The sequence below is a fragment of the Pristis pectinata genome, chromosome 20, assembly GCF_009764475.1.
Source record: "Pristis pectinata isolate sPriPec2 chromosome 20, sPriPec2.1.pri, whole genome shotgun sequence".
Lineage (NCBI taxonomy): Eukaryota > Metazoa > Chordata > Chondrichthyes > Rhinopristiformes > Pristidae > Pristis > Pristis pectinata.
The window spans coordinates 41,764,218-41,835,777 of NC_067424.1; the positions used below are offsets into that span (position 1 = coordinate 41,764,218).

At 47.7% G+C, this 71,560-nt stretch overlaps 1 protein-coding gene across 1 annotated transcript; it reads right to left on the reverse strand.

Moving 5' to 3' along the window:
- Nucleotides 1–23,527: 23,527 nt before the first annotated feature.
- On the reverse strand, nucleotides 23,528–48,605 carry LOC127580739 (cell surface glycoprotein 1-like). Its single transcript, XM_052034544.1, has 3 exons — nucleotides 48,523–48,605; nucleotides 47,272–47,455; nucleotides 23,528–25,549 (listed from the first exon to the last, which is right to left on the reverse strand). Exons 1-3 carry the CDS (start codon nucleotides 48,603–48,605, stop codon nucleotides 23,528–23,530), a joined length of 2,289 nt encoding a protein of 762 aa, XP_051890504.1.
- Nucleotides 48,606–71,560: the final 22,955 nt, after the last annotated feature.

The window sequence follows — 71,560 nt, forward strand, 5'->3', positions numbered from 1 at the left end:
AATATCACTCAGCGCACTTTCTAGCATCATGAAATAAGTGGAAATTTGCAGATTTTCACTTACAGAACTCCCTGTTGACTTGCACTTCATTCTGCACGAACTTGCTCTGTAAACAAGCTGAGTTGTTCAGATTGTTTGTGTTTAAGGCATTTTAATGAAATTCTGACTGTACTGTGTGGTAAATTATTGACAATATTGGAAGCACCTGAAATAAAATTAAAGGGCCTGAATTGTGCTGTAGGTTTTCTATGTTTCTATGCTGAGAAGAATAGAGGGCCATGGGTAAGCCGTAATTTCTAAGGTAGGGACAAGTTCGGCCCAGTTTATGGGCCGAAGGGCCTGAATTGTGCTGTCAGTTTTCTATGTTTCTATGTTTCTAAAGACATGCAGATAATTAAAGTCCATCACAATGATCCCCAGCGCCTGAGCTCCTGAGCCTTGCATTGATAGACTTTTATTAAGGTGACCTCTCCTAACGTTCAGTGGTAAAGGAACAGCCCTCACCGCTGAGGGAAATCCAGTTCCTTTCACAGGACAGCGGTAAATGTAAGACGATAGGGCCATAAGACACAGGAGCAGAACTAAACCATTCAGCCTATCCGATCATGGCTGATTTACCTTTCCTCTTAACCGCACTCTCCTGTATTGTCCCCGTAATTTTTGAAGTCCTTATTTATCAAGAACCTACCCACCTCCGATTGAAAGATAACGGCCTCCACAGGCGTCTGTGGCAATGATTTCTGCGGACCCTGCACCTGCTGGCTGAAGAAATTCCACCTCACGCAGTACTCAAGGGACTCCCTTTTATTCTGAGGCATGTGCCTTCTGGTCCGAGACTCTCCCACTCGTGGAAACATCCTCTCCACGTCCGCTCTCTGCAGGACTTTCAGTCTTCGGTTGGTTTCAATGAGATCCCCCTTCCTCCATTCTTCTAAACTCCAGAAAATACAGGCACAGAGCCATCAACCGCTCCTGATACGTTAACCCTTCCATCCCCGGGATCATTCTCGGAAATCTCCTCTGGATCTTCTCCAAGGTCGGAACGTCCTTCCTTAGGAATGGGGCACAAAACTGCTCAAAACCACGGTTAGGAAATAGTCGGGGCAGACGTCAGCATGGCTGCTTGAACAATCAGATCAAGGAATTATTGCACACACCCAAGATTGTAAAATTCAGGACACGTGAACTGCATTTAAATAATTAAACACCAAATGAAATTACTTGATTAACCTCAACGCGAGGAAAGGAACAGAGGGAGGAAGGCCTGGGATTCATGCGAGCTTTCTCCACCATTGAATGTGATTGTGGCTGATCCCATAACTCCGCGATATATTCCGCCCCTCCCAGGTCGTCATGTTACACTCGTTTATAAAAATCACTCAACACCTCGCACGCACGCCAGATTCAGATGAATATTTTCATCTGAGCTCTTGGAAATTCGATGACCTGAGGGCTTGGATCGGTACATGGTGCATTAAAACCACTTATGTTCCCTCCTTGAACAAGGACCACGTGAAGTGTTTGCGAGGCTAACAGGACTCGGCACTTCAGTGCCCAGCGTCAGCAGGACCCCAGACTGTGTTCCTTCCCCACAGCGCATTTGCTCTGGCTGCATCGATCTTCAGTGCATCCTTTAGCAGGTAGTACAGCACCCTGGAATGTGGCAGTCGGCAGCATGCCTTGACAGACACTTCTTGACACTCGAAGACCTCCAGTTCTCGATTCCCCGATTCTGGGAAAACGTCTGGGATCATTCACCTTATCTACGCCCCTCATGATTTTATAAACCTCTGTGAGATCAACCGTCGGCCTGCTACGATCCATTGGAACAGCTTCAGCCTATCCAGTCTCTCCTGATAGGTCAAACACTCCAGTCACAGTAACATCCTTGCAAATCTCTTCGGAATCCTTTCCAGTTTAATGACATCTTTCTGATAGCTGGGTGACCAGAAATTCACACAATCCCCCAAGTGCGCTGTCACTAACGTCTTGTACTGAAGTAAAATGACGTCCCCGGTCTTGTATTCAATGCCTGACAGATGAAGGCCAGCGTGCCAAATGCTTTCTTCAGCGCCGTCTACAGTGACGCCACTTTACCTAAACTAAGCGCCAATACTTCTCTGTGCTGTACAACACTTTCCAAGCTTCTGCCGTTCCCTGTGTGAGTCCTCCCCTGGTTGAATTTACAAAATGTAACACATCACAATTGTCCATCTGCCATTCATTACCTACCCCCTGGTTGATCTGGATACTGTCGTAATCTCAGATAATCTGCTTCACCCTCCACTACACAGATCAAATCTGATCATGTCAGATTGGCGCAGCGTCATTTCCACCAGTGTACAATGAAATTCCTTGTTTGCGTGAAGGTCACAGAGTAAACAGCATTTTCTCACTCTGTTTACTCACAGAGTAAACAGTATTTTAGTTAATACAAAAATGAATTCATCGAAGATCACATAATTAAAGAAAGCTGAAAAGATTGTTGTGCAAACTGAAGTAGCGCAAAAAGAAATGCTGAAGAGGCAGCAGCAGAAGAGATAGAGTTAGAAGTCCGAGAACGTCGCAGCACCACCGGGACGGGGATGTGAGCGAGGTGATTGGTTCAGATGTCTGACGGCAGTCGGGAGGAAGCTGTTCTTGAATCTGGACTTCGGCGGTTTCAAACTCCTGTATCTTCTCCTGGAAGGTAGGAGAGAGAAAGGGAATGGCCAGGGTGACAGACATCCTTGACGATACTGTCATCCTCCCTGAAGCAACTAGCGGTGAAGCCGGACGACATGGCAGGACGTGACGAACCTGTGACGGGTTAGGCAGTGTTTGCCGCTCTCTGCAGGGTCCGTCAGGGCACAACAGAGCAGGTGCCATACCAGGCTGAGATGTAACACATCAGTATACTTCCTAAAGCATATCTGTACATATTCGAGAGAATCTTCCTGGACAATTCGAATCTTCTCATCTTCTCAGATTCCCTGATCACCGCATCAGTGTGGAGGGACCAGCTGAGGATGCTGTTGATGTGGATGCCAAGGAACCTGAAGCTGTCGACAAGATCTACAGCAGCAGTGTTAACGAGGCCAGGTTGTGTTCACCACCACACCTCCCCACACACTGCCTTTGGTCAACGACCAACATTTTTACCTTGCTGCCTTTAAGTGCTACCATGTTTTATGAGACGATGACACGGGAGTTTTGATATCTTTCACCAACACATCACATTAGTTTTTGTTCAGTTGGCCTACAACAGTGATATCATCAGCTATACCATCAATTTTCTTTTCATCCGCAAACACGTTAACCATGCCGCCTACATTCTCCTCCAGATCATTGATATAAATGAGAAACAACACAGGAACCAATACCCCTCCCGGCGGCACCCCACCTGTCACAGCCTCCCTTCTGAAACACAACCCTCCACTACCACCCTCTGACTCCTGCCGGGCTAGTCTACCATGCGTTAACCTCATCAAAGGCCTTACTAACGCCCTGCCCTCGTCAAACGTCACGGCCACCTCTTCCAAAAATTCAAATTCATGAGAAATAATTTCCGACATACAAAGCTATGTTGACCGTCCATAATCAGTCCTTGTGTTTCTAAATGCAGATGGATTTTGTCTTTCAGAATCCTGTCAGAAAACCTTCCTGTCCGTAATGTTAGTCTCACCGCCTGTAGTTCTCCGGCCTGCCCATAAAGCCATTGTTAAATAAAAGCATAGAATTAACTACCCTCCTGTTTTCCGGTACCTAACCCAAGGCAAACCATCATACATTTAGTCTGAAAGGTCTCCAGCTATATCTTACCTGGCTTTCCACAATGTTCTTGGATACACTTGGTGACGCCCCGGATATTCATCCACCTCTACATACTTCACTTCTGCCAGAGCTTCATCTTTTGTAGTGCAGATATTTTATTCTCTTCCCTGAATTCCCCAGCTTCCATGACCTTTTCCACGGTAACTGCAGATGAGGAATACTCATTTCACACCACTCCCAACCTTCTATGGCTCCACAATAGATAACCACGTTGATGATTTAGGAGACCTAGTCACTCCATTGTGAATCTTTTGCACGTAATTTCCTTCTCATATCCCTTCAGAGTCTTCATTATCTGCCAGAGCTAAATCACGTTCTATTCTTTCCCTCCTGATTTGCTTTTAACTGTGATCCTACATTTCTCATACTCCTCCAGGGATTTCCATAATCCCAACCGTCAGTACCTTCAGTGCCTCCTTCGTATCCCACATTAGAATCCCAATATCCCTCGGCATCCAGGGTTTCCTAACACTGCCAGCCCCGCCCTTCACCCTAACAGGAACATGATAGCCCTGAACTCTCCCGACCTCTCTTTTAGTAACGTCTCACTTGCCAGACATTCCTTAACCTGCAAACATTCTCTCCCAAACATCCTTTGCAAGTTCTTGTCCAATGCCATCAAAATTAGCTTTGCCCTGGTGTTGGAGATTAACATGTAGACCAGTCCTATCTGTTTACAAGTGATTTTAAAACCAAAAGAATTATAGTCACTGGTCAAAAATTCTCCCCACTGATTCATCAGTCACCTAACCGGTCTCATTTCCCAATGGAAGATCAACTGCCTCCGGCAGCCTCCAACCCACTCCCTACCTCCCCCAACCAACAACGCCCTTCCGACCCTCCCCCGATGAAGGGCTGTCTACATATTGCATGAGAAAACAAACTTCCCTGGGCATATTAAACAGTTTCCAGTCCATCCAAACATGATGACAGTCCCAGTCAAGATTAGGGAAGTTAAAGTCACCGACTATTGCAATCCCATTATCCTTACAGCCATCTGCGACTTCCCGACATACTTGTTGCTATTAAATCCCGCTGACTTCTCGGAAGCCAAGAGCACAATCCCAACAAAGTGATCACTCCCTTCTGATTTCTAATTTTCATCCACAGAGCCTCACTGGACAAATGCCGGTATATCGTCTCCAAGTAACGCAGTGATGTTCTCCCTCATGAAAAACGCAACTTCCCTTCCACTCTCACCTCGACCCCTATCACGCCTGTGGCAACTGTATCCCAGAACATTGAGATGCCAGCCCTGCCCATCTCTCAACTATGTTGCTGTAACAGATGTAATAACCCATTCCCCGCAGAGATTCAAACCCTTAGTTCGTCGAATTTCCAGGCTCAGAGATGAAGACATTCTACTGTGGCGTGTGTGCGAGGGGTTGAGTGATTTTTGTAAATGGGTGGAACCTGACGACGTTGGATAGGCGGAAAATATCCCGGATTTATGGGATCAGCCACAATAGCATTGAATGGCGAAGCTGCCTCGGAAGAGTCCGGCGCCTCTCTGCGGCTGTTCTTTTTCTTATGTTGAGGTGGATCAAGTTATGTCACTTGGTGTTTAATGAATCAAATGCAGTTCACGTTTCCTGAATTTCACAAACTTGGGTGTGTGCAATAATTCCTTGATCTGATTGGTTAATCCTCTGTTCTGAGGTCTGCCTTATTATTTCCGGACCATGACTGTGAGAAGTGTTGGGCCCCATACCGAAGGGATGATGTGCTGACCGTGGAGAGGATCCAGAGGAGATTTACAAGGTTCCGGGGATGAAAGGTTCAACGCATGAGGAGCGTTTGATGGATCTGAGCCTGTACTCGCTGGATTTTAGAAGAATGAGGGGGATATCTCATTGAAAGCTACCAAATATTCAAAGTCCTGCCTGGAGCCGACTTGGAGAGGATGTTTCCACAAGTGGGAGTGTCCAACATCAGAGGGCACAGCCTCAGAATAAACGGAATTCCCTTGGGTACTGAGTGAGGTGGACCTTCTTCAGCCAGAGGGTGGGTAATCTGTGGAATTTATTGCCACAGACAGCTGAGGGGGCCAAGGCATTGCGTATATTTCAACCAGAGATCGATAGGTTCTTGATCAGGAAGTGCGTCAAAGATTACGGGGAAAATGCAGGAGAATGGGGTTGGTAGGGAACTCGTGAATGGAACTCGTTGGAGCTGACCAATGAGGGCTGTTCCTTTAGCACTATATTTGAAGCAAGATCACTCTAATCAGAGTCTATCAGGGCAACTGCCAGGAGCTCAGGCGCTGGCAATCAGTCTCATGGAGTTTAATTATCGGCGTTAGTTTATTTCAAGAGCTTCGAATATAGTCAATGATTTCCCACACAAAAGAGTTAGAATTTTATGGAATTGCCTTCAACACAAACTCAATATGAATATTTCAGCTCGGTTTCAGAGCAAGTTTTTTGCAGAATGAAATGTGAGACGAGGGAGTTCTGCAAGTGAAAATCTCCAGTTTTCCACTGATTTCATGATGATATTTCAACGCGTTGCTCAGCTCCTCCCTGAACGTCGTCTGGAACGCGGCATCAATGGAAGTGTTGTTACAGCAGCTGAGGAGCTGCGGCGTGAATCCAAGTTCCGTCACGATGAGTGACATTTCTCGATTGTCGTCTATGTCTAACAGGAAAGTTCGAGTGTGTATAGCAGACAACCGGATGGAAGACCACAGGCCCCGAAAATAAAATGTGATAGCACTAGATTTAATAACTATATGTTGAGCCTCACCAGGAACGCCAATATCTGCGAGAACCGGGTCATAAACCTGCTGCATATCGAAAATGGTGCGAACTATTAGGTTCTCCACCGAACGTCCTGCATCCATCCTTTCAGCTCCTGCCTTGTGCTTACTCCTAGAGACCGTAAACACCTGCTACTGGGGTTGAAATGAAGGTACTTACGTACGTCTGGAGAAATCTCTGCTGGCATCATTGGTGCTTCAGGTGTCTTTGATAAATTGCAGTGACTGAAGAGATATCTTCGTTTAATTCCTTTGCACAACCCGGTGTTGTGACAGCCCAGGTTATATTTAGCCAGGGATTGCACAATGGAAAGGACTGTTTCCCAAAGCCCAGAGCAGATCTACAGTTTGGCGCCATTGTGTGAAATTAAAAAACATATTTCTGAAAAGTATTCCATTTTTTGTGTGATACCTTATGCTTCCATAGTACCGAAAAATTCTTGTGCAGTTTTCGAGAGGACGTGAAGCACATCTGGTGAAATTTAGTTCATATCTTCATATCATTCTTAATGTTTACAGTGAATATCTTTGCGTACGTCGGGTACGTCTTCCGCAGGCACGGTAGTGTAGTGCTTAGCATAACGGTATTACAGCGCCAGAGACCCGCGTTCAATTCCGGCCACTGTCTGTAAGGAGTTTGTATGTTCTCCCCGTGTCTGAGTGGGTTTCCTCCGGGTGTTCCGGTTTCCTCACATATTCCAAAGATGTACGGGTGAGGAAGTTTTGGGAATGCTATGTTGGCGCCAGTACACTCTGCGCAAAAGCTGCATTTCACTGTGTGTTTCGACGTACATGTGACTAATAAAGATGTCTCGCTCTCTCTCTCTCTCTATTTCTCTGCGTTCATTGTAACATCAACTGGATGCACTCCATGACAATGCATTAACACCTCTCCTGTTCTCTCCTTAAACAATGAGAGGCAGTTACACAGGACTCAGCCCTTCAGTGTCCAGTGTCAGCAAGGCCCGAGACTGTGCTACTTCCCCACAGAGCCTTTAGGGTGGTTGTACTTAGCTTCCGTGCGTCCCTCAGCTCGTACTCCTGCACCCTGGAATGTGCCATTCGGCAGCATTCTTTTACAGACATCGCTTGACAAAAGATGACCTCTGGTTAATGATGCCCCTGCTCTGGAAAACTTCTGTGACCATTTACCTCATCTATTCCCCTCATGATTTTATGAAGTTCGATCAGATGCCCCGTCGGCCTCCTACGCTTCATGGAAACGGACACAGCCTATCCCGGCTCTCCTCATCAGTCCTGCCCTCCAGTCCCGCTGTCATCCTTGTGAATCTATTCTGCACCCCAACCAGCGTAATGACATCCTTCATATAGCTCGGTGCCCTGTCTACCCGCGACGCCCCTCTTTTTTGTAAAAAATTTCCAGGGCTCTGCCGTTCCCGGTGTAAGTCCTGCCGTGGTTGAACTTACCAAAGTGCATCAGGTCAGACTTGTCTGAGTGAAATTCCATCTGTCACTTTTCTCTCAACGCCCGCTTGATCCAGATCCTGTATTAATCTTGGATAACCCGCTTGAATCTGCACTATACCGATCAACTCAGATCAGATCAGATTCGTCCAGTGTCATATACACCAGATTACAATGAAAGTCCCAGCTGCGTGAACAGTACACGTAGTAATAATAAATACAATAATGAATTCAGCGATGCTGACACAGCAACAGAATGGGGCAAAGACTGAAGTTCAATCCGAGTTGTGGAAACAGAAATGCTGAAGGAACAGTAACCGAAGAGGTAGATTTAAGAGTCCGAGAACGTGGCAGCACCACCGGGAGGGTATGTGAGAGAGGTGACTCAGAGCAGAGTGGCGGAACCTGTTCTTGTGCCTGGAAGACGTGGCTTTCAAACTCCGTGTCTTCTCCCAGAGGGCAGAGGAGAGGAAAGTGAATGGTCAGGGTGACAGGCATCCTTGACGATACTGTCAGCCTTCCTGAAGACACGCACGATGAAGGCGGACTGGGTGGAAGGAGGTGACGGGCTTTTGACGGACTGGGCAGTGTTTTCCGCTCCCTGCTGGTGCAGTCTGTCCCGAGCAGAACAATACCCGTACGGGCTGAGATACAACCTGTCAGGATATGTTCCACAGCATATCTGTGGAAGTTAGAGGTAATCTAAGTGGACAAGCTGATTACCCTCATCTTCTCAGGTTTCTTGATCACCGCATTAGTGCAGGGGGACCAGCTGAGGATGTTGATGTGGATGCAAAGGAACCTGAAGCTGAAGCGGTGATGTTCCCGGGAGCAACAGTTTTGGGAAGAATATGATAGGGTGGGGAATGCGAATGTCAGGGCTGAGTATAGAGAGGTTACGTAGGGAGAGTGTTGTTCTTTGGCGGGTGGCTCGAAGACAAAACGTACTTTAAGAGCAGCTGGACAGATTGGGCGGGTGAAATGCTCCTGTTCTTTGCCACAACAATTCCATTTTCAGTTCAACGCATGCTGCTATTGTTTTTCCCTTTGATCTAATGTTTTGGAATGATCTCTATTCTCACGGAGAAGCTCTGCAACGACTAGGACCTGGGACCTCTGTTGTTTGTGATATATATCAATGACTTGGCTGAACATGTAGGTGGGTGGATTGGTAAGTTTGCGGATGACACCAAGATTGTTGGCGTTGTGGACAGTAGACTGTCAAAGAATACGGCGGGAAATCGATCATATATGGGCAGAGAAGTGGCAGATAGAGTTTAATGCGGGCAAGTGGGAGGTGTTGCACTTGGGAAGGTCCAATGGAAGGAAAAAGTATACAGTTGATGGTAAGCCCGTAAATAGCATTCAGGTACAGAGGGATCTTGAGGTCCAAGTCCATAATTCACCGATAGGGGCTACGCAAGTGGATAAGTTGGTGAAGAAGACGGATGGAATACTTGCCTTCATTGGTAGGGATGTGGAGTATAAGAGTCAGGAAGTCATGATGCAGCTGCATAAAACTTTAGTCAGACTGCACGGAGTATTGTCTGCAGTTCTGCTCTCCCCATTATAGGAAGGGTGTGGAGATTGTGGAAAAGGTGCAAAAGAGGTTTACCAGGATGCTGCATGGATTAGAGGGTATGAGCTATAGGACAAGTTGGACAAACTTGGATTGCTCTCCTCAGAGCGTCGGAGATTGAAGGGAGAGTTGATAGAAGTGTCTAAAATATGAGAGGCATAGATAAGGTGCACAGTCAGAATCTGTTTCTCAGGGGAGACATGTCAAACAACAAAGGACATGCTTTAAAGGTTAGAGGGGCACAGTAGTTGAGGGGTGTTTTTACGCAGAGAGTTGTAAGTGCCTAGAATGGGTTATCAGGGATAGTGGTGGAAGCTGCTTCGTGGAGTTCAAGAGGCTTTTAGATAGACACATGAATCTGAAGGGAATGGAGGGATATGGATCAAAACAAGAGGAGGACTTCTGGTATAAAACGCCATCGGCACAGCATCGTGGGCCGAATGGCCTTTCCAGTGCTGCACTGTTCTATGTTCTATGTATGGATGGCATGCAAGACAAAGGTTTCTCATCGTATCTTGGTACATGTGACAACAACAAACCAATCACCAATCACTAAGAAAGACACAGCACGTTAATAGTAAAACATATATTGAGCACCCAACCTTCTAACTGTGGATGTCAAATTGGGTGCCGTCTGTGAATGTGCAGTACATACCCCTCGGCCCGTGTCACCATTACTACATATGTAGAGGCTTCACACTGCAATCACACCTGAGCAGTGACTTTAATTCAACGGCTCCAAATGCAACATGTTATTGTTCATCGTATTATCAAGGCAGTAAGTAATGATCTGGCATCTGCAGAAGATAGATGTTGATCGATGGAAGTGCCCAAGCGGTTGTATTACAGAATTCAACGTTTTGCAGTCAAATATAATGTGCATTGCTCGCCATCTATTAGATTACACGGAATAATATCTTGATATTGCACAATTTGCAGATTGTAGAAGAGTTCTTCACGAATGCGAATCTGTGACAAGCCAGAACGGCGTATCATGAATTATTTCTTTTTCATTTTTCACAGTGTTAAATATATTTTCTCGGGGAGAAGCCTGCAGGAACGTCAGGTGGTTTCCACAAAGAAGTGAGGACCCTCAATCCAGCCACCCGAGTTCAGACATTGGAAGTACCTCTTTCACTGAAGTGTTGCCTTACCAGTGTAAACGATGAGATATTTTCTGTCATCCGCACGGCTCAATGTTTGATGGAATTGCAGCAGATCTCTGTGTGTCTCGTGTCATTTATGCCTTTCCATCTCTCATTACCGATCCCTGCATAGTGGACACATTTTGTTCCTTGGCACGGAACTGTGATTCAGGGCGTAACGAAAGAACTCTGATTCGGGGTGAATGGTTCAGATGGTGGGTTGCGTGCGTGGGAGATGGAGTGATGCGGGCAAGGATCAAGAAGTAGACAAGGTTTCCTATTCATGACGCCACCCGTGCCTGTGTGTGGTGACTCCGTTGTGGCCACAAGTGTGTTTGTGTCCCTGTCTACGCACGCGTGAAATCTGATCTTCCTGCAATAGACATCAGTCGCCTTGGACTCCCTTTTCCCACCAGTTGAAGACCTCGCTGGGCCAAGCCTGGGTGTTCACTGCTGAACAACGGCCACGAGAGTTGGAAGGATTCACGCACATGAATCTTTACTACTCAGAAACATAACTGGGGATCTGAAACCTCGGCATTCACTGTGAGTTTTCAATTGGAAATTCGTTCTGCTGAAGTTAATTTCCTCTCCTTCACCAGCTAATGTGCGGCACTGTTTTTTGGGGGCCTTGAAAAATTGCTCAATATGGCATTGCGCCAACTATAAAGCAGGAAGGGAGTTAGTTCTGGCCTTGTGTCATTGGAGGATTAATTTACAGCCCGCACCCGAACGTTCTGTGACATCTCTCGATGTCTGTGGTAACAGCCAATGAAGTCCTCAACAAGGCCTGGATCCCGGTTGTTTCCAGCGAAATGAGAGACCACATCAGTTCTTGTGAACAGACGCGTTGAGCTAGAGAATCAGCGTTAAGGAATGATGTGAAAAATTGGTTTCAGCTAATGAGGCGGGAGTTTGGGACCCAGAGTGACAGTGTAGCAGCTGGGGAAGCTGATTCATGTGCAGTGAAAAGAACGGTAGGTCCAATGGGAAGTGCAGGTGTCACACGAGGAGCACGCATGAGTGGCTGGGTAGGCTTGAATGCATTTACTTTAATGCACGGAGCTGCACAGGTACGGTAGATGAGCTGAGAGAGTGGATTATGATGTTGTTGCAACGAAGGAAATGTGGTTGAGGGCACATCAGGACTGACAACTCACTGTCTCGGGGCATGGCTGCTTCGGACATGACATGGGGGTGCAAAAGGGAAGGGGGTCTGTTACTGCTGATAAGAGAGACCATTACATTATTAGTCGGGGAGGATATCTTGGAGGGATCGACAAACAATCTTATATGGATAGAATTTAAGAGAAAAAAAAGAGGTGATCACCTTGAGGGGTTATTCTATTTCCCTCCCATTAGTCAGAAGGGACTAGAAGAACAAAGAGGCGTTCGGGTGCGTCCATAACTCCCTGGAAAGGTGAGACAGGTGGATAGAGTAGTGAAGAAGGCAGCTGGTAAGCTTCAGGACCAATACACAAAAAATGCTGGAGGAACTCAGCAGGTCAGTCAGCATCCATGGAGGGAAACAAACAGTCGAAATTTCTAACCGAGACCCTTCATCAGGACTGGTGTGCTGGACTTCATCGGCTTGAGTTATTAAGTATAACAGCTGGGACGTCATGTTGCAGTTGCACAAAACCTCAATTTAAGCATTTTGTACAGTTCTGGACCTCACACCTGGGGAAGGATGTGGTAGCAATAGGGAGATTACAGAGATTCACCAGGATGTTGTGTAGACAGGAGGGCTCAAGTTATTAGTAGTGATTGCACAGATTTGTTTCCTTCTCACTTGATTGTAAGAGGCTGAGAGGTGACCTGATTGAGCTTCACAAAATTATAATGGGCATAGGCTGGACAGAGAGAGGCATTTTCCCAAAGCGGGGAAGTCCAGAACTGGGGACCGCAGGTTTAAGGTGACATGGAAGGAAAATAAAGGAAACCTGACGGGTTCAGTTTTTCGCACAGACGGTGGTGGTTATCTGGACCGAGCTGCCAGACGAGGTGTTAGATGAAGATACAATTCCAACGTTAAAAAGGCATGTGGATAGGGCAGGAAGAGAGAGATATGGGCCGAATGCAGGCAAATGGGAGAGTGTAGAGAGGGATCACGGTCAGCATAAACGAGGTGCGTCTCAAGTGACAGTGCCTATGCTGTATATTCCTATGATTCTCCATGATTCTGTAATTCTCTCCCAAGATGTGTTACTTCCCTTGTCTTACCTGCCTTGGATCAATTTGCGCCAGTCGTAGAATCATAGAATCATAGAACAGTACAGCACAATACAGGCCCTTCGGCCCACAATGTTGTGTCGACCTATAAACCTCGCCTCAGACTATCTAAGCCCTTCCTACCACATATCCTTCTATTTTAAATTTCTCCATATGCTTATCTAGCAATCTCTTGAATTTGACCAATGTACCTGCCTCCACGACCAACCCAGGCAGCGCGTTCCACGCCACAACCATTCTCTGGGTGAAAATCCTACCTCTGATATCTCCTTTGAACTACCCACCCATTACTTTAAAGCCTTGCCCTTTTGTATTGAGCATTGGTGCCCTGAAAAGAGGCGCCGGCTGTCTACTCTATCTATTCCTCTTAATATTTTGTACGCCTCTGTCATGTCTCCTCTCATCCTCCTTGTCTCCAAAAAGTAAAGCCCTAGCTCCCCTAGTCTCTCCTCAAAATGCATACTCTCTAGACCGTAGAATCCTGGTAAATCTCCTCTGCAGGGTTTCCAACGTTTCCACATCCTTCCTATAATGAGGCGACCAGAACTGGACACAGTACTCCATGTGTGGTCCAACCAGAGTTTTGTACAGCTGCATCATTACCTCGCGGCTCTTAAACTCGATCCCACGATTTATGAAAGCTGACATCCCATAAGCTTTCTAAACTGTCATATCCACCTGTGAGGCAACTGTCCGCGTGGATACGAACCCCCAGATCTCTCTGCTCCACCACACTACCCAGAATGCTGCCATTATCTTTGTACTGCGCCTTGGAGTTTGTCCTTCCAAAGTGTACCACCTCACACTTTTCCGGATTGAACTCCACCTGCCACTTCTCAGATCAGCTCTGCATCCTATCAATGTCCCTCTGCAATCTTCGACATTTCGCTGCACCATCCGCAACACCACCAACCTTTGTGTCGTCTGCAAACTTGTCAACCCACCCTTCTACCCCCTCATCTACGTCATTAATAAAAATCACGAAAAATCAGTCTGCTCGAAGCCTCACAACGTCCTTTTACTGTTTCATGTAACATCCTGGTAACTCAATGTAGCCCTCTGTAAGGGAACACTAGTCCCAACGTCAAACCAGAGAATCGGCGTACCTCGCCCATTCTCGTGTCGTTGAATTCATTCCAAAATAAATAGCTGGGTATTTGGTGCAGAAGGTTGGCTTTGCTCTGCCTGCTTTGTGCGGGGAGGGGGTTGGGCTTGGAAGGAGGGATGGGCTTGGAAGGGGGGATATTTCTCCCAGATGCTCTCTCTGGGCTCTTCCTCCAGGTTTGTTTTGAATTTGAGGTCAGCGGTGAGTTGAACACAATATCTAGGCCACCGTCCGTCAGCTGACTGTGGGTTAATTATCAGCCCGAAAGCAGTCATCTGTGGACTGGCCCAGGGTACGAGCACCGTAGATGGGGGTTCAGTTCTACAAAATTATGCAGTTGGGGGAAGCCAAGTTTTCGTCTTTAAGATGGAGCGTTCCAGGCAGCTCAGCGTCGTTGTCAAGACTGGCCTGGAACAGCGTGCAGGAGTGAGATAAGACACCTGGTTGAGAGGTGCCGCAACAACAACCTCTCGCTCAACGTCGGCAAAACTAAAGAGCTGATCGCCGACTTCAGGAAGTGGAAGGAGGGCGGACATAGCCATGGGATCTTTACCGGGGAAAGGGGCTGCCATGAACTTCCTTGCATTCACACATCCTCCAGATAGATCAACTATGATTATCAAGCATTTCGCATCCTCCCTGACAGCTTCTGTGTCAGCTGGCTTTTTCCTGGTAGCTCCACTCTCTCGTATCTCTACAAATAAAACTTATTTGCCTCACAAATTTCTGATGAAACGTAGTGCAGCGGTTGGCGTGACGCTATTACAGCGCCTGCGACCCGAGTTCAGTTCCGGCCGCTGTCTGCAAGGAGTTTGTATGTTCTCCCCGCGTCTGTGTGGGCTTCCTCCGGGTGCTCCCGTTTCCTCCCACATTCCAAAGACGTATGGGTTAGGAAGTTGTGGGCATGCCATGTTGGCGCCGGAAGCGTGGCGACAATTGTGGGCTGCCCCCAGAACACTCAACGCAAAAGATGCATTTCACTGTGTGTTTTAATGCACATGTGACTGACATCTTATCTTATTTTATCTCAACAATGCTCCTCTCTCTGCATTTGTTGCCTGATCTGCGAAGTATTTCCAGCATTGTGTGTCTTTGTTCAAGATTTTTAGCAACCTCACGTTTTCTTACACTTTTAGAGAGGAGGAGAGATAGACGGAGAGAGAGAGAATGTGACGGGAGAGAGAGTTGGGGAGGAAATATTAATTCACTACAAAAGGGGGTCGTGTTAAGAAAAGAGGGTCGGGCGTGGGGAAGGAGATCCCAAGCAAAAACCCGATAATCTCCCTCATCTCTGTGAATTTTGAAGTTGATGCAATGTTAAAGTTGGTGACTCCGGAACCCCAATCGCTGAATCCGGCGGCGTTCACCCAGAAACATTCACGAATGTGCTGGACAGATCATGCATCGAATTTACACACTCGCGGGCAGTTTATGGTCGAAAAGACGTTGGCGCAGGAAATAGATTGACAGCGATGGCCGACAGAAGCACTGTTGGCCGCAGGGCTGGGGGCAGCTGTTTCCGTGCCGTGTGACTCTCCGAAAATCACAAAATATTGTCTGCTCCGTGTAGCTTTCCAGTAAACACGTCGCATGCAAACACATCGTAATTCAATGCACATGCAAACGAGGTAAATGATTGTGAGAGAACACATCAATATCCTGATGGCTTTATTTGACTGATATGGAATCACGTCTCAAGCTGGTCTAAAGGGGAGACGTGCGATCGTTTATTCAGGCGGAAGCAGGGGACGTCCAGAAAAACTATAGGCGGTTGGAATCCACCCCTTCAATTCTAGCTCTTGCAAACACGCTGCATTATTGCAGTCCCGTGACACAAATTGAACCAATCATTGCGCCTCCTCATTGCAACAGGCTGTGTGTAGGGCTGCCCTTGTTGTTGGCGGGGGGGGGGGGGGGGGGCGTCAGGCTGTGCGTGGGGCTGCTGTTGGTCTTGGGGGGGTAGGCTATGCATGTGGCTGCTGTTGTAGGGGGGACAGGCTGTGCGTGGGGCTGCCCTTGGTGTGTGGGGCAGGCACTGCGTGGTACTGTACAGAGTGGGGGGCAGGCTGTTCGTGGGGCTGCCTTTAGTGTGGGGGGCAGGCTGTGCGTAGAACTGCCCTTGGTCTTGGGGGTCAGGCAGTGCGTGGGGCTGTTGGTCTTGGGGGCTGGGATCCCCTTGGTCTTGGGGAGCAGGCTGTGGGGCTGCCCTTGGTGTGTGGGGCAGGCACTGCGTGGTACTGTACAGAGTGGGGGGCAGGCTGTTCGTGGGGCTGCCTTTAGTGTGGGGGGCAGGCTGTGCGTAGAACTGCCCTTGGTCTTGGGGGTCTGGCAGTGCGTGGGGCTGCCGTTGGTCTTGGGGGCTGGGATCCCCTTGGTCTTAGGGGAGCAGGCTGTGGGGCTGCCCTTGATCTTTGGGGGGGGGCGGGATGTGTGTGGGGCTGCCCTAGGTCTTGTGGGTGGCAGACTGTACGTGGGGCTGCCCTTGGTCTTGGGGGGCAGGCTGTGTGTGGGGCTGCCATTGGTCTAGGGGTTCAGGCTGTGTGTGGGGCTCGCCTTGGAGTGGGGGTCAGGTTGGGTGTGGGGCTGCGTTTAGCCTTGGGGGCGCAGGCTGTGCGTGGTGCTGCCCTTGATGTTGGGGATCACGCTGTGCATGGGGATGCTGCTGGTCTTGTGGGGGCAGGTCTCGTGTGGGGATGCCCTGGGACGGGGGCCAGGCTGTGTGAGACACTGCCCTTGGTGTAGGGGTTACAGGCTGAGCGTGGAGCTGCCTATGGTGTTGGGGTCAGGCTGTGCGTGGGGATGCGGCTGGTCTTGTGGGGGCAGGCCTCGCGTGGGGCCTGCCTGGGTCATGGGGGGGCAGGCTATGATCAGGCTGCCCTTGGAGTGGGGGGGGGGGGTCAGACTGCGTGAGGCTGCCCTTGGTGTCGAGGGTCGGGCAGTACGTTGGGCTGCGCTTGGAGTTAGGGACAGGCTGTGCGTGGGGCTGCCCTTGGGGTTGGGGGTTAGGCTGTGCCTGGGCTGCCCTTGGGGTTGGGGGCAGGCTGTGTGAGCGGCTGCCCTTGATCTTGGGGGGCAGGCTGTGTGTGAGGCTGCTCTTGGTCTTGGGGGGCAGGCTGAGTGTGGGGCTGCTATTGGACTTGGCGAGGGCAGTCTGTGTGTGGGGCTGCGGTGGGTCTTGGGGGTGCATGTTATGTGCGGGGGTGCCCTTGTCTTGGGGGGCGGGGTGTGCGTGGGGTTGCCCTTGCTCTTGGGGAGGTGCCGGCTGTATGTGGGGCTGCCCTTGGTCTTGGGGGTCAGGCTGCGTGTGGAGCTGCCAGTAGTCTTGGGGGGGGGGGCTGGCTGCGTGTGGGGCTGCTCTTGATCTTGGGGGGAAGGCTGTGTGTGGGGCTGCCTTTGGCCATGGGGGTTCTGGCAGTGTGTGGGGCTGCTGTTGGTCTTGGGCGCAGGTTGGGCGTGGGGCTGTGGCTTGTCTTGGTGGAACAGGCTGAGCATGGGTCTGCGGCTTGTCTTGTGGGGGCAGGCTGTGCGTGCGTCTGCGACTGGTCTTGGGGCAGTCTGTGCGTGGGCAGTCCTTGGTGTTGGTTTGGCAGGCTGTGTGTGTGGCTGCCCCTGGATTTTGGTGGCATGCTGTATGTGAGGTTGGTCTCGGGGGGGGGGGGGGGCAGGCTGCGTGTCGGACTGCGGTTTGTCTTGGGGGTGCAGGTTGTGCGTGGGTCTGCGACTGGTCTTGGGGGGGGGCGGGCTGTGGTGGGACGGCGGCAAGCTGTGTGTGTGGCTGCGGTGGGTCTTGGGGTGAAGGCTGTGTGTTGGAATGCACTTGCATTGGGGGGCAGGCTGTGTGTGTGGCTGCCCTTGACCTTGGGGGGGCAGGCTGTATGTGAGGCTGCCCTTGGTTTTGGGGGTCAGGTTGTTTGTGGGCCTGACCTTGGCCATGGGGCTTCTGGCAGTGCGTGGGGCTGCGTCAGGTCTTGGGGGAAGGCTCTTTGTGGGGATGCGGCTTGTCTTGTGGGGGCAGGCTGTGTGTGGGGTGCGGCTTGTCTTGGGGGGCAGTCTGTGCGTGGGCAGACCGGTCTTGGGGGTCAGGCTGTGCGTGGGGTTGTTCTTTGGGGGCAGGATATGTGCGGGAATGCGGTTGGTCATGGGGGGCAGGCTGAGTTAAGGGCTGCGGTTTGTATTGTGGGCGCAGGCTGCGTGTGAGGCTGCCCTCGGGTTTGGTGGGGCTGGCTGCCTGTGGGGCTGCCTTCGGGCTTGGGGGGCAGGCGTGTGGTACTGCCCTTGGTCTTGGGGGGCAGGCTGCGTGTGGGGCTGCTCTTGTACTTGGCCTTCTGGCTGTGCGTGGGGCTGCCCTTGATCTTGGGGGTGCAGGCTGTGCGTGGGGCTGCCCTTCGTCTTGGGGGGGGGGCAGACTGAGTGTTGGGCTGTGCTGGGACTTGGAGGAGCAGGCTGTGTGTGGGCTGTGGTGGGTCTTGGGGGGCAGGCTATGTGTGGCGTTGCCCTTAGTTTCGGGGGCAGGTTTTGTGTGGGGCTGCGGTTGGTCTTGGGGGGGGCAGGCTTAGCGTGGGGTTGTGGTGGGACGGGGGCAGGCTGTGTGTGGGGCTGCGGTGGATCTTGGGGGTGAAGTCTGTGTGTGGGGATGCACTTGTATTGGGGTCAGGCTGTGCATGATGCAGCCCTTGGTCGGGGGGGGGGGGTGGGTGCAGGCTGTGATTCGGGCTGACCTTGGTTATGTGGGGCAGACTCTGAGTGGGGCTGCCCTTGGTCTTAAGGGTGAAGGCTATGTGTGGGGATGCCCTTGGTCTTGGTGGTCCGGCTTGTGTGGGGCTGCCCTTGGCCTTGGGGAACAGGCTGTGTCTGTGGCTGGGTTGGTCTTGGGGGTGCAGCTGTGAGTTGGGCTGCGGTATGTCTTGTTGGGGCAGGCAGTGTGTGGGGCTGCCCTTAAGGCTTGGGGGACAGGCTGAGCGTTGGGCTGTGGTGGGACTTGGTGGCGGGCGGCTGGGTGTGGGGCTGCGGTGGGTCTTGGGGGTGTAGGCTGTCTGTGGGTATGTCCTTGGTCTTGGGTGGCAGTCTGTGCGTGGGCAGCCCGGTTTTGGGGTCAGGCTGTGCGTGGGGTTGGTCTTGTGGGGCAGGCTGTGTGTGGGGATGCGGTTGGTCATGGGGGGCAGGCTGTGTGAGAGGCTGCGGTTTGTCTTGGGGCTGAGGGTTTTGCGTGGGACGGTGGCAGGTCTTGTGGGGGAAGGCTGAGCGTCGAGGTCCGGTGGGTCTTGGTGGGGCAGGCTGTGTCTGGGGCTGCCTTTGGTCTTGCGGGGACAGACTGCGTGTGGGGCTGCTGTTCCTCTTGGGGGTCCGGCTGTGCGTGGGGCTGTCCTTGATCTTGGCGATGCAGGCTGTGCGTGGGGTTGCAGCTTGTTTTGAGGGCGCAGGCAGAGTGTGGGGCTGCCCTTCGTCTTGGGGGTCAGGCTGAGCGTTGGGCTGTGCTGGGACGTGGCGGAGCAGGCTGTGTGTGGGCTGCGGTGGGTCTTGGGGGGCAGGCTGTGTGTGGGGTTGCCCTTAGTTTTGGGGTGTGCAGGCATTGTGTGGGTCTGCCGTTTGTCTTGGGGATGCAGGCTGTGCGTGGGTCTGCGGCTGGTCTTGGGGGGCAGGCTGAGCGTGGGTTTGTGGTGGAACGGGGGGCAGGCTGTTTGTGGGGATGCGGTGGAAATTTGGGGTAGGGTGAGGGCTGTGTGTGGGGATGCACTTGTATTGGGGGGCAGCCTGTGCATGATGCAGCGCTTGGTCGGGAGAAACAGCCTGTGAGTCGGGCTGCCCTTGGTCATGTGAGGCTGTCTCTGCATGGGGCTGCCCTTGATCTTGGGGGTGCAGGCTGTGTGGGGATGCACTTGTATTGGGGGGCGGGCTGTGCGTGGTGCAGCCCTTGGTCGGGGTGGGCAGGCTGTGAGTCGGGCTGCCCTTGGTCATGTGGGGCAGTCTCTGCGTGAGGCTGCCCTTGGTCTTGTGGGTGTAGGCTGTGTGTGGGGCTGCACTTGGCCTTGGGGGGGCAGCTTGTGTGTGGGGCTGCCATTGGTCGGGGGGCAGGCTGGGTGTGGGGCTGCCATTGGTTTTGGGGGTCAGGCTGTGTGTGGGGCTGCTCGGTCTTGGGGCGGCAGGCTTCGTATGGGGCTGCCCTCAAGTCTTGGGGGGCAGGCTACGTGTGGGGCTACCCTCGGTCTTGGTGGGGCTGGCTGCCCGTGGGGCTGCCGTCGGGCTTGGGGAGCAGGCTGTGTGTGGTACTGCCCTTGGTCTTGGGGGGGGGGGAAGGCTGCGTTTGGGACTGCTCTTATACTTGGCCCCTCTGGCTGTGCGTGGGGCTGCCCTTGATCTTGGGGGTGCAGGCTGTGCGTGGGGCTGCCCTTCGTCTTTGGGGGGGGGCGGGCAGACTGAGCGTTGGGCTGTGCTGGGACTTGGGGGAGCAGGCTGTGTGTGGGCTGCGGTGGGTCTTGGGGGGCAGGCTATGTGTGGCGTTGCCCTTAAGTTTCGGGGGGCAGGCTTTGTGTGGGGCTGCGGTTGGTCTTGGGGGTGCAGGCTGTGCGTGGGTCTGCGGCTGTTCTTGGGGGAGTAGGCTGAGCATGGGGTTGTGGTGGGACGGGGGCAGGCTGCGTGTGGGGCTGCGGTGGAGGCTGTGGGTGCCGTTGTCTTGAGGGTGCAGGCTGTTGTGTATGGGGCTGCCCTTCTTCTTGGCGGGGGGGCAGGCTGTGTGTCTGGCTGCCCTTCTTCTTGTGGGGCAGGATGTGTGTGGGTCTGCGGTTTGTCTTGGGGGTGCAGGCTGTGCGTGGGTCTGTGGCAGGGGGTAGGGCAGGCTGAGCGTTGGGTTGCGATGGGTCTTGGTGGGCCTGGCTGTGTCTGGGGCTGCCTTTGGTCTTGCGGGGGCAGGCTGCGTGTGGGTCTGCTCTTGTTCTTGGGGGTCTCGCTGTGCGTGGGGCTGCCCTTGATCTTGGGGATGCAGGCTGTGCGTGGGGCTGCAGTTTGTCGTGGGGGCGCAGGCAGAGTGTGGGGCTGCCCTACGTCTTGGGGGGCAGGATGAGCGTTGTGCCGTGCTGGGACTTGGGGGAGAAGGCTGTGTGTTGGCTGCGGTGGTATTGGGGGCAGGCTGTGTGAGGGGTTGCTCTTATTCGGGGGGCAGGCTTTGTGTGAGGCTGCAGTTGGTCTTGGGGGTGCAGGCTGTGTGTGGGGCTTCCCTCGGGCTTGGGGGTTCTGGCTGTGTGTAGGGTTGCCCTCGGGCTTGGGAGGCACGCAGTGTGTCGGGCTGCCCTCGGTTTTGGGGGGCCAGACAGTGTGTGGGACTGCCCTCGGTCTTGGGGGGGGGCAGCTTATGTGTGGCGCTGCGGTTAGTTTTTGTGGGGGCAGGCTGTGGGTGGGTCTGCGGTTAGTCTTGGGGGCAGGCTGTGCGTGGGTCTGAGATTGGTTTTGGGAGGGCAGGCTGTGCGTGGGGCTGCGGTTGGTCTTTGGGGGCAGGCTGTGCGTGGTCATCCATTGGTCTAGGGAGAGCAGGCTGTGTGTGGGGCTGCGGCTGTTCTTGGGGGGCAGGCTGTGCTGGAGTCTGCGATTGGTCTTGGGGGAAGGCTGGCGTGGACCTGCGGTTGGTCTTAGGGGGCAGGCAGTGCATGGAGCTCCGGTTGGACGGTAGGGGCGGGCTCGGTAGGCTCTGCCCTTGGGTGTGGGGGCAGGCTGAGCAGGGGTTGCCCTTGGTGTGGGGGCAGGCTGAGCAGGGGCTGCCCTTGGTTTGGGCACAGGCTGAGCATGGGCTGCCCTTGGTGCGTGGGCGTGCTGTATCTGGGGCTGTGGATGTGCTTAGGGCTGCCCTTAAGTATTTGGGGTCCGTTTGTGCCTCGGTCTGCCCTTGGCCTTGGGGGGTCGGCTGGCTGCGCGTGGGTCGCCCTTGGTGCTTGTTGGGCAGGCTGTGTGTGGGGCTGCCCTTTGTCTTGGGGGGGGGGTCAGGCTGCGTGTGGGGCTGCCCTCGGGCTTGGATGGCAGGCTGTGTATGGGGCTGCCCTTGGTCTTGGGGGATCAGGCTGTGTGTGCGGCTGCCCTTGGCCTTGGGGGGTAGGCTGTGGTGTGGCGATGCCTTGGTCTTGGGGGAGCAGGCTGTGGTGTGGAGCTGCCCATGGTCTTGGGGGTGGCGGGCTGTACGTGGGGCAGCCCTTGGTTTTTGGGGTCCGGCTGTGGGTGGGTCTGCGTTTGGTCTCGCGGGGCAGGCTGTGCGTGGCCATACCATCGTCTTGGGGGGCGGGGCAGGCTGTGTGTGGTCCTCCCATGGTCTTGGGGGGCAGGCTCTGCCTGCTGCATCCCTTGGTCCTGGGGGGCAAGCTGTGCCTACTGAATCCCTTGGTCTTGGGGGGCAGGCTGTGGTGTGGAGATGCCCATTGTGTTGTGGGGGCAGGCTGTGGTTTGGAGATGCCCATTGTCTTGGGTGGGGCAGGCTGTGCATGGCGCTGCCCTTCGTCTTGGGTGGGGCAGGTTGTGTGTGGGGCTGCCGTTGGTGTTGGGGGGCAGGCTATGTGTGGGGCTGCCCTTGGTGTTGGGGGGCAGGCTGTGTGCGGGGCTGCCCTAGGTCTTGGGTGGGCAGGCAGTGTGTGGGGTTGCTCTTGGTCTTGTGGGGACAGGCTATGGGGATGACCTTGGTCTTGAGGGAAGGCTGTGTGTGGGGCTGCCCCTTGTCTTGGGGGCAGGCTGTGTGTAGGGCTGTGGTTAGTCTTGAGGGAAGGCTGTGTGTGGGGCTGCCCCTTGTCTTGGGGGCAGGCTGTGTGTAGGGCTGTGGTTAGTCTTGAGGGGCAGGCTGTGTGTGGGGCTGCCCTCCGTCTTCGGGGAACAGACTGTCTTTGGGGCTGCCTTCGGACGGGGGCCAGGCAGTGCTTGGGGCTGCCCTCGGTCTCGGGGGTCAGGCTGTGTGTGGGGCTGCGGTTGGTCTTGTGGGGGCAGGCTGTGTGTCGGGCTGCGGTTGGTCTTGGGGGGAGGCTTTGTCTGGGGCTGCGTTTAGTCTTGTGGGAGCAGGATTTGTGTGGGGCCGCCCGGTGTGGGGTGGCCTTTGGTGTGGGTTGGCAGGTTGTGTGTGGGGCTGCCCTCGGGCTTCGGGGGGCAGGCTGTGTGTGAGGCTACCCTTGGTCTTAAACGGTCAGGCTGTGTGTGGGGCTACCCTTGGGCTTTGGGGGGGTCAGGCTGCGTGTGGGGCTGCCTTGGTCTTGGGGGTCAGGCTGTGTGTGGGGCTGCCCTTGGGCTTGTGGGGGGGCAGTCTGTGTGTGGGGCTGCGGTTTGTCTCGCGGGGACCACCCTGGGTGTGAGTCCAAGGGCAGACTGTGTGTGGGGCTGCCCTCGGGTTGGCAGGGCAGGCTTTGTGTGGGGCTGCCCTTGGTGTGCAGCTGCGCTTGGAGTCGGGGGGGGGGCGGCTGTGTGTGGGGCTGACCTTGGTCTTGGTTGGGCAGGCTGTGTTTGGGGCAGCCTTAGGTCTTGGGGGGACAGACTGTGTGTGGGGCTGCCCTTGGTCCTGGGGAGTTGGCTGTGTGTGGGGCTGCCCTTGATCTTGGGGTGGCTGGCTGTGTAGGGTGCCCTTGGTCTTGAGGGGGCAGGCTGTGTGTAGGGCTGCAGTTTACCTTGAGGGGGCAGGCTGTGTGTGGGACTGCGGTTAGTCTTGGCGGCGGCAGTCTGTGTCTGTGGCTGCCCTTGGGCTTGGGGTGGCTGTCTGTGTTTGGGGTGCCCTTGGTCTTGGTGGGTGCAGGCATTGTGTGGGGCTGCGGTTTGTCTTGGGGGTGCAGGCTGTGCGTGGGTTTGGGGCTGGTCTTGGGGGGCAGGCTGAGCGTGGGGTTGTGGTGGGACGGGGGCAGGCTGTGTGTGGGGCTGCGGTGGATCTTGGGGGTGCAGCTTGTGTGTGGGGATGCACTTGTATTGGGGGCAGGCTGTGCGTGACGCAGCTCTTGTTCGGCGGGGGTCATGCTCTGAGTCGGGCTGCCCTTGGTCATGTAGGGCTGTCTCTGCGTGGGGCTGCCCTTGGTCTGGGGGGGGGTGCAGGCTGTGTATGGGGCTGCCCTTGGTGGGGCAGGCTGCGCCTGGGTCTGGCCTTGGTCTTGGAGGGTCACGCTGTGGGTGGGGCTGCCCTTGATCTTGGGGGGCAGGATGTGCGTGGGGCTGCCATTGGTCTCGGTGGGGTCAGGCTGAGCGTGGGGCTGCCCTAGGTCGAGTAGGCAGGCTTGGCGTGGGGCTGCCTTTGGTCTTGCGGGGGACAGCCTGTGTTTGGGGCTGCCCTTGGTCTTGGGGGTGAAGGCTGCGTGTGGGGATGGCGTATTGGGGAGCAGGCTGTGCTTGATGCAGCCCTTGTTGGGAGGGCGTGCTGTGAGTCGGGCTGCCCTTGATAAGTGGGGCAGTCTCTTGCGTGGGGCTGGCTGTGTGTTGGGCTGCAGTTTATCTTGAGGGGGCAGGCTGTGTGTGGGGCTGCGGTTAGTCTTGGAGGCGGCAGTCTGTGTCTGTGGCTGCCCTTGGGCTTGGGGTGGCTGGCTGTGTTTTGGGTGCCCTTGGTCTTGGGGGGCAGGCTGTGTGTGGGCTGCCCTTGGGTTTTGAGGGGGAAGGTTATGTGTGGGGCTGCCCTTGGTCTTGCGGGGGGAGCAGGCTGTGTGTGGGGTTGCCCTTGTACTTGGTGGGGCAGGCTGCGCCTGGGTCTGGCCTTGGTCTTGGAGGGTCACGCTGTTGGTGGGGCTGCCCTTGATCTTGGGGGGCAGTCTATGCCTGGGGCTGCCATTGGTCTTGGTGGGGTCAAGCTGAGCGTGGGGCTGCCCTAGGTCGAGTAGGCAGGCTGGGCGTGGGGCTGCCTTTGGTCTTGCGGGGGACAGGCTGTGTTTGGTGCTGTACTTGGGGGGGGGGGGCAGGCTGTGTGTGGCGCTGCCCTGGGTCTTGGGGTGCAGGCTGTGCGTGGGCCTGTAGCTGGCCTTGGGGGGCAGGCTGAGCGAGGGGCTGCGGTTGGTCTTGGGGGTGAAGGCTGCGTGTGGGGATGCACTTGTATTGGGGAGCAGGCTGAGCTTGATGCAGCCCTTGTTCGGGAAGGTGTGCTGTGAGTCGGGCTGCCCTTGATAAGTGGGGCATTCTCTGCGTGGGGCTGCCCTTGGTCTTGGTGGTGCAGGCTGTGCGTGGGGCTTCCCTTGTTCTTTGGGGGGGGCAGGCTGCGCGTGGGTCTGTCCTTGGTCTTGTGGGGTCACGCTGTGGGTGGGGCTGCTCGATCTTGGGGGGCAGTCTATGCCTGGGGCTGCCCTTGTTCTCCGGGGGGTCAAGCTGGGCGTGGGGTTTCCCTTGGTCTTGCGGGGGACAGCCTGTGTGTGGGGCTGCCCTGGGTCTTGGGGTGCAGGCTGTGCGTTGGTCTGTGGCTCGTCTTGGCGGGCAGGCTGAGCGAAGGGTTGCGGTGGGTCTTGGGGGGCGGGCTGTGTCTGGGGCTGCCCTTGATCTAGCGGGGGCAGGCTGTCTGTGGGGCTACCCTTGGTCTTGAGTGGGGGGCAGGCTGCGTGTCGGACTGCTCTTGATGTTGGATTTCAGGCTGTGTGTGGGGCTGGCCTTGGTCTTGGGGGTGCAGGCTGTGTGTGGAGCTTCCTCGTGCTAGCGGGGAAGGCTGCATGTGGGGCTGCCTCGGGCTTGTGGGGACAGGCTGCATGTGGGGCTTCCGGAGGGCTGCGGTTAGTCTTGAGGGGGCAGGCTGTGTGTGAGGCTGCGGTTAGTCTTCGGGGGGGGGGGCAGGCTGTGTCTGTGTCAGCTCTTTGGCTTGAGGGTCTTGCTGTGTTTGGGTCTGCACTTGAGCTTGTGGGGCTCTTTGTGTGTGGGGCTGCCCTTGGGCTTGGGGGCAGGCTGTGTGTGGGGCTGTCCTTTGGCTTGAGGGGGCAGGCTGTGTGTCTGGCAGCCCTTAGGCTTGAGGGGGCAGGCTGTGTATGGGGCTGCGGTTGGTCTTGTGTGGGCAGGCTGTGTGGGGGGCTGCGGTTGGTCTTGGGGGGAAGGCTTTGTTTGGGGCTGCGTTTGGTCTTGTGGGTGCAGGCTTTGTGTGGGGCTGCCCTTATTGTTGGGCGACCCGGTGTTTTGTGGCCTTTGGTGTGGGGTGGCAGGTTGTGTGTGGGGATGCGGTTGGTCTCGCGGGGGCTGCACTTGGTGTGAGGCTGCCCTTGGTGTCGGGTGGCAGGCTGTGTGTGGGGCTGCCCTTGGTGTCGGGTGGCAGGCTGTGTGTGGGGCTGCCCTTGGTGTCGGGTGGCAGGCTGTGTGTGGGGCTGCGTTTAGTCTTGAGGGGGCAGGCTGTGTGTCAGTCTGCCCTTTATCTTGGGTGTGGGGCTGGCCTTGGTGTTGTGGGGTCAGGCTGTGTGTGCGGCTGCGGTTGGTGTTTGGGGTGCAGGCTATGTGTGTGGCTGCTGTTGGTTTTGGTGGTTCAGGGTGTGTGTGGGGCTGCGCTTGGGGTTGGGTGCCAGGCTGTGTGTGGGTCCGCCCTTGCTGTTGGAGGGTCATAATGTTCGGCTGATCTGGAGAATAAAGATGCATGGGATACACGGTTACTTGGCAGTCTGCATTCAGTATCAGCCTGCTCATGAAAGACAGAGGGTCGTGGTGGAATCGTGTTATTCTGGCTGGAGGACACTGACCAATGGTGTTCCGCAGGCTTCAGTGCTGGGACCTCTGTTTGCGATATGCAAATATAAATGACTTGGATGAAAATGTGAATGGGTAGGTTGGTGAGATTTTCGATGACACAAAGTTTGCGGAGTTGTGAGCAGTCAAAAGATCCAGCAGGATATCGATCAGGTACATCTGTGGGTGGGGAAGTGGCAGATGCAGTTCAATCTGGGCAAGTGTGAGGAGTTGCACTTTGGGAGGTCAAATGTTCCGGGAAGGTGTAGAGTTACCGATAGGAGATTTAACAGCATTGATATTCATAGCTTCCTGAAAGTGGCCACGCAAGTGACTCGGGTGGTACACAGGGTGTGTGGTACACTTGCCTTCGTTGGTTGGTGCAGTAGGTACAAATTGCAGCTTTATAAACCTTTGGTTTGGCTACACTTTGAAGCATTATGTGCCATTCTGGTCGCTCCATTACAGGGAGGACGCTTTGGAAAAGCACAGAAGAAGGTGACAAGGACTCTGCCTGTCTTAGAACATGCGAATCATAAAGAGAGGTTGTAAAAACTTCGTTTTTTCTCTGAATATGGAAGGTTGAGGGGAGACCTGAGAGAAGCTGGTAAAATATGAGGCATAGACAGTCACAATCTTTTGTTTTCCCCAGGTAGAGATATCAAATACCAGGAGACAGGCCTTTTAGGTCAGGGGTTGGGGTGAAGATTAAAGGAGATGTGTGGGGCAAGTTATACCCGCCCCTAACAGTGAGTAGCAGATCCCTGGATTGTGCTGCAAGGGATGGTGTTAGAGGTTGACGTCATAGTGGTGTTTCAGAGGCTTTTTATACACGAGTGTGCAGGGAATTAGGAATATGGATCATGTGCAGGCAAAGTGATTTCATTTAATTTGGCATGGTGGACTGAAGGACCTGTTCCTTTGCTGCTCTGTTATGAGTTCTATGACACGTCCAGTTTCAGGACTGAACTCGGCTTCAGATGATCACTGCAGTTTTGGCGCTGTTAAAGGGAGGTTCCCTCCAGCGGTTCTGACTCAGCAGTGCAGTTTCCCAGGAGTGTTTAAAAAAACTTACAGCCACAGATACAATACTGAGACACTAGCATCCCTGTGTTACACCATACTCCCCAAGGCCCCACTATTGATTACGTCCGTCCTAGCTGTATTCTCAAAAGCCATCAGGTCACACTCGTTCGGATTAAATTCCAACCACCATTTCTCTGCCCATTTTCCTAGGTAATGAACATCATTCTGTAACCTCAGACTATCCTCACTTTCAGTGCCACCAGCAATTTTTGTGCCCTCTTAATCGACCTAGATTGCTCTCCTTGATCAGCAAGTTATCTGAAATACATGTGTATTTTTGTCTTTATTGCATTACTTTTAAGAACGTGACTAAATGAACATAACCTCACAGCTGCAGTAAAGAAGAAATATGCAATCGACACTACTGTGTACTATCATATGCATCCGAAATACAGAAAAAAAATACAGAGGCACATTCCAGGAGCACGAATGTGTTTTTTATTGTTTCGATCAAACCATTACATTCAATCATTGAGAATTAATCAAAGATGTAACAGACAGACTGAAAGAGTAACTTGTTTATCAATAACATGTTGAAAATACAGCTGAATGACGAGATGAATTTTTTTAACCTTGGATTCCTCACCTACCATCACACTCTCCCACCACAACACCCCACCACCATCACACCCTTACTCCCGCATCCGTCATCCTGTGGTACGTTGGATGGCCACAACACAGGATCTTCTGTATGAATCCCAGGGATGAAAGTCGGGATGAACTTCAGGGACTGAACACGGAGAGCAGCATTGCTTTCAATGATCCCCAGCACCGTGAACCGAGCGTGCGGACCCTGCTGGGTCGCTGTTCAAACCCGGACCAGGTTCTCCGGTTTTTGCTCCCTGGGGTTCCCGACTTGTGTCCCACTGTGTATCCAGCAGGTAAATATTGTGTGGGAAAGGGATAAAACCCTGCTGGAACAGCTGCTCTGGATGGAGAGTTGGGAGGGAACATCATGTGCAGAGACATTAATGATCGGCCAGTGTCAAACAGGTTAAACCTCCAAACCCAGTCACACTATCTTCCCACAGCATTCACACCTCCCTCTTCACCCAACCCTCCCCTCTCACCTCAGGTCCCAGCCCTCGCTCCTGACTCCTGACCATCCATCCCTCCTTCCTGAGGAACTGAAATCCCTCCCCTCAACTTTCCCTCACGTCACTCATTTCAACCCTCTGCATTCACTCCATTCTCCTCCTGTCAGTCACTCCATCCTTCTCTCCTCGTTCACCAACACACTTTTCCCTCAGTCGTTTATCACAGAAACCGGTAGAAAAATACAACAGAGAAACGGGCCATTCGGCCCGCTCTGCGCACGCATATGATTCAATTATATCTTGTTACATATGGAAAAATAAACATCCTAGATTAAATAAAGCTCACCTTCAGAATGTGGAAAAGAACGGAGATTTAACTTTCCCGAACTTCAGCTTTCATTACTGGGCAGTCAATATACGAAATCTTATGTTTGGCTACATTACATTAATCATGAGCATTGTCCAGCTTGGGTTTCTTCGGAAGCTAACTCTGTTAAAAAAATTCTATTCTTTCTTTGCTTGGTTTTTCACTTCCTTCATTATTAAACAAACTAACTGATAATCTAGTAGTTAAACATGCTTTGAGGATTTGTTTACAATTTAGAAAATATTTTGGTTTATGGAGATTTTCATTGTCGAGTCCCACTTTTTCTAATTGTTTTTTAAACCTTCTATGACTGATGTAGTTTTTAAAGAATGGGACAAATCGGGTATCATGTGTTTTCAGGATCTGTTTGTTGGAGGAAATCTTTATTCGTTTGAACAATTGTCAACGAAATCACAGTCAGGGTGACAGTCAGCAGGGGCTCATAGTCAGAGAAAGTACCCCTGTGGCTGTACCCCTTGACAATAAGTACTCCTGCTTGAGTACTCTAGGGGGAGACAGCCTACCTGGGGGAAGCAACAGTGGCAGTGTCTCTGGCACAGAGTCCGTCCCTGTGGCTCAGAAGGGTAGGGAAGGAGAGAGGACGGCACTAGTTATAGGGGACTCTATAGTTAGGTGGGCAGACAGGCGATTCTGTGGACGCAGGAAAGAAACACGGAAGGTAGTTTGGCTCCCAGGTGCCAGGGTCCAGGAATGTTTCAGATCGCGTCCAAGATATTCTGCAGAGGGAGGGAGAACGGCCATAGGTCGTGGTCCATATTGGTACCAACGACAGGTAGGGAAAGGGATGAGGTGCTGAAAAAAAAAACTATAGGGAGTTAGGAAGGAAGTTGAGAAGCAGGACCTCAAAGGTAGTAATTTCCGGATTACAGCCTGTGCTAAGCGACAGTGGGTACAGAAATAGAATGAGGAGGAGGTTAAATGCGTGGCTGAGGGATTGATGTAAGGAGCAGGGATTCAGATTTCTGGATCATTGGGGCCTCTTTTGGGGAAGGTATGACCTGTACAAAGAGGACCGGTTGCACGTGAATCCCAGCGGGACCAATATCCTAGCGGAGAGGTTTGCGAAGGCTACTGGGGAGAGTTTAAACCAGAATTGTAGGGGGGTGGGATCCGAACTGGAGAGACTGGGGAAGAGGTGTTTGGCTCTCAAATAGAGAAAACTAGTAGTAGGTACGAGAGGGAGGATAGGCAGGTGACAGAGAAGGGACGTGCTCAGGCCGGTTTGAGATGTGTCTATTTTAACACAAGGAGTATTATGAACAAGACGGATGAGCTTAGAGGTTGGATAAATACTTGGAGCTAAAATGTGGTGGCAATTACAGAGACTTGGATGGCTCAGGGACTGGAATGGTTGTTTCAAGTGTTGGGTTTTAGATGTTTCGGAAAGGACAGGGAGGAAGGCAAAAGAGGTGGGGGAGAGGCACTGTTGATCAGAGATAGTGTCACGTCTGCAGAAAAGGTGGGCGCCGAGGAGGGATTATCTACGGAACCTCTGTGTGTGGAGGTTAGGAACAGGAAGGGGTCAATAACTTTACTAGGTGTTTTTTTAGATACCGCCCAATAGTAACAGGGATATCGAGAAGCAAATAGGGAAGCGGATCCCAGAAATGTGCTATAATAACAGAGTTGTTTGTGATGGGAGATTTTAATTTCCCAAACATTGATTGGCATCTCCTTAGGGTGAGGGGTTTGGATGGGGTGGAGTTTGTAAAGTATGTTCAGGAAGGATCCTTGACACAATATGTAGATAAGCCTACACGAGGAGAGGCTGTGCTTGATTTGGTGTTGGGAAATGAACCTCGTTGGTGTCAGATATCTCAGTGGGAGAGCATTTTGGAGGTAGTGATCATAATTCTATCTCCTTTACAATAGCATTGGAGAGAGATTGGAACAGACAGACCAGAAAGGCGTTTACTTGGAGAAACGGGAATTATGAGGCTCTCAGGCAGGAAATTGGAAGCTTAAACTGGGAACATATGTTCTCAGGGAAAAGTACAGAAGAAATGTGGCAAATATTCAGGGGATATTTGGGTGGAGTTCTGCATATTCCAATGAGACAGGGAGTCACGAGGGGGTACAGGAACCGTGGTGTACAAAGGCTATACTAAATTTAGTCAAAAGGAAAAGAAAAGCTTACAAAAAGTACCGAGAGCTAGGTAATGTTAGAGATCTGGAACTGTATAAGGCTAACAGGAAGGAGCTTAAGAAGGAAATTAGGAGAGCCAGAGGGTACATGAGAAGGCCTTGGTGGGCAGGATTAAGGAAAACCCCAAGACATTCTACAAGTATGTGAAGAGCAAGAGGATAAGATGTGAAAGGATAGGGCCGATCAAGTGCAGCAATGAGAAAGTGTGTATGGATACGGAAGAAATAGTAGAGATACTTAATGAATACTTTACGTCAGTAGTCACTACGGAAAAAGATCTGGGGGAATGCAGTGAGGACTTGCAGCAGGCTGAAAAGCTTGAGCATGTAGATATTAGGAAAGAGGAGGTACTAAACCTTTTGGAAAACATCAAGTTGGATAAGTCGCCGGGACCGGATGAGATGTATCTCAGGCTGCTGTGGGAGGTGAAGGAGGAGATTGCGGAGCCTCTGATGATGATCTTTGCATCATCGATGGAGTCGGGAGAGGTTCCCAAAGATTGGAGTGATGCGTATGTTGTTCCCTTGTTAAAGAAAGGGAGTAGAGATTGCCCAGGATCTTATAGACGTGAGTCTTATCTCAGTGGTTGGTAAGCTGATGGAGAAGATCCTGAGAGGCAGCATTTATAAACATTTGGTATTGCTATTGGTTTATTACTGACACTTGTACCGAGGTACAGTGAAAAGCTTGTCTTGCAAACCGATCGTACAGGTCAATTCATTACACAGTGCAGTTTGTTACGGGCTCAGTGGAAGTCCCTTTAAGATAGAGAGTGTGTGTGTATGTGTGTGTGGGGCGTGCTTACGTCAATAGAAGATAAAGGACGTAATGACGTTGTTGAAGAAGTCAGAAGAAGAGAGAGAGAGAGAGAAGGGAGAGAGACACCAGCCTGCTAGTTTTCTCTATCGAGGGATGAGAAACTATAACTGTGTCTGCCACTGAAATCCATGTATGGAAGTTGGAAGTAATCCGGTAGAGTTCACTTTGTTGCTGACCTGTAGAAGGAAACAGGTATTTGTGTGTGGACGACCACGATTCGGATGCTTTTCGGGGTGAGGAAGTCACTACCGAGTAAACACTGAAGTGTCGTTTGGGTTCCATCGTGGAACATTTGGATTTCGTATTTACTCTCCCTATGTGCTCTACATCTACGTCTTATCTTCTGACAACGGTGGTTGTTGAAGAAGCCCTTGCTCATGTTTCACCTTATGGCTTGCGGAACTGAACTTTAAGAACCATTCCGGAACTTGGAGTTTGGGACTTTGTCACACACACACACACAAAGAGTTTAGTTTTGGGGTTAACGTTCGAGGTTTTTTTTTGAATTCTAACATACTAACAATTTTACTTTTATTTTACGTATTATCATAAGTAGTGATTAATAAAATAGTTTTTAACACTGAATCATGCTCAGTGTGTTTCTTTTGTTGCTGGTTCGTGACAAAATTGGGGGCTCGTCCGGGATAGTTCCCAAGGTTAACGAGATTCGTCCGGGATCCAATCCAAAGATTAACGAGTGTCGTCTGGGATCGTTCCCCAGATTGACGGGATTCGTTCGGGACTCAATCCAAAGATTTTTGAGGGAGGTCTGATAAATTCTTTTTAATTGGCTTGTGTGTGTGGAAACCAACAGAAATGGATATTAAGGCATTTTTGGAGTCACCAACCCAAAAGGGATTGGAGGTGGCGAAAAAGGATGATCTGATAAAGATTGCTACAAGGCTAAACCTTACAGAAGTAAAGCAGTCTATGAGAAAGGCAGATATTCAGAGACTGATAGCTGGCCATTATGTGGAAAAGAAGGTGTTTGAGAAGGAAGTGTTAAAACAGTTTCCTGGCAGTGAAATAGCAATTTCTGAGGCACAGGTGCAGCTGGCAAAGATAGAGGCTGAACGAGAACAAACCCAGTTAAAGATAGAGGCCGAACGAGATAAATTAGAGGCCGAACAAAAGATAACTCAGATGAAGTTAGAGACTGAACGGGAACGGGAACTAATTCGGTTAAAGTTTGAGGCAGAGGAGAAGGAAAAACAGAGGCAGCATGAGTTACAAATGAAGCGAAAGTGTTCGGAATCTGATTCTGATGATGGTTTTTCAGGCAGCAGGGAGGTTCGATTAGTCTCTCCTTTTGAGGAAGATCAGGTTGATCAGTATTTCCAACATTTTGAAAAGGTTGCTGTGAGTTCAAACTGGCCAAGGAAAGGATGGGCTCTTATGGTACAGAGTGTGATTAAAGGTAAAGCTCAAAAAGCTTATTCTGCTTTGTCTGCTGAGGATGCAGCTGATTATACCAAGGTAAAACAAGCTATATTGAAGGCCTATGAATTGGTACCTGAAGCTTATAGACAAAAATTTAGAGACTTGAGGAAATCTGCAGATCAGACTTATATGGAATTTGCCAATGGAAAGAGAATATGTTTTGAACGATGGTGCCTGGCTAAAAATGTAGATGGGGATTTTGATAAATTGAAAGAATTGATACTGGTGGAGGACTTTAAAAGATGTGTTCCAGCTGAGTTAACAACATATTTAAATGAAAAGGCTGTGGAAACTTTACAAGAAACTGCTAGGTTGGCAGATGATTATGCTTTAACCCATAAATCAAAATGGGGACAACCTAAAACCTTTCAAAAGAGTTACAAAGACAATCCAGGTAAACCGGAGATTAAATTGGGAGGTTATCAAAAAGGGAAGGATGAAAAGAAGCCAGGGCTGGAGAAACCTGTTGAGCGTACTTGTTATTACTGTAGGAAACCTGGCCATGTGATATCTAATTGTGCCCTTTTGAAGAAAAGGAAGGAAGCTGTGCCCAATGCTTGCTTTCAGGTAATTAAAAATCAAAAAGGTTTAGGAGATGCTGTTAAAGATCAGTCCTTTCAAGAGGTAAAAGTGGAAATGTTGGAGGAGGTGAGAAAGGAATTCCGTTCTTATGTGTCAGAGGGTTCTGTTTCACTGAATGATGAGTCACCCCAGGTGCCAGTGAAAATTCTTAGAGATACTGGGGCTAGTCAATCTCTCTTGCTGGACAGTGTTTTAAATTTTGGTGAAGAAAGTGACACTGGTGAGGTAAATCTAGTGCGAGGCGTTACAGATGACACCATGTCTGTCCCTTTACACAGGGTGATTTTAAAGTCAAAGTTCGTAGAAGGACCAGTCGAGATAGGGATAAGACCTAGGTTGCCAGTGGAAGGAGTTTCTTTGTTATTGGGAAATGACCTTGCAGATGGAGAAATTGTTCCTGTGGTACGGTTAACAACCAAACCAAGGATTGATGAGTCTGAGAATGATCCAGATGTTTACCCATCATGTGCGGTGACTCGAGCTAGAGCTAGAGAATTAGCCAAGACAGACAGTCCGGTGCAGTCTGATGTGGTTCCTTTTGACAGTCCTAAACAGGAAGAAAATTATGATGCCTTATCTGAGACTTTTCTGTCTTCACTGGAGGATCAACATCCTTATAGTGAGCCTGTATTTAAAGATTTGTCTTTGTCGAGGAAGGATTTTATGGTGAAACAGACAAAGGACCCTGAGTTGACAGAATTGAAAGAAAAAGCTCTCTCATGTGAGGAGATTGAAAAAGTGCCAACTGGATATTATGTCAAAAACGGAGTGTTAATGAGGAAATGGAGACCTCCTCATGTTCCTGTTACTGAGGAATGGGAAGTTATTCATCAGGTTGTTGTTCCAAAAGTTTATAGGGATGAGATTTTAAACCTGGCCCACAGTATGCCTTTGGGTGGTCATTTTGGTGTGAATAAAACTGTAGGGAAGATCTTGAAACAATTCTATTGGCCTGGTTTGAGAAAAGATGTGGTGATGTTTTGTCGAACCTGCCACACATGTCAGATGGTAGGTAAACCAAATCAAAAAACCCCTGTGGCTCCATTGAAACCAATTCCTGCTTTTGGTGAACCCTTTTCGAAGGTGATTGTGGACTGTGTTGGCCCATTACCAAAGTCTAAGACTGGAAATAGGTATTTGTTAACCATTATGTGTGCCACTTCTAGATTTCCAGAGGCAATGCCCCTGAGAAATATTAAGGCCAAGACGGTGTCAAAGGCTCTTTTAAAATTTTTTACCATGTTTGGTTTGCCAAAAGAAATCCAATCTGATCAAGGTAGTAATTTTATGTCAAAAAGTTTTCAACAACTAGTCTATGAGCTGGGAGCAAAGCAAATTGTATCATCTGCATATCACCCGGAATCTCAAGGAGCTCTGGAGAGATTTCATTCTACTCTCAAAAATATGCTGAAGACGTATTGCTTTGAAAACACAAAGGATTGGGACGAAGGTATCCATTTACTTTTGTTTGCCGTTAGAGAATAAATCCAGGAGTCAATAGGATTTAGTCCGTTTGAGCTTGTATTTGGACATAGGGTGAGAGGACCTTTGGAATTGTTAAAAGAGCAATGGGTTAATGAGGAAGTGCACTTGAGTCTGTTGGACTATGTCCAAAAATTTAAAACTCGGTTGGAGAGAGTCTGCCAGCTAGCGAGAGAGAATTTGAAAACTAGCCAGATAAGAATGAAGACATATTTTGATAGACGTGCTCGGCCTAGGACATTCGCAGTGGGGCAAAAGGTGTTGGTATTTTTCCCTAGCCAAAATAATCCCTTGCAAGCTCGTTTTTCTGGACCCTATGTTATTGAATCTCGAGTGACTGATCTAACATATATAATCAAAACACCAGATAGACACAAGAAAACACAACTCTGTCATGTAAACATGCTAAAACCTTATTATGAGAGGGATTCAGTTGTGGCCTTGGTGGATGATGTAAAGGTTGTTTCTAGAATGCCTGATGTTGATGTTGAGGAAGGCCAATTTAGACCAAATATTGTTCCACCGAAACTAAAAAACCAAAATATCCTGGAGAACCTTGAAACAAAGTTGGACCATTTACAAGTTTCACAAAAACAACAGATGAGAGAATTAATTTTAAAATTTAAAAATATGTTCCCAGATGTTCCAAACAGAACATCGATAATTACCCATGATGTTGATGTTGGGGATGCAAAACCAATCAAACAACACCCATATCGAATGAATGTGGAAAAAAGTAAACTTGTTGATCAGGAAATAAAATACATGTTGGAAAATGATATTATTAGACATTCAACTTCGAATTGGAGTTCGCCCTGTGTTATTGTACATAAACCTGATGGAACTGTTAGATTTTGCACAGATTACAGGAAAGTGAATGCTGTAACAAAGTCAGATGCTTACCCTATTCCTAGGGTGGATGATTCCATAGATAGAGTGGGAAAGGCAAAATTTCTTACAAAGATTGACTTATTAAAAGGGTACTGGCGTGTTCCATTAACAGATAGAAGAAGGGAGATTTCAGCCTTTGTAACCCCTTCTGGATTGTATGAATACAATGTTTTACCATTTGGAATGAAAAATGTTCCGGCAACATTTCAAAGAATGATTAATTCAGTGATTCATGGGTTAAAACATACAGATGCCTACATTGACGACTTAGTGACTGGGAATGATACTTGGGAAGATCACATCTCTGCGTTAGAAAGGTTGTTTGAAAGACTTTCCAAGGCTAACCTTACAGTTAACTTGGCTAAAAGTGAATTTGGCCATGCCACTGTGATGTATCTTGGGTATGTTGTAGGTCAAGGCAAGCAAGCTCCTGTTCAGGCAAAAGTTCAAGCAATATCTGAGTTCCCTATTCCCACGGGTACGAGGACTGTTAGAAGATTTTTGGGAATGGTTGGATATTAACGAAAATTTTGTAAAAATTTTGCTGATATTGCTCTTCCCCTAACTAATCTTCTGAAGAAGGGAGTAAAGTTTGTTTGGACAGATTCTTGTCAAGAAGAATTTGAGAAGCTGAAAGCCATTTTATGCTACCATCCTGTGCTCAAAACATCTGACTTTGAAAATCCATTTTCATTAGCAGTAGATGCCAGTGATGAAGCTGCAGGAGCTGTGTTGTTGCAGAAGGGTGACCTTGATGATATTGACCATCCGGTAGCTTACTTTTCAAAGAAATTTAATGAGCATCAAAAGAATTATTCCAGAGAAAGAATTACTGTCGCTTGTTTTAGCCTTGCAACATTTCAGTGTATATGTTTGCACCACTCAGAAACCATTGACTGTATATACAGATCATAACCCATTGGTGTTTCTGAGCCGAGTCACAAACAAGATCAGAAGGCTGTTAAACTGGAGTTTAATTTTGCAAGAGTTTGATCTCATGATAACTCACATTAAAGGCAAAGATAATGTGATTGCTGATTGTCTTTCCCGATGTTAAATGGGAAACATGTATCTGTACTAATCTGATAGTCTGTAGTTGTGTAGCATGATAATCATTAACATTACTAACTGTATGCGCGGTTAAATCTTTCTTGGGAAAATTTTTTTTTAGGTGGGAGGTGTTACGGACTCAGTGGAAGTCCCTTTAAGATAGAGAGTGTGTGTGTATGTGTGTGTGGGGCGTGCTTACGTCAATAGAAGATAAAGGACGTAATGACGTTGTTGAAGAAGTCAGAAGAAGAAGAAGGAGAGAGAGAGAAGGGTGAGAGACACCAGCCTGCTTGTTTTCTCTATCGAGGGATGAGAAACTATAACTGTGTTTGCCACTGAAATCCATGTATGGAAGTTGGAAGTAATCCGGTGGAGTTCACTTTGTTGCTGACCTGTAGAAGGAAACAGGTATTTGTGTGTGGACGACCACGATTCGGATGCTTTTCGGGGTGAGGAAGTCACTACCGAGTAAACACTGGAGTGTCGTTTGGGTTCCATCGTGGAACATTTGGATTTCGTATTTACTCTCCCTATGTGCTCTACATCTACGTCTTATCTTCTGACAACGGTGGTTGTTGAAGAAGCCCTTGCTCATGTTTCACCTTATGGCTTGCGGAACTGAACTTTAAGAACCATTCCGGAACTTGGAGTTTGGGACTTTGTCACACACACACACACAAAGAGTTTAGTTTTGGGGTTAACGTTCGAGGTTTAACATTTTTGAATTCTAACATACTAACATTTTTACTTTTATTTTACGTATTATCATAAGTAGTGATTAATAAAATAGTTTTTAACACTGAATCATGCTCAGTGTGTTTCTTTTGTTGCTGGTTCGTGACAAGTTAGATTATGTTAGTACAGAGGGCATTGATGTAGTATAGTTAAAAGCAATAACAGTACAGAGTAAAGTGTCAGAGCAACAGAGAAAGTGCAGTGCAATAAGGTGCAAGTTCATTAAAAGATAGATCGTGAGGTCTCATTGTATAAGGGAACCGTTCAATAGTAAATCAAGCACATCCTCTCCTCTTTAAGCTTATCTACATGTTGTGTCAAGAATCCTTCCTGAACACACTTAACAAACTCCACCCCATCTAAACACCTCTCTGTATGGACAGGTGTAATATGATTAGGAATAGTCAGCTTGGCTTTGTCAAGGGCAGGTCCTGCCTTTTGAGCATGATTGAATTTTTTGAGGATGTGACTAAGCACAGCGATGAAGGGAGAGCAGTAGATGTAGTGTATATGGATTTCAGCAAGGCGTTTGATAAGGTACCCCATGCAAGGCTTATTGACAAAATAAGGAGGCATGGGATCCAAGGGGACATTGCAATGTGGATCCAGAACTGGCTGGCCCACAGAAGGCAAAGAGTGGTTGTTGAAGGGTCGTATTCTGCGTGGAGATCGGTGACCATTGGTATACCTCAGGGATCTGTTCTGGACCCTTACTCTTTGTGATTTTTATAAACTACCTGGATGAGGAAGTGGAGGGATGGTAAGTTTGCAGATGACACAGATGTTGGGGGTGTTGTGGATAGTTTGGAGGGCTGTCAGAGTTTACAGCGGGACAGAGATAGGACGCAATGTTGGACTGAGAAGTGGCAGATGCAGTTCAACCCAGATAAGTGTGAAGTGGTTCAATTTGTTAGGTCAAATATTATGGCAGAATATAGTATTAATGGTAGGACTCTTGGCAGTGTGGAGGATCAGAGGGATCTTGGGGTCCGAGTCCATAGGATGCTCAAAGCGGCCGCGCAGGTTGACTCTGCGGTTAGGAAGGCATATGGTGTGTTGTCCTTCATCAATCGGGGAATTGAATTTAGGAGCCGAGAGGTAATGTTGCAGCTATATAGGTCCGTGGTCAGACCCCAATTGGAGTATTGTGCTCAGTTCTGGTCGCCTCACTACAGGAAGGATGTGGAAGCCATAGAGAGGGTGCAGAGGAGATTTACAAGGATGCTACCTGGAATGCAGAGCATGCCTTATGAAAGCAGGTTGAGGGAACTCGGACTTTTCTCCTTGGAGCGACTGAGGATGAGGGGAACGTGATAGAGGTATATAAGATGATGAGAGGTATTGTTCTGTCAGATAGTCAGAGGCTTTTCTCCAGGGATGAGATGCTGGCCACAAGAGGACACAGGTTTAAGGTGCTGAGGAGTAGGTAAAGAGGAGATGTCAGGGGTAAGTTTTTTACTCAGAGAGTGGTGAGTGTGTGGAATGGGCTGCCGGCAACGGTGGTGGGGGCGGATACGATAGGGTCTTTTAAGAGACTGTTGAATAGGTACATGGAGCTGAGTAAAATAGAGGGCTATGGGTAAGCCTCGTAATTTCTAGGGCAGGGACATGTTCGGCACAGCTTTGTGGGCCGAAGGGCCTGAATTGTGCTGTAGGTTTTCTATGTTTCTTTGTTTCTATGTGCAACCACATGCGGCAACAGATTCTGGCTAAATGACACACTGTCCGCGCGTCATTGGGATGTGCAAGGGAATGGAGCATCTGGGTAAATAGTCGAGGTCACAGGGAGGACGTGCAAACTTCTCACAGACAGCACCGGAGGGTTTGATTGTATCGGAGTCGCTGGGACAGTAAACCAGCACCTTACCTCGGGACCTGTTTGTGTGAATTCGTGGTCCTGTTTATCTGTTAATCTCTCTCTCTCTCTCTCTCTCTCTGTGTGTGTGTCTGTGTGTCTGTGTCTCTGCGTGAGCGATGAGGATGAGATGATTATAATGTAAAAGGGAGGAGAGGAAGTTACACAGGTGAGACGCTGAGCGCGTTGGAGGACAGACAGAGGGATGGTTACAATTTCTCTCTCGATCCGTGCACTTTAAGGTCCTACCGGAACTGACAGTCGTCTGTTGTTGAAGTGAACATCCAGATGACGGGAGAGAAAGTTAACTGAGTGTGAAGTGACCAGTGATGCACTGAGGGAGAAGGGAGAGAGAAGAAGAAAAAGAAAATTAAATTGAAATTCAGGTGGTGAGCGGGGAAGAGCCTGCGATATATGAAGAAGGATTGAGACTAACGCGGACCCGTGCACAGAGGTGGGAACAACAGAGCCAGGGCGGGGAGACAGAAATTACACCGATTCGTGAAGATAGTGGGGTGGGGTGGGGGGCGCAGTGACAGAATGAGAAGGTGGAGAAACGGTGTGTGTAAATTGGAACTAGAAATGTTCAGGACACCGCATGCACCCATTCGCCGATAAACGGAGCTCACAGGCCGTGGTTTTCCCAGATGTTGGGGTGATTTCTGGGATGGTCAGAACGGTTCACAGGTGCGCTCTGTCCATGGTGAGTTGTGTTGCCGCGATATCTGTGACGGTGTTCATATGAAGGCAGTCTGGGCAGGGAAGATTTCGAGGCAGAGGCTGTGCTGATATGAACCGGTACTGAGTTCTGTTTCCGCGGTTTATTCTGATCGCGACGTCACTGAATACATTTTAATAGAAGAGCGAGGGGAGAAGTCAGCACAAGCTTCACCTGAGGGCGTGTAACGCAGGGTCGGGACACCGTCGCCATCGGAAACATGTTACTTCGACTAAACAGTTCTAAATTCAATCCCTGAAAAATGCACGGAGGGTTTTCTGATGTCGGGAGTGTCCCGAAGCAGCGTTCAGCGCCTCAGCACACGGGGGCTGCCATTTAGAACCTAGTTCCCAAATGGAGTTTTCACCTAGTTAGGTCTCTCACAGAGAACAGCGGAGACCACGGCACTGAGTTTGTAGAGGGAGGGGGATGCATTTATTCCTGCAAAGGTTAAACAGGGACACTGTAATGTGAGCAGCAGATGTCACTGTCGACCTGTGAGGTTCAGAATCCAATTCACAGAGCCGCAAGATACAACAAATACCACACAGCCCAAGAGCCAATCGTTGTCTTGACCCATCCGAAGCTCCCTCTGAATCACTGGATGAGGTGAAACAACACGCAAGCTCACAGCTCCTGATGCCGACACCCGGATCCTGTGTCAGGAGCTGAGGTTCAGACTCCTAACCGTCGCCCAGCAAGCAATGGGTCAATGAGGGGGAACCTGTGACAAGGGATAACTGTGCAATATCAGCCTCAGTTGTTGTAACCCTTTGGGGCGTTGGGGAAGGGCACATTAACGCATATTTCTTCTTCCGATCACTGCCCAATGACCCGAGATTAGTGTAAGGGTACAGGCCAACGTCCCCGCTTCTCATCATCCAAGGCCTCGGACCCATAGAGTGTGATCGGACTGAAAGTCTCCATCTCTCCCGTCAGGGTGACCCTGAGACTAATGGCCTCCTCTATGTGTAAAATGTTCCCTTCACATTTCCTCCGGGACTGAATGTCTGTGCTCGTTGGACGGACTGTGTGAATACGTGCAGAGACTTCAAACGTTGAAGTGCCCACATCAGTGGAACTGAGGCTTTCCTTCGCAGATCTTGCGACTGGGCCCCGTGTTCTTTGAAGGATCCAAAGGTGGGCCGTTCAGAGGCCACCTCACCCCGTCTCTCTCTCTGTCCACCCCTCTGTTTTCCCGTCTTTCTCTCTCCCTATCTCCGGCACTCTCACTCTTCTCTCCGTCTATGAGAATTCTGTCTGTCTGTCTGTCTGTCTGTCTGTCTCTCTCTCTCTCTCTTCCGATCTTTCCTACTGCCGGTTGTTCGGCTCCGCTGCAAACAGTGTTCCTGCTGAGTGGGAGTCTCAGAACGATGAACAACAGGCTGAACAGGGCTGGTGGGGTGGGGGGTGGGGGGGTAGGCAGAATATTGACCCAGAGAGGGAACGGCTGAGAGAATAGCGGCTAAAACTCGCGAAAATCAAGGTTTCCAAGTCGATACTGGAAAGCAGATGTTTGACCGTGGTATTCTTTATTTCTTTTCGTTTCTGTCGATGTCGATCTGCGCCCGCATGTGGTGTTGTGGTGTTGGGGTGTTGTGTGCGCGGCTGTGTGGATGAGAGTGTCAGGATGTTCTGGTTGTCTATGTGTTCGTATGAGTTCTTTTACTCACACAATTGTGCGTTTATGACCTTGTGTATGTCTGCACTTTGTGTGTGATGGGAGCAGTGTTAGTGTGGGGATCACTTGGGAAATGACGAGACAGTGAGAGAGAGAGAGTGAAAGGCGAAAGTTAAAGCCGATTTTATTGTCAGGTGCACAGTCCAGTAATGCACAGGTGCAATGAAAAACCATCACAGGCGCGTAACATCATATAAGCAGCATTCACAAGAAAAACATAAATAAAACAAATTATACACAACGGTTACACGATATTTACATGAGAGGGGAGAGGGTGAGAGTGTGAGAGGGGAAGGCCAGGGAGGTGATGATCGGAGTGACGGCAGCGGGAAAGCACGGAAACGGTAGGAAGGTGAGAATAGAGAGAGAGAGAGAGAGAGAGAGAGAGAGAGAGAGAGAGAGAGAGAGAGAGAGAGAGAGAGAGAGAGAGAGAGAGAGAGAGAGAGAGAGAGAGAGAGAGAGAGAGAGAGAGAGAGAGAGAGGGGGAGAGAAATGAAACCAAAGGGACAATAAGAAACAAAACGAAAACTGTGGAAACGAAAACAGGCGGGTACCGGAGAGGCACAGACACGGGGCAGCGATTGCTCGAAGTCGAGATGGCTCTTTTTTCCAGTGAAAACACCCACAGCCTGTGGACCGTGTCAGAGGATAATGTTGATTTCTGAGATGGTTGGCACCGTGGGTGTGTATGTAGATTACGAGCCCGTGGTGGTGCGGGCACCGGAGACTGCGGGGCAACGACTGTGAGAATACGAGACGTGGATGAATTCTGTTGCTGCTGTTTATTCCGGTCCCGTCACCTTCCAGTGCATTTTGCAATGAGAGTGCGGGGTAATCTCAGCACAAGCTTCAGTTGCTGCCGGAATTTAGTCTGTGTCACGGCATAAATCAGAGTGTTCGTGCAACAACTCAGGAGCTGGAACCAGTATCCCATTTGTTGTAACCAGTGAACCGGAAACACAGAGAACCAAAACCAATACAATTGCCACCATAGTTTGTACACGATGTGCATCAGCCATGAGAGGATGAAATTAGCGGAGATAAGCAGCAGTAAAATCATGGATTTCCTGCGGTTCTGCATCTCCGGGTCTCTGACACCCTCCCCACTGCAGGGACCCCGGAGTCTCCTGCGGGCTCTGCTGGCCACTGAAATGTGTCTGATGGTTAAAACATTGAGCAGCAGAACCAGGACATATGGGACCACAGGGGTGACTATATAGTGGAGAAACTCAATCATTCCCCAGACTTCTGAAAAAGAAGCATTGGTCGAGATAAAACAGATCCTTGGGTCTAAGTTTAAACTATATTTATCCTTGAGCAGAAAATACCAGGTGATGTCCTTGAAACAGCTCAGCACAGTCACCGTTCCCAGAACCACAACCGCCGTTCTCTCAGTGCAATATTTTGCTTTCAGTTTCTGGCAACAAATGGCCACAAACCGATCAAAAGTGAACGCGATGGTGAACCAGACAGAACAGTCCGTGGATACATTCAGCAGGAAGGCGTGAGTCCAACACACTGGGATGTAAAGCAGGAATATAAATTTTTCCGTAAAAGCAGTTGGGATGTGCCGCAGTATCAGGTCGAGGACAGTGACTAGAAGATCCGTCACTGCCATGGCCACCAGGTAGCGAGTGACACACTTGGAGAGACCGCACTTTCCACGCGACAGGATCACGATGGTCACGGTATTGACTGAGAAGAGAAATACAAATTGGATTTGTACAACATGTTTGACTGAGTTTGACTGAGTATTACCTGTCATTTTTCGCCTGTGTCCTGCGGCCAGTGATACAGAGACAAAGTTGAATTATTGGCGGGTTATCCATTGGACACCGGGATCACTAACCAGACAGGAAATCAGTGAATGGGAATTAATGTTGGAGATGAAACTGTTGATGAGAAAGAGCCGTGACAGCGAGACCGACTGATGTCTCTGTCTGCCGCTTGTTCATCTTTCACTTTATGGAACCTTAAATTACAACAAGTAACACGGAGATCGAGAGCCAAGAGTTCACTGCGGGGAATACAAGACAACTCGGTGTCCCCAGATAAGGAAAGTGATTGAGGGAGATTCGCCGCTTCTGATCATTGCCCATGTCCCTGGGTCAGTGTGGGGACGTCAGATAAGGTCGCTGCTTCTGATCATCACGCGGTGACCTTGCGTTAGTCCGGGGAATCAGACAACGTTTTTGCTTCATGTTAGTGACCCCTCATAAAAGTTTTATTTCTCTCCAAATTCCCTCAAAATATAGACCTAAAGAACACACGATCCGGGGATTTGATGTGAAAACACAAATGCCGCAAACGTTGAAACGTTGAAAGAGAAACAGCATTCACACTTTCCCCCTGAAACGTTAACTCGGATTCATCTTCCAGTGACGCTTCTTGCCCGGATGCGTGTTTCGAACAATTTTTTTGGTACCCCAATATTTATCTATGGTTCTCGGATGGGGAGTGGTCGTCGAGCGGCGGGACCTTAAATTGCAGTTGATCTTTGAATTGTGTTATCAGTTTCCAATGGAAAACAGAGTCGAGCTCTAACATCGGAGACATCCCAACGGTATTTCTGAAACAACCAGAGCTGTTGTAACATTATCGCCACTCAGAATCTGTCAGAATGCAGGGACGGTGAACTCTGGAATCTCCCGGGTTTCCCCACACACGCTCTCCAGTCACACGGTCAAATTCAGAGTGAAGAGACGAAGTGCAGACGGATAATTTTAGGCTGATGGAGATTACTTCTGGCAAAGATCGGAAGAGACAGAACGAACAACGCAGTGATAAACTCTCTGGCAGACAACAACATCCGTGTTTGCAATGTGAGAGCATCGGGACAAATATTCATCCACAGTCCGGGTGGAGGAACGTGATCCGTGCAGTCGGACCAGGAGACTGAGTGAAATATTTTGACATTTTTCTGAGCTCCGCAAAACCAAACGAGTGCCTCACTGTCGGATGTCTCCCTGCGTGGAGCCAAGTCGGAATAGTGGGTTCGCTTTGACTTTGGAAAAGTAACACATTCCCTTCAAATAAAATAAATAGAACTGTGGTGTGAGGGAAGGGCGAGATTTTGGGGTTGGATTTCATTCAGTACAGAGCAGACTGACTTCTCCAAAATAATCAAATCAAGGTAAGTGAAAGCAAATTCAGGCAAACAGCAGGAGGGAATTATGACAGACGGATGCACGGACACTGAATGAAATGAAGAAAAACACATTCGGTGACTGCGTCTGTATACATTTGAGAATGTTTGTTTGTTTGTGTGTGTGTGTGTGAGTGAGTGAGAGAGAGAGAGACAGAGAGACAGAGAGAGACAGAGAGAGAGAGAGCATGTGAGTGTGAGGTCCAGTGTGTTTTGAACCTACCGATTCTCCAGGTTCCAGCGGGACGCTCTCACTGAAGTCCAATGATGCAGCCGCCAGACGGACATTTCTCCATTTTGAGCGGAATTTTCGTTACCCAGTCACTTTAAAGAAGCGATCGATATCTTCACCTCAACGGAAATTAAGTGAGGTGCAGGAAACTGAGGGTGTGAGATTTACTGAACTTAGAACTAATAGAAACGTCTGCAATAATAAAACCAAAAGTTAAAAATACGCCAAGCTGGGTGTGGACTGTGGGTCTGATATCCAGATCCACTGAGAGCGAATTCAATGAACAGTGATAGAACATGTCATGTACTGCAGATTTAATACTCCAATTAGAGGTGCATACCTGGAACAGCGATGCAAACGAGCACGGGGAAGTATATTCTCTCAAAATAATCAAGGTAAAAATAGATATCAAGCCACATCGTTTCATCGATAACAATTCCCCGTGTTTGGATCTTGATGATTCTCCTGGTTCAAGTGGGGACGCTCTCGCTGACGCGGTGTGAGGACACGTTGGACTGACGCCGCTATTAATAGCAGAGCAAATCTCTCCGGATGGAATTTGAGTCACTGATTAGTCACACACACTGAACAAACAAATGCCCTTAACTCCTTACTGTCCAGCTTTATTTGAGTATCGGTTACGTGCCGTGAAACAGAAGAGAAACAAAGCCCTCGGAATGGGAATGGAATTTCTCAATCTCAGCAGAAACCGAGCTGAGGGTGGGAGGCGGCCTCGGCATTTACCGCTCGAAACACAGGGGCTGTTCACAGCTTCAAGTTGCGTAGAGAGCGCTGGATAAGGTTAGAGATTGAGCGCAGGTCACCGCTCCCGTCATGGCGTTGACTGTTCTTGATTTTATTATTATAGTTTTCAATCTTCCCTGGTTCAGGAATTTATCTCCGTGCAAGGAAATTTCATGAGGCGTGTTACCATTGAGAGTAACGATAATATTCAATGCGGAGCAGGCTTGAGCGGCGATGTGGCCGACTGCTACTCCCATGTTCTTATGTCTCATGCTCCGTCAACAAGTGGGGGTGGTGTGGGTGTCGTAAACAGGGGAAGAGACTTAACGGAGTGGAGGGTGGGGGTGATTTATCTCAGTTGCCATTTTCCATCGGCACAAGGGCGCACCGTTGACTCCAGGCCTCCCGCAATGTTTCGAGTTCAGAAGTCCGCCCGCCGACTGCCGTCATATTCCCGAGGGAATGGTGTCTGCCCCTGTCTACTTTCGCTTCAGTGTGGTGTGCTTGAATGTTCGGTTGTTGTGCACATGTCGGTCCCAGGGATCATATAACCGGGAAAAATACCTCATACTCTGAGGAGTTGTCGGTTTTTGTGGTTGAGACTTTCCAGGAGCCTTAATGCTGAACTTTCGATGCCGCGGTGTATTTGGGTCACAGCACCTTTGACGCATTTAGTGGAAGAGCGAATGGATATCTGATCCCGTGTTTCAGGAGCTCTCCCACTTGGTCTGCGTGTCGTCATCACCAGGCTGCTCCTGCAAAGTTCAGCATCTGGAGCACAAATCCCACTTATTGTATCCAGGACGTAGATTTTATTGATTCCCAAAACCGATTCCAAGAGATCTGTCATCATGAATTACACCCGATATGCATCATTTCGGCTTTAGGCAGAAATGTAAATGGTAGTTACAATATAACACATTCCCTAATGAGGACGAAGATGAAGAGGGATTTCTTTCAGAGTGTTGTGACACCCTGCATTTCTCTACTCCTGAGATCTAAGGAGGTGAAACATTGAATAAACTCAAGGTGGAGACTGCCGGACTTTGACATCACAACTGAGGCAAGGAGCACATGTAATCCGATGAAAACGCTGCCGAGGCCACGGCAACATCGGCCGTGATCTTATTGAAGAGCGGAGCGGGCCTGAAGGCTGTACTGACCTCCTCCTGTGATGTTCCATTGGTTTTGTTCCGCTTTCCATATCATCGTATCAGGACTTCAGGGTGAAAGGGAAAAGGTTTAGGGGGAACATTAGCGGGAACTTCTTCACTCAAAGAGTGGTGGGAGTATGGAACGGGCTGCCATCTGATGTAGAAAATGCGGGCTCACTCTTGAGTTTTAAGAATAAATTGGATAGATACTTGGACTGGAGTGGTCTGGAGCGTTATGGACTGGGTGTAGGTAAATTGGACTAGTGGGATAACGTTTAGGCACAGACTAGAAGGGTCGAATGGCCTTTTTACTATGCTGTAATTTTCTATGGTTCTATGCTATAAGAGGATGAAATGAGCAGAGAGAAGAAACAGTAAAATGATAGCAGCGTTCTATCATTCCCCAGACCTGTGATCCAAGAGCACTTGTTCAGTCAAAACATCGTCAATCATATCCTGTGCTCCATGAAATCAGTGAAGACCGTAACAGGTGATGTAACAATGGCAACAGTTCAGCACAATCATTGTCCCCATGATCTCATCTGTATCATTGATTTAGTTTCCATTTCTGGTGACAAGTGTCAACAAGTCGATGACGTGAAGATTACGGAGAAACCAACAAATCTGTTCGTGGCTGCATTCAACGGGAAGGCATGGGGCTGGGATACCGGGATGCAAAGGAGGAATAAGCCGCCCGAAAGTGCCTCGGGATCACATCAAGAACAACCATCAGCACGTCCATCACCGCCATGGCTACGATATTTCACATTGAAAAGAGACATCAGTGCAAACGTGCCTCATGGCGCTGTCGCTCGGTCTGATTCATAATTAATTTAATGAAATGTAATCATGCATAAAACAGTGCAAAACATCAAAGCCAAGCGTTATTTTCAGAATTACATGGTGATTCGGTATCCCAGGATGATGTTGGTGATTCACGGAGGCTCATTTCCCAGCATTACCCAGTGAGTCTGGTTATTTGGATGTTAATCATTCAGGGATCCTACTCTCGTTCATTTCTCAGTTACACCATGCTCGTTGTGCGGAAGTGGCTGGTGAGGGATTCCCACAGGCTTTCGGCCCTTATCAGTGATCCTCGGTACAGGAGTAATTCAAACTAGGTGTTGCCTCATTCGTCGCAGTAAATCTGCATTGGTGGGGAAGTTAGTTTCGGAATCCCTGTTCCTGATCATTGCCCAATAACCATGGCTCAGTGTCGGAGAATCAGCCGACCTTCCATTTCCTCTGCAATGGGATCTCAGCATATGAAACACACGAAGTTAGCGAGAGGTACAACAGGTAATTAGCTCGATTAATGGGATATCAGTTATATTGCAAGTGCTGTGTAGAAAACAGTTTGGGAAGTTTTACAAGGTCCTGAAAGGACCGCATCTGTACAGCTTCGATTCCCATATATGAGGCGTGGTTTACTTGCGTTGGAAAAGTGCAGAGTTTCACCATGATGATTCCTGCTTGATGGGGTTGAGATATAGAGAAAGCTTGAACATTTTGGGACAAAACTTACTGGAGTTTGCGACACTGAGAGAAAATGTGATTCAAAGAATGAAGATTCTGAGAGGAAGTGACGAGGTAGATGCTGAGAGAAAGTCTCATCCAGTGAGTATCCAGAAATGGAGGGCGTCCTTCCAATATAACGCAGCCCCTAATGAAGACGCAGATGAGGAGGGATTTCTTTCGGAGTGTTGTGACACCCTGCATTTCTCTACTTCTGAGAACTAAGGAGGTGAAACATTGAATAAACTCAAGGTGGAGACTGTCGGACTGTGAGGCAAGGAACACATGGAATGCGATGAAAAGCGGTGCTGAGGCCACGGCAGCATCGGCCGTGATCTTACTGAAGAGCGGAGCGGGCCCGAAGGCTGCACTGACCTCCTCCTGTGACATTCCTGTGGTTTTGTTCCGTTTTCTATATCACTAACAATCTATGTAGATATGAGACAGGTCAAGGTCCCAATGCGTTCTGAAAGACTGTGTAAGGATCTAAATATTAAATCAGCGAAAATTATCTTTCGCTTTTGTTCGTCCAAAACTCTCCCGCAAATCATTTGGTTCCATGAAGTTCAAAGTCTGTCCTATCCATAATAGCATTGTGTCCATCCTGTGAGAATGTGTTGCTGGGCAGATGTTGGAGCAGTTGGGTCGCAACCCCATCGCTGACTTTCTCGTGCTGAGCAGCAGGTTGAAAGCAGCTCAGCAATTTCTCTGCACAGAATCCACAGGTGTTTCCGTTCAGTGACATTGCGAGCTCCGGCCCGTGCTGCACTGTGAACTGTTTGACAGAGGCAAGAAGAGTGGGGGAGAGACGGGCTGAGATGGAATTGGAAGAAAAGTAATTGCCAGATCATCAAATCTGTTCACAAAATGCACATACATTACATTATGAACATATTTTACCAACGCTCACCAGGAATGTTTCTCATGTTGGATTCCGTGATGTTCCTACTTTTTGATGTGATTCCACGAGTTGTGGATTGTTGAAAGAGCGACTGTTAATTGAATTGCTACATTTATTTTGATATCCATCTGCGCTCAGCCGATATCCGTCCTTCACATTCTCTGGCCGGAGTCCAAGTTATCACTGTCAGCTCTCAATGCAACGGAAGGGAAACAACTGTAGATTCTTTGCCAGAAACTAACGAGGGATTTCTAGCCCGCTGCATAGTCGCCGTCGTTGAATGGGAACCAACAAGTTAAAAATCTGCCGAGCAACAGAGCGCTTACACAACCAGCAGCCTTTCCAATTGGTTCGCTGGTGCATCGTACTTTTGATTTATCTGGAAGGAACACTACGGTCTGGGGTGCATGGTCCTCAGCCACAGAGCACGTGGATTTTATTAACAAAGCAGTGCTGGGTTCAGAGTGCCCCAGTGTGATCTCCTGAACCATTCGTCTCTCAGCCTCTCCTGTCTGTTGTAAATAACGGAAATACGCCGTTCGCCAACACCCGGCCTTGCGCTCGTACGTTGAACAGATGGTGATACGTTGAATTCCATTCCGCAAATCCCATACGTCCGATAAAACATTCAAAGACTATGTCTTTGGATAGATTCCGAAGACCATATCTTCCACATTGTGTAATTAATCAATCACATGCTTCGCCTGAAGAGCGAAGCCCACCTTCCGCTCGCCTCAGCCCGCAACCCATGTCATGAAAAACTTTGCCAGGGCAGGGAAACCGTGGATCAGGAAAAGCCTCATCGTCACCGCCTCACCAAACACTCCCAGGGCAAAGCGAACAGAGGTTAGATTTAGAATTGTCTTTCGGCAGGTCATTAAACCCTTACCTCCCACATAGCCATCCATTTTTCTGTCATTTATATACCTACCTTAGAGTCTCTTAACTGTCCCGAATATATCTGCCTCCGCAACCTCTGCCGACAGTGCGTTCCATAGACTCACCGCCCTCTGTTTGAAAAAATACCTCTGACAGTCAGGATACTGTTTGTGGGTCACCACTCAAATTAGTGTCCTATCGCTCTCCGGTAAGCTAACTCATCCCATCTGTGATTCTCTCAAATACAGTGGTGTCGTCTGCGAATTTGAAGATGGCGTTGGGTCTGTCCTTCGCCGCACAGTGATGTGTGTATAGTGAGTGGAGCAGGGGATAAGCACGCAGCCTTGAGGTGCACCTGTGTTGATGGTCAGCGAGGAGGAGATGTTGTCATCAATCCTCAGTGGTTGAGGTCTGACGATGAGGAAGTCGAATATTCAGTTCTACATTGCCTCCGCTTCTTTGAGTGAAAACCATGCAGCTCTTTCTTTCACCTTGGGCTAGTCTGCACAAACATTACACCACCTTCTCCCCTGATCATATCACACCGGGCCCGATGCTCATTAACGTCACAGGAGGCCTTGTCTTTGTGCGTCTTACACTTGACCATTTTTCTCTACATACTAAACAAGGGTCTGTACTAGTCTGTGTCACAAAAGACCTCGCTCCTCCATATATTACACCACACCCGCGCACTGCTGAAACAATACACGGACCAGGACCGGTTCATTTCACTTCAGACCTTGACCCTCTGCATTTGCTCTTTATCACTTTGCATGTTCTTCTGGTCACTGTTTTTTTCCGACGCAGGCGAGACCTTGTTCATTTTATGTTACATGAAGCATGGTCAGTGGTCACATCACACCTGACCTGCTGCCTCTATAAATCGCACACGGCCCGGTTTGTGTTTCTACCGCTTCAGGTCCTGTCCCTTTATAAGTTGCCCCATATAGTATCAGTGTGCAGTTGACAGGAAACGAGGTACCCATTTTTATCAGATGCTGGCTTTTCCCTGTAAATGCGCATTCGGAGACAACATCATTCTCTATTCATGTTTTTTTTGCTTAATATGTCAGATCCAGTGAGTTTATTGCAGTCCGTGTCGTGCATATGCTCGCATCTCTGAGGACCAGGTCATCAAACAATATCAGCCCTGTCAGTCTCCAGCTGTGAGACACAATGTGTCATTTACTGGATCCAGTCCCTGTCCGAATCACTCACACCTTGCTCTTGCTTATGGTGCCTCTGCCTACATCACAGGCGCCCCTCTCTCTCTTCCTGTCGTGAAAGCCTCTGCAGCTCTCTATGTCAGTTGTTTGTATTACACAAAGCACCGGGGATGTTTCCAACAGACTTGACTTCGCCTCTCCATATCTCACTCTGGACTTGGTTGTTGTTTACATTTCACAAAGCCCTGCACATGTTTCCCTCACATTAGCCCAGGACTGAGTGGATATTATCTGGTCTCATCCGTAATTCTGTTACTGAACGTACTCTACTTTTTGTGACGTCATATTAGTTCTTATATCCTTCATATCAGAATTAACTCAGCCTTTTCTGATATTCGCCAAGGCCGTCTCCTTGATTATTGATACTCGAACTGAATCATGGATCCACTGTACTGGGCTCTCCCTCGGTCTACATCAGTCAAGTCCCAGCCACATCAGGCCTCTTCCATCTATTCAGTATTCTGCTTCCCTGCTGATCCCACCAGCCCTTTCCCCTGTTGACAACACATTCGGCATTGGCACTGAACGTACCAAACTGGCCCTTGTCACTGTCTGTGCTGCTAAAGACCCCACTGCATTCCTCTGAACTCGACACTTTTTGCTGCGTAGGATGTTATTGGTGCGAATCTCTGTTTACTTACACAGGCCTCTCTCTTACTTTCTACTGTATTATGTCACCGCCCTCCCATCGTTTGCTCCTCCTTTCCTTTTGTTGTACAACGCGGTCTTTGGAAACTTTAATGCTCCATTTAAGCACCGAGTCAGGTTGACGCTTCAAACCGCCACAAGATGAGGCCACTTAGAAGTAGCAGCGCAATGTTCCAGTTCACTGCTGTTACTGCACTGAGCTGTGCAATGGGTTACAAGAGACCAGCTCCTGTCACAGACATTGCTTCAAACACCCTGTCCCCTTCTGGTGCTTCAGATGGTTGTCAGCAGAAGTTGTTGTGATCTGGCATTTCTGTTCTGACACAATGATTATGTATCAGATTGCAACTGACGTTACTGGAAGTCAGGTCCAAGAAAAAATGGGAAATTGACTGTGGGAGACTCTCACTCTCCCCACTCTCTCTTTTTCTCTATCTCTCCTCCCTCCCCCCCCCCCCCATCGCTTATCTCTGTCTCTATATGGCCTCTTCAATCGAAAAAATAACGTATCTTTCTATTACAATGAGGTTACGGAAAAATGTGGGACCAAATGTGAGGAGTCAACATATGACAGGACGTGGAGAACGAGGGTAAGACAAAAAGACACAGAAGGAACGGAAATGTCTGCAATAATTTGACTGGCGCCCTGCTGACCAGCGCAACAAAGATCACACAGTAAATGACCTGGGAACTGAAGTGCAGGAAGTCGAAGTAAAACGCTGCACAATTGTGCAGTTTCATGACCAGTGCATAATATTGCAATGACTGAGATCGAAATGTTCATTTCATTTAGAACCATAATGTTAACCGTTACTTTATTTGGGTGCTTTGTTTCACAAGAGGAACAGCTCATGCATATGCAAGGAGCGGTCACCCTAACAATGAACTTCACTTGGAAACGGACGCCTGTTTGTTCAACAGTTCCGATATAACGCCGGTGGGGAGAAAACCAAATTAGTCAGGGGGATAGATGGGATATTCTGTGGGGATGATCTGGAATTCCGGATGGTATGTTGCCTCCTTGGTGTCAGGGTCCGGGATATCTCCGATCGGGTTCAGGTTATTCTCAGGAGGGAGGGCGTGAACCCAGATGTTGAGATCCATGTAGGGACTAACGACCTGGGCAGGAAAAGAGAGGAGGTCCTGCGTAAGGAGTTCAGGGAGTTAGGTGCTAAGTTGAGGGGCAGGACATCCAGGGTAACAATCTCAGGATTGCTACCTGTGCCACATGCAAGTGAGGAGAGGAATAGGAAGATTAGGCAGATTAATACGTGGCTGAGGGGATGGTGCGAGAGGGAGGGCTTCAGGTTTATGGATAATTGGGATTTGTTCCAGGGAAGATGGGATCTGTTCCAACGGGACGGTTTACACCTGAACTGGAGGGCTACTGACATTCTTGCAGGAAGGTTTGCTGATGCTGCTCGGGGGGAGGGGGGGGGGTTAAACTAAATTTGCAGGGGGAGGGGATCCAGAGTGAGAGAGAGGATAGCGAGATGGAGGGTAGAGGACAGGTAGGAACTACACAATTTCGGAACATTAATACAATTGGAGAGAGGAGAAATGGGTTAAAATCCTATATCTGAATGCACGGAGTGTCAGGAATAAGGTAGGAGAGCTTGAAGCTCAGATACGAATGGGTAAGTATGATGTTGTTGGGATAACGGAGACATGGCTTCAGGGAGATCAGACCTGGGAAATGAATTTCAAGGGTATACATGCTATCGTACGGACAGGAAGATGGGCAGAGGGGGTGGGGTGGCCCTGTTGGTGAGGAATGAGATTCAGTCCCTTGCAAGGGGGGACATTGAATCCGGAGAAGTAGAGTCAGTGTGGATAGAACTGAGGAACTGTAAGGGCAAAAAGACCCTAATGGGTGTTATCTACAGGCCTCCGAACGGTGGCATGGATATTGGGTGCAAGCTGAATAGTGAGTTAATGTTGGCATGTGGCAAGGGTAATGTCACAGTAGTTATGGGGGATTTCAATATGCACGTGGACTGGGAAAATCAGGCTGGTACTGGACCCCAGGAAAGGGAGTTTATAGAGTGCCTCCGGGATGCATTCTTGGAGCAGCTGCTACGACAGCCGACCAGGGAGAGGGCTATTCTGGATTTAGTGCAGTGTAATGAGCAGGATTTGATAAGAGAACTCGAAGTAAAGGAGCCATTGGGAGGTAGTGACCATAACATGATGTTTTTATCTGCAATTGGAGAGGGAAAAGGGCAAATCAGAAGGGTCCATTTTGCAGTTGAACAAAGGAGACTATGGAGCCATGAGGCAGGAGATGGCTAAAGTTGACTGGGCGGGCATCCTAGCAGAATTGTTAATGGAACAGCAATGGCAGGTATTCTTGGGAATAATGCACAAGGTGCAGGATCAGTTTATTCCCCAGAGAAGGAAAGACTCAAAGAGGGGGAAGGGGCCACCGTGGCTGACAAAGGCAGTCAGAGACAGCATTGTGTTAAAAAGGAGGAAGTATGGCAGAGCCAAGCTGAGTGGGAAGATAGAAGATTGGGAAATTTTTAAGGTACAGCAGAATTTAACTAAAAAGGTAATTCGGGAAGAAGAAATGAGGTACGAAGGCAAGCTAGCCAGGAATATTAAGGAGGATAGCAAAAGCTTTTTTAGGTATGTGAAGGGAAAGAAGTTAGTTAGAAACAATGTTGGGCCCTTGAAGACCGAATCGGGTGAAATTATTACGGGAAACAGGGAGATGGCAGTCGAATTTAATAAGTACTTTGGATCTGTCTTCACCGGGGAAGACGTAAGAAATCTCCCAGAGGTAAGGATGGACAAAAGGCAGAGGGTGACAGAGGAACTGAAGTGGATTGACATCAGGAAAGAAATGGTGATGGGTAGACTAATGGGGCTGAAGACTGACAAATCCCCAGGTCCAGATGGTCTGCATCCCAGGGTACTAAAGGAGGTGGCTCTAGAAATTGTGGATGCATTGGTGATCATTTTCCGATGTTCCTTAGATTCGGGGTCAGTTCCTGAGGCTTGGAGAATGGCTAATGTTATCCCACTTTTTAAGAAAGGAGGGAGGGAGAAAACGGGGAACTATCGTCCAGTTAGCCTAACATCTGTGGTCGGGAAGATGCTAGAATCCATTATTAAGGATGAAATAGCAGCATATTTGGATAGCAATGATAGGATTGGATTTACTAAGGTCAAATCATGCTTGACTAATCTACTGGAGTTTTTTGAGGGTGTAACCGGGAAAATAGACGAGGGAGATTCAGTGGATGTTGTATACCTCGACTTTCAGAAGGCATTTGATAAAGTGCCGCACAGGAGATTGGTGGGTAAAATTAGGGTTCATAGAATTGGGGGGCGGGTATTAACATGGATAGAAAACTGGTTGGCGGATAGGAAACAAAGGGTAGGGGTGAATGGATGTTTCTCAGAATGGCAGGCCGTGACTAGTGGGGTGCCACAGGGCTCGGTGCTGGGACCACAGCTGTTTACGATCTATGTTGATGATTTAGATGAAGGCATTGTGAATAACATTAGCAAGTTTGCCGATGATACAAAGTTGGGTGGCAGTGCGACATGTGAAGAGGAAGTTAGGAGAATTCAAGGTGATTTGGATAGGTTGGGTAAGTGGGCAGATGAAGTTTAATGTGGATAAGTGTGAGGTTCTCCACTTTGGGAGCAGGAACAGGAAGGCGGATTATTATCTGAATGGTGTGGGGTTAGGTAAGGGGGAAATACAAAGGGATCTAGGAGTCCTTGTTCATCAGTCACTGAAAGTGAATGAGCAAGTGCAGCAGGCAGTGATGAAGGCTAATGGAATGTTGGCCTGTATTACAAGAAGAATTGAATAAAAAAGCAAAGAGATTCTTTTACATTTGTACAGGGCCCTGGTGAGACCACTCCTGGAGTATTGTGTACAGTTTTGGTTTCCAGGGTTAAGGAAGGGTATCCTGGCTATAGAGGGCGTGCAGCGTAGGTTTACGAGGTTAATTCCGGGGATGTCGGGACTGTCTTATGCTGAGAGGTTGGAGAGACTGGGATTGTACAGGCTGGAATTGAGAAGATTGGGAGGGGATCTGATTGAAACATACAGGATTATTAAGGGATTGGACAAGATAGAGACAGGAAATATGTTCCAGATGTTGGGGAAGTCCAGGACCGGGGGGCATGATTTAAGAATAAGGGCTAGGCCATTTAGGAGAGGAAAAACTTCTTCTCCCAGAGGGTTGTGAATTTGTGGAATGCACTGCCTCGGAGGGCAGCGGAGGCCAATTCTCTGGGCACTTTCAAGAAGGAGCTAGATAGGTTTCTTATAGATAGTGGAATCAAGGGATATGGGGACAAGGCAGGAACAGGATATTGATTGTTGAGGATGATCTCAAAATGGTGGTGAAGACTCGAAGGGCCGAATGGTCTACTTCTGCTCCTATTGTCTATTGTCTATTCTTGGTCTTTTACATTTTTTATAAACATGTTATAAGCATGCCACTGTGCCGTTTTTATCGTCAGAGCGCAGAAAGACAAAGGTGGTAATTTTTAATTTCGGAGATAGAGACTGTTTATTCTACAGTTCTGGCAGCAGTTAGACAAAGCGATAGGTCACTCGCAACTTGTAATTCGGGTTGATGAGGCCGCAAGATATATTGCTATTTGAGTCTGGAAGCGAATACCGTTTGAGAAAAAGAAGAAAGAAAAAAAACACATGATATTCACCAGGTTAAGCAGGCTGTGCGATGCGATGAAGAAGATCTGCACAATCCCAGGTTAAATCAGTAAACTTTAACACAGCAGAGTTTTACCCTTAACCGGGACCAATGCGGGGTCCTAGTGATCACATTGAGCGCTGTCCCTCTGTCCCAACAAAACTCTGGGATTTTGTTCCAAGATTCACGCAGGTCCTTTCAAGAGAATTTTACCCTGCATATTGTCTCTTCAACCGGAAATGGTCACCGCGGTTGACAGCTGTGAAGGATAGTTAACATTTGCTTTCAAAATATTGTACTATTTGATCCTCGCAGATACACCAAGATGCCTGCATAGAGAAACAGACCGCATCTCTCTGCAGCCCTCGTTGTCAGTCTATTTGGTCGGTAGTTCAACAGAGCAGTCGAGAGTGGTCCATCAAATATCCAGGGGCCTGGGGTCTGGAGACGTGAACTGGTACCACAGCACGGAGGTTGCAATATAATCATATACATCTGGAATAAAAGTTAGTATTAGTGATGATACAAACCCTGTGGGCCATTTGAAACCCACCTGCTTCATTAATGCCCTCAGGGAACTAAACCCTCAACTGCTCTGGCCTGTATGTGACCCCAGACGCATCACTGTGGAGGTTTATCGCTGCTTGCTCAGCTGAAGGAGGAGACAGCTTTGTCAACGATGGCACAGCTAGCAAAGAAATTTAAAACAAAGAAAGAGAAACAAAGTGCAGCTGAGAAAGAGAGTCCAGTCACTCAGTGGAGGGTCCAAAGCAGTCGCCACACTCGCTCTTCATAATTTCGTGAATGACCAATGTACCAAGGGGTCTGCTTGAATTAAACTGTAAAAACCACGAGAAACCCAATGACTCTTGGTTTGAAAGTACAATCTTCTCCATCAGTCACTGTCACTTTCCATGGATTAATCTCAATTAAACACGGTGAAATGATTACTCTCCTGAAACTTCATGAACTGATGCATTTCATCACTTTGTCTCCACGGCTGCCGTCTGACCTCCGAACATTTCCAGCATTTTCTGTGTTATCTTCCAGCGTCTGTAGTCTTTAGCATTTGCATCACAACTTCCCTTGAAACAACCCCTTCGGTACCGAGCACAGTTTCCCATTTCCATACTGGGGAAGTCAGTGTTCTTCTTGAAAAGTGCTACACTGAACAAGGGGCAAGTGCAATTAATATATACATGCCCAATGTTTCTTCACATGACACACCTTAGGAAGGAAGGCCTGGTCCATATTTCACTGGTCAATATAAAACAACGAGATATCTCCTTCAATCTAAAAATCCACCAAACTGCCTGTTTCCACTACCAATCCGGTAACTCACTGCGTAAAGAACTTTTCCCTCACATCGCCTTTAGATTTCCCTCATCTAACCTTGAAAACATGTCCTCTGGCGTTTGAAATTTATATCCTGGAGGAAAGATTCTGATGGTCTACTCTATCTATGTCTATTCGAATTTTAGAAGCCTCTATCAGGTCTCCGCCCAGCCGCTGGTACTCTGGGGGGAACAACCCATATTTCACCAACGTGTCCTTATTGCTCACATCCTCTAATCCAGGCACCATCCTGGTAAACCTCTTCTGAACCCTTTCCGCAGGCTTAGAGCAGGATAAAATGTCGGCACAAAATCGTGTGCCGAAGGGCCTTTACTGTTCTTTGTTCAATAGTTAATATTTCATATATTTTCTGTTAATTGCAGGAGAATAAAATTGTGATAAAAGCAGGTTCAATTGGGCTAAATTCCGATTACACGGCCAAAATGGGAAGATTCCGAATACAGGTGCCTGGAGGTTTCCTGTACGCCTCGCTTTGATTGGTGACTCTGGGCTTCTCTCCCGGAGATATCTGCACAAAGATTGGTTACAATCCCATGCGCTCAGAGTCTAAAAGTACACTCAGCTCTCTATTACTCCTTATTGCTCATGCGGAGTCTTCAAACAGATTGGTGCCTTTCAGTCACACTGTCTGTGAGTAAAAATATCTTCGTGTTGTTCATTTTCACGGTTACCATAATACTTACTGATAACGTCAGAAGGAAGCTGTCCTTGAGCCTGGGGGTACGTGCTTTCAGGGTTTTGACTCTTTCGCCTGATGGAAGGGGGATGAAGAGGAAATGTCCGAAATGGGTGGGATCTTTGAATATATTGACTAATTTACCGAGGCAATGAGAAATGTAGATAGAGTCCCTTGAGGTGAGGCTGGTTTCCGTGATGTTCTGGGCTGTGTCCACAACTCTCTGTAGTTTCTTTCAGTAACGGGCCAAGCAGTTGCCAAACCAAGCCGCAATGCATCCAGATAGGATGCTTTCTATGGTGCATCGACAGCTCTCTCAACCTCAGCACCGTTGATGTAGACGGAGCATATGTGCACCGACCCCTTCTTGAAGTCAATGACCAGCTCTTTGGTTTTGTTGACATTGAGGGAAAGGTCTTTGTCATGACACTGTGTCACTCCGCTCTCTCTCTCCTTCCTGTACTCGGACTCATTGTTATTGGAAGTGCTGCCCACCGGAGTAGTCCAATCTGCAAAGTTGTGGATAGAGCTGGAGCAGAATCTTCCCACGCGGTCATGAATGTATAGAGTGTTGAGTAGCGTGCTGAGGACGAAGTCGTGTGGGGCACCAGTGTTGAGGATAATGGTGGCAGACCTGTTGCTGCCTATTCTCACTGCTTGCGCTCTGTTGGCCAGGAGGTTCATGATCCAGTTGCAGAGGGAGGTTTTGAGTCCGAGGCTGAGGTGTTTGGTGCTGAGTTTGCTTAGAATTTTAGTAGTGAAGGGGGAGCTGTTGTCAATAAACAATCATCTAACAATCATCTAATGGTGTCTTTACCGTCCATGTGCTCCAGACAAGAGTGTATAGCCCCGAAAATCGCTGGGACACCTCTCGAGGTCAAATGATTTCGGCGGGTTCACTGTCTGGAAGACTGATCTTATGTCTGCAACAGTGCCTGTGGCGACAAGTATACTGGAGGCTGCCGGAGCTAATTGAGAGATTCAAATCTACTTCTGCCCAAAAAGTGCATAGAATGCGTTCAGCTTATCGGGAAGGGATATGTTGTTTTTGGCGATGTTGTCCAACTTATTTTTCACCTTTTATAACATGTAAACCCTGACCGCAAAACTGACCGCTTTCTTGCGACTCAATTTTGGACTGGTATTGTCTCTTGGAATCCCGGATAGCTTTTCGGAGATCCTATCTAAAGTTACTAAATAGGTCAGGATTACTCGATTTGAATGTCGCAGTCCTGGACTTCGGTAAGGAATGGATCTCACGGTTCACCATTGTTTCCAGTTTGGGAACACCCGGATTGACGTCTTTGGTACACAGACTTCGACGTACTTGCTGCTAGATTCCGGGACGGCTGTGACATACTCATCTGGTCTGACTGCTGAGTCTTTGATCATGGACCAGTCTACCCTTACAACGCAGTCGGGTAGAAGCTCATCTCTTTCCTCAGACCAACACTGTACAACTTGTACTGGATCCTCAGCTTTCATATTCTAGTTTTTACGCAAGGAGAAGAACAGCCTGGTGGTCTGATTTACCAAAGTATGGGCAGTGGATGACTCTATAGGCGTCGTTGATGGTTGTGCAGCAATGGTCAATGGTGTATGGGACATCGGTGGGAGAGGAGACGTGCTGGTAGTATTTTGGTAAAGTACTCTTGATGTTGTCCTCGTTAAAGTGGCCTGCAATGATGAACATGGTCTCAGGGTAGCTCGTCTCAAGGCCGTTGATTACGCAGAATTGTTCATGGAGTTCAGGTTCATGTTGGCCTGGGGTGGGTGGTAGACTACCGTCTGGACATCTGAAATGAAATCCCATGGCGGGTAGTATGTGTTCGACACTTGACCGTTCGATATTGCAAGCCAGGTGAGCAGGAAGTCGCCAGAACCGTCAAGTCGGAGACCACCAGGAATTGATGAGGAAGGAGAGCCCAACCACTTCTTGCTTTGGAAATGAACATCCTTTTGAGACGAATCACACAGTGTTCTAACCTGCCGTGTGACAGACGCTTTAATTAATCCTTCCCCACAAACAACCTCCCAACCACGCCTCTTCTTTCCTTTCCTAGCCTATCTCCCTTTTTATAACCCCCTTTTCTCTCTCCTTACCTTTGACCCCCCCGGTGGATCTGCTCTCCCCACATCCCCCACACCTGCCTATCACTGACTCTTACCTACATCTGTCTGTCACCACCCGTCTCCTCTCTTTTGTCCATCTGTCACTGTTCTGCTTTTTCCTCCAATACATTGGGCTTCCCCTGTTTCCAACTTCAGTCCTGAACAACGGTATGAGACGAAATGTTGATCGCCTGCTTTTCCGCACTGATTCTTCCTGGTTGCTGAGTTTCTCCAGCATCATCGTGTTTTTCACCTGGATTCCAGCATCTGCAGTCCTTTGCTTGTCTTGTTGCCAGGTTTAAGAAGGAGGGAAACAGAAACGTACAGGCTGGTGAACTTTCCATGAGTGGTATGGAAATTGTTGGAGGATTTTCTCAGGAAAAGAATCTACCCACACTGGGAAAGCTTTAAGTAATTATTGACAGTGGGCAAGGCTTTGTGTGGAAGTGGTCATGTCTCAAAAACTTGATTGAGTTTTTGAAGATGTTACACCTATGTGTGTGAAGGGCAGGATACTGGATGTTGTATACATAGATTTGGTAATGTTTTCGACAAGGTCCCTCATGGCAGGCTGATTCAGCAGATAAAAGCACGTGGGGTCGACAGTGACTTGGTTGATCGGATATAAAACTGGCTTGGCCAGAGAAAACAGAGGGAGGGGTGTTTAGTTTCATGGCGGTCTGTGACCATTGGGTGTTCTGCAATGTTCAGTGCTGGCACTTCTGTTGTTGAGCAGGTATGATGTGGAGACTTTGGCGCGGGTGGAAAGATATTAACCAGGATGACGCTTAGATTGGAGACGATCTAAGGAGAGGCGAGACAAACTTGGACTGATTTTTCTAGAGCGTTGAAGGCTCAGGGGCGAACTGACAGTTGTACATAAACGTGTCAGATGCGTAGATCGTGTCGATAATAGGAACCTTGTTTCCCCAGGTGGAAATGCCAATTGCATAAGGGCATTGCTCTAAAGTGAGAGGGTAAATTGATAAATAGATTTTACCGTCACATGTACCGAGCTACAGTGAAAAACTTTGTTTTGCATGCCATCCAAAATGATCCTTTCATTATAACAGTGCGTTGTGGTTGTAGAAGAGAAAACCATAACGGAATGCAGAATAAAACGTTACAGTTACAGTGAAAGTGCAGTTCAGGGAGACGACGTGGGAGATTGTGAAGTCAAGAGTCCATCTTATCGTATTGGTGGACCGTTCAATAGTCTTATAAGAGCGGACGGAAGCTGTCCTTGAGCCTGGTGGTACGGGCTTTCAGGCTTTTGAATCTTCCGCCTGATGGGGGGGGGGGTGGTGGGTAGAAGAAGAGGAAACGTCCGAGATGAGTGGGACCTTTGATTATATTGGCTACTTTGCTGAGGCAACGAGAAATGTAGGTACAGTTCCTGGAGGTGAGGCTGGTTTCCGTGATGTGCTGGGCTGTGTCCACAACTCTCTGCAGTTTCTTGCGGTAACTGGCAGAACAGTTGCCGGACCAAGCCATGATGCATCCAGATAGGATGATTCATATTGTGCATCAATAAAAGTTGGTGAGGGTCAAAGGGTACATGCCGAATTTCTTCAGGTTCCTGATGAAGTGGAAGAACTGGTAGCTTCATTGGCTGTTGTTGATACTGGATTTAGAAAATTTTGAGAGGATGTGAAGATCCTTTTGAGTCGAATAACACACTGCTCTAATCTTCCGTGTGGCATACAGTTTCTGGTGTGATGTGGCATAGATCAGTGGGATGTCTCAGTAATTTGGAGCAGGGAACGAAGTACCATGTCCCAACGACGGCAGATGTTACAAAGCTTTGGGAGTGTGAGCTGTGAGGAGGACACAAGGAACTTGTCGGCCCATGCACAGCAGCTGCAGCTTCTGGTGGACCGGCACACTATCCACATCTGGCCTTCGGTCATATGGTTCTCCATTAATTTTCTACCGAAATGGCAAATTCATATTGTCAGTCATCACGCTCCATTTGTCCATCGTGCTGGAGGCAGATTCAACTGCAGCATTCCTCGGAGAGTTGGATAAATGTCTGAGAGGAAAACATGTGCAGAGTTATGGGAAGAGAACGGAGGGTGGTGGACGGATCAGATGAACTCACTCGAGATGGAGCCATTGGGCACTCATTGCGGCGCATGAGCTCCTCCCCTGATGTAACCCGTCTTTCTTGCTGCTAACCTACAGCGTTGTCCTGCTCAGGCGTTTCAATTACCGGGCAAACTGCTGGACCCCCGCCGATTTGATTCCAACACGGTAGTTCAGTTCCCACCACAGCAGCTGGGTGTGGGGGTTCAAAGTAATGGAACTGGGAAGAAAATCCGGAACTGTAGTTAAACGCGCCCTGGCCCCGGAGACGGTGACGTCAGCGGAATGTGGGTAAGTAGTGCCTGGGGAGATGGTGCTTCAGAACAGGACCCCTGCCCTCATTCGGCACCTGTACGTGACATCAAACCCACAGTCGTGTGTGAGTCTTTACTGGAATCAGGGATGGGGAAAAATGCTGTCCGGAATGTGATGTCCACATGCAACGGGCAAGGGGTGGTTACAACACCACATTCGAGGAATTTCTCTGCCCCCTTCTCGTCGCCGTAATCTTCCCATTCAGCTCCCACCTCACACGTTGAAGTGGCACAGGTGCTCATCCCGCTTCCTCGTCAGAGATCTGACGGTTTCGGTTCCAACCGATGCCGCAGGACGAGATTTCCGGAATCCAAAGCCCAACTAGCACACCCACTTCCACGTGATTTGGACCTTTCGGCGTGTTAACAACTTCCCTTGGTTTTTCAATGGTTTGTATATTGTCAACATATCACATGAAATTATTGCATTTCCGGGTAAACAATCGCAACTTCTCCTCCATGCAGCCCGTCTTGGCATCTTGCCAGAACCCTCGCTTTTTCCTACAGGTCCTCCCTGAGTGCTTGGGTCCGAAACTGCACTCGATCTCCAGTTGTGGCACAAACCATATTTATGCAGATTCAGCTCATCACCAGTGATGTTGTTCACCGTGTCCTTGTTGAGGGAGTCCGTTCTCCGTTTACTTTGACCCTCTTTTAACACCTTCAATTATTTTCTTTCCGGAGTGCCGTTTCCTTCCACTCGGCTCCCCGTTTAGACTCGTGCTCAGTACTCGGTACATTTTCAGAAATCTAGAACGAACCATCACTTTCCCAGCACGTTCCAGGCAACTGCAACTCTTCCTGTATGAAAGACTTTCCACTGAAATCTCCTTTCAACTTCCCTCTTGCCATCTCAAATCGATGCCCTCTGGTATATGACATTTCCACCCTGGGACAGAGACCCTAAACATATCCATTGTCTGTGCATCTGAGCATCAGATGGCCGATCATCCTCCGTCGCTCCAGAGAAAACGATCCAGGTTTGTCCAACCTTTCCTGATAGCTAATGTTCTCTTTCGTTTACAACATTTTTAATAAATCCATGAAAGAAATACAGAGTACATGGATCAAGAAAGAGAGTAAAAATATTACTGAATACGTTGTGTTAAAACATATTGAAGATCAGAATACTCTAAATTAATAATCAGGTTATGAAGTTATGAAGGGGAAAAATTGTAATATTTTATTATAAAAAATCTACTGCCGTTACCAAAAATCGAAGCTGTTTGACAGAAAAAACAAGGAAACACCCTTAAAAACGTAACAATATCAGCGAATATCTGCGTTTTAGTCACCAAATCAGAGATTTTGAAAATAATTCAAAAAAGGTACCCACAAGGTTTGAAAGTCTAAGTTAGATGCTAAAACTGAACAACGCCTCACTACAGGAAAGATGTGGAAGCCATAGAGAGGGTACAGAGGAGATTTACATGGAGTCTGCCTGGATTGCGGATCATTCTTCATGAAAACAGGTTGAGGGAACTCGGCCTTTTCTTCTTAGAGAGATGGAGGATGAGGGGAGACCTGATAGAGGTGTATAAGATGATCAGAGGTATTGATCCGGTAGATAGTCAGAGACTTTTCCCCAGGGCTGAACTGATGGTCACAAGAAGACATAGGTGTAAAGTGCTGGGGAGTAGATATAGAGGAGACGTCCAGAATATTTAAGTTGAAGATACCATTCCGTTATTACATTTTTTAACAGTAAGCAGATATATCGGAATAAAAACGGGAGGGTTTATCTCTAGACAAGTGAGCTCTATGGACCACTTTAAATTGAAGGAGAGAATGACGGGCATATAAGGGCCAAGTATTAACCAGTTGAAAATTGCATCCCAAGTTTCCTCAGAAATTGATATCTGCAAATCTTGTTCCCAAGCATTTTTAATTTTATCTCGTGGCACCTTACTCATTCCCAGTAATCTGTCATAAATATTAGATACTGAGCCATCATGAAAGGGCTCCAAATTAAAAAAAACCTCTAATAAATTTTCATCAGGGTTCAAAGGAAAAGAATGTAATTGAGATCGAAGAAAATCTCTGATTTGTAAATATCTAAAAAAAAATGAGTTTTTGGTAAATTATACTTGGTACACAATTGCTCAAACGAAGAAAGGTTTCCTCCAACAAACAAAGTAATACTTAATTTGACCCACTCTTTAAAAACTACATCAGTCACAGAAGGTTTAAAAAAATAATTCGAGAAAATAGGACTGGACAAAGAAAAATTCAATAAACCAAAATATTTTCTGAATTTTAAACAAATCCTCAAAGCATGTTTAACTACTAAATTATCTGTTAGTTTATTTAATGATATTGGAAGTGAAGAACCAAGCAGAAAAATAGTAGAAAATCTTTTAACAGATCTAACTTCCGATGAAACCCATACTGGACAAGTCTCTTGATTAAAGTAATGTAACCAAAACGTAAGATTTCTTATACTGACTGCCCAGTAGTAAAATCTAAAATTAGGTAAGGCTAGACTTCCGTTCTTTTTAACCTTCCGAAGGTGAACTTTATTATTCCATATGTAGGAAATATAATTGACTCAAGAGAGTCAAAGAAAGATTTAGGAATAAAAATACATAAATTTAGATACTGAAATAGATATATAAATTTAGGTTAAATATTCATTTTAATAGCATTAATTCGGCCAATAAATGATATAGAGCGGGAAGACCAACTTGATAAAACCCTTTCACATATTGCAGTAAGGTAAAAAAATTCTTTAAATAAATGTTTGTAATTTTAAGTAATTGACAACCCCAGATAAGTAAAATGATTTGTTACAATTTTAAAAAGAATGTTGATATCAAATGGTACCAGGTTATTCAGAGGAAAAAGTTCACTCTTGTGTAAGTTCGATTTGTAGCTTGAACAATGACTAAAGCGAGAAAGTAAAGAAAGCATAGAAGGTAACGAGGCTTCAACATTAGATATAAAAGGTAATAAATCATCAACACATAAAGAAACTTTGTGGTTAATACCTCTTCTGGAGATACCAAAGATATCTCTAGATTCTCGGAGAGTAATAGCCGAAGATTCTAAGGCGAAATCAAAGAGCAAAGGGCTCAAAGGACGTCTCTGTCTGGTTCCATGTTGAAGTTTATAAGGTTTAGAATCTTGAAAATTAGTAAGAACTCGAGCAGAAGGGGATAAATAAAGTAATTTAGTCCATTGGATAAAATCAGGCCCAAAATTAAACTTCTTTAAAGTTTAAAATAAATAATTACATTCAGTCCGATTAAAAGCCTTCTCAGCATGTAAAGATATCACACATTCCGATATTTCCTTAGAGGGAGAATAGATAATATTCAATAAACGACGAATATTAAAATGAGAATTTCGATTTTTAATAAAACCAGTCTGATCATCGGATATAATTGAAGGTAAAATATTTTCCAATCTACGAGCCAGAACTTTAGATAAAATTTTAACATCCACATTAATTAGCGAAAATGGTCTTTATGAAGCGCATTCTGTTGGGTTCTTATTTTTTTTAAGAATAAGTGAAATAGAAGCTTCATAAAAAGATTGTGGTAGTCAACCCAATTTAAAATAATCCGAAAAGACAGCACATAAATGAGGTATAAGTAAAGAGGAAAAGGCCTTATAGAATTCTCCGTGAAATCCATCTGGACCCGGAGTCTTTCCAGAATGTAAAGATCGTACGACCTCGGCGATTTCCTCGGATGTAATAGATTGATCCAACTGTTTTCGATTTTCAGTGGAAAGTGTAGGAACATTTGATTGGTCAAAGAAGTTATCCATTACAGTATTATCTTTAGGAAAATAAGAACTGTAAATTTTAGAATAGAATTCTCTAAAAGTATCATTTATTTCTAAAAGATCAATTGTTCTCTCACCATTGGCTTTCGAAATTTCTTTAATTTGTCGTCTAGCTCTGGAAATCTTTAATTGGTTAGCCAGTAACTTCCCTGTTTTATCTCCATGGATGTAAAATTGACTTTTATCTTTTAAAAGTTGACTTTCCATTGGATAAGTTAAAAGAAGATCATATTTAGTTTTAATTTCAACTCGCCCTAATATAAAGCTGTATCTGGATCCAAAGCATATTTTTGATCTAATAGTTTAGTTGATCAACTCGATGAGCTCTTTCTCTGTCAGCTTTTTCCCGAATGCTTGCCATATAAGAAATAATTTGACCTCTAATAAAGTCTTTGAAAGTATCCCAAACGATCAGACTAGAATTCTCTTCCGATGAATTCTCTTTCAAAAAAAGAGTAATTTGTTTCTCCATAAATTGGAAAACAATTTTATCAGATAACAAAGGTAGGTAAAACGCCAAAATCTATTTGTCTGAGGGAGCCCTGGGTAATTTAAGGAAAGAATCACAGGAGCATGATCTGAAAGTGCAATCTCTTTATAGTCACAGGATCGAACTGATGAAATCATTTGGTTATCAATAACAAAGTAATCAATCCTGAAATATGTATGGGGAACATGAGAGAAAAAGGAATATTCCTTCTGGATGCAAAAAACGCCGGGCGTCAATAACCCCAGGTTTCATTCAAAACGATTGAAGAAATAAAGCTGATTTATTAGGAACCGCTAATTTAGTGGATGACATGTCTAATTTGGGTCTAACCAGAGATCAAAATCTTCTCCCAAGACCAAACAATAAAAGTTCAAGTCTGGTAGGAGTGACAAAAATCGTTCAGAAAATCCTGAGTCATCTGTATTCGGAGCATAAATATTAGCCAATACCATTGATCTATCATTTATTTTCCCTGATATTATAGCGAAAGGACCATTAGTATCAGTTATGACCTTATGTTGGTCAAATGAAACTATCCTATCTATAAAAATTGAGACCTCTCTCGATTTAGCTTGAAAATAAGAATAAAATTGGAGCCCATTCCATTGATTAAAAAACGTGAGATATCACAATTGCGAATCTGGGTTTCTTGTAAAAAGGTAATAGAGGCTTTAAGTTTCCTTTAATATAGGCAAAAATCTTTTTTTCACTTTAAAGGATAATTTAAGCTTTTCACATTAAAATTAAGCAAACTAATAACTTGATCCATCATAATATTATTTGAATGTAGGTAAAAAAAAAGAATGATGAGCAAACCATTGAAAAAAAGGTAAAAATTACCGTAGTAGAATTACAAATAAAGTAACTGGGCAGCAGATTTGGCTGACAGCCCAAAACAACTTCCCAAGAAAAACCCCACACCCCTCCCAACCCCCAAAGAAAAGAAACCAGTTTAGAAGCAGCTGGCAGCTACCTACAGACAGCATAACCCCAAATTATCTAGGCTAATTAACTTCAAGGTTAAAAAAGTTCCAACCCAGACATAGCAATGAGACAAACAATGAAACCAGAATTAAACAATGTAAGAACAAGTGTTCTTAGTTCAATGCAACTTAAAATGTTGTTTTTTTCTTATTTCAAACCATATTACAAAAAAAAACGATTAAAAAAAGAACAAAACTGAGAAGAATAAAAAAAGAAATATAATCATACCAAAAATTAGTAAGTGGTTACAAGAAAAAAAATCGAAAGAAAAAAAAATTGAAAACATAAGGTGTTGATAACAAGAAATGTGAAATCATTCAGTAGCAGTTACCTGAAAACTCTGGGCTTCTTCCAAGGATGGAAACCATTCTTGCGAGCCGTTTTTAAGTATGATCCTGAGTCTTTCCGGGAGGTTTGAAGAAAAGTATTCTGTGTGCTCGATCAATCTTAGGCAAAGATTCTAGAATGCCAAGGAATAACTGAGCCAAAAACTGCAAAAAATTCCATCGGTTGATTACCTTCAGTCTTCTCTGGTAAGCCTAGAATACGAAGATTGGATCTTCTGCTCCTGTTTTCTGAGTCAATAATCTTCAGCTTTAATCTTTCGTTGTCTTTGGCTCTGTAAATCATCGATTTTCCCATCCAAAACCGAAAGAGAGGCTTCGTTCACTTCAATTCGTCCTTCATGATCTTCCAGTCTTCTTTGAAAAGAATCAAGTTTGGCATTAATTTGTTGAAGCTGCTCGAAAATAGCTTCTAAAGTTATAGGAGAAACATGTTCCTTAGTGGTTTTCATAGCCTTAGCACCCCTTGTATTCATAGTAAAATAAAATCACGTTTAAATTTACTCCCAAGGGTGAAAACGAGATATTTCAAATCGTGTTGAAAACGTTAGATACTGTGAGAGCAGCAGCAAATAGCTGTTACTCGATCAACGGCCAGCAGGGACTCCCACCACAATCCTTTTATGAAAATTCTATTTCACTCATGCTTCAGAAAAATAAGAACCCAACAGAATGTTCTTTGCACAGACCAATTTCGTTACTTAATGTGGATGTTAAAATTTTATCTAAAGTTCTGGCTCGCAAATGGGAAACATTTTACCATCAATTATATCCAACGATCAGACTGGTTTAATTAAAAATCGATATTCTCACTTCAATATTCGTCGTTTATTGAATATTATCTATTCTCCCTCTGAGGAAATCTCGGAATGTGTGATATCTCTGGAAGCTGAAAAGGCCTTTGATAGGGTTGAATGGAATTACTTATTTAAAACTTCAGAGAAATTTAACTTTGGATCCAATTTCATTCAATGGATTAAATTACTTAATTTATTCCTCTCTGCTCGAGTTTTTACTAACGTTCACAATTCCAAGCCTTTTAAACCAACGTGGAACCAGACAGGGATGCCCTTTGAGCCCTATGCTCTTTGATTTGGCTTTAGAACCCTTGGCCATTTCTTTTCAGGGACCTAGAGATATCGCTTACCCATAAAGCTTCGTTATAGGCTTATGATCTATTACTTTTTATTTCTAATGTTGAGACTTCCTTACCTCCTATGGTTTATCTGCTTTCCTGTTTAAGTCGGTTTTCAGGATACACATAGAATTTACATGAGAGTGCACTTTTTCCTTTGAATAATCTGATATCACTTGATATTAAACTTCCTTTTGAAATTGTAAGAAATCATTTTACCTAGTTAGGCGTAACGACTACTAAAAACATGAAACAATTATTTAAAGAATTATTTTATCAAGTTGGTCACCTCACTGTATATCATTGATTGGCTGAGTTAATTTTATTAAAATGAACATTCTACCTAAATTTATTTACCTATTTCAGGCTCACTTCTCTAATGACAAGCTATCTCGTTTTTATTTGGATGCATCCCCTTATTGTGATCATGAAAATAATAGAGAGACTTCTTTAATTCACATGTTTTGGACATGTCAGAGTCTTTAAAATATTGGACAGAGGTGGTTCAAACTTTTAATGTGCTCTTTAAAATAAATTTTAAACTGAATCCTTTGACTGCATTATTTAGCATTG

Bases quoted from the DNA above. Each gene is read 5' to 3' on its own strand.
- LOC127580739 (XM_052034544.1), bottom strand. From the start codon at position 48,605: ATGGCGGTGATGGACGTGCTGATGGTTGTTCTTGATGTGATCCCGAGG. The intron at 47,456-48,522 runs GTATCCCAGCCC...TGAACTTTGCAG, and splicing joins TATTCCTCCTTTGCATCCCG to GAGCAGCCTGGTGATGACGA. The intron at 25,550-47,271 runs GTATGAGGTATT...CCCCCACTCAAG, and splicing joins AAAACCGACAACTCCTCAGA to ACCAAGGGTAGCCCCACAGA.